The sequence below is a fragment of the Oncorhynchus masou genome, chromosome 28, assembly GCF_036934945.1.
Source record: "Oncorhynchus masou masou isolate Uvic2021 chromosome 28, UVic_Omas_1.1, whole genome shotgun sequence".
In the NCBI taxonomy this organism is placed as follows: Eukaryota; Metazoa; Chordata; class Actinopteri; order Salmoniformes; family Salmonidae; genus Oncorhynchus; species Oncorhynchus masou.
This window is the reverse complement of record NC_088239.1, coordinates 51,161,112-51,233,200: the sequence shown is the minus strand read 5'-3', so window position 1 is coordinate 51,233,200 and position 72,089 is coordinate 51,161,112. Positions and strand designations below refer to the sequence as shown.

The 72,089-nt window shown below is 41.5% G+C and overlaps 2 protein-coding genes and 1 long non-coding RNA gene across 6 annotated transcripts; 2 read left to right on the top strand and 1 right to left on the bottom strand.

The window, feature by feature from the left end:
• Positions 1–16,242: 16,242 nt before the first annotated feature.
• Positions 16,243–43,246, top strand: LOC135518617 (calcium-binding protein 7-like). The gene is made up of 5 exons (XM_064943774.1): positions 16,243–17,362; positions 37,521–37,664; positions 37,808–37,920; positions 38,629–38,776; positions 40,979–43,246. Exons 1-5 carry the CDS (start codon positions 17,248–17,250, stop codon positions 41,101–41,103), a joined length of 645 nt encoding a protein of 214 aa, XP_064799846.1. The 5' UTR covers positions 16,243–17,247; the 3' UTR covers positions 41,104–43,246.
• Positions 43,247–55,604: 12,358 nt separating this feature from the next.
• zmat5 (zinc finger, matrin-type 5) lies at positions 55,605–61,843 on the bottom strand. 4 transcript variants are annotated; one of them, XM_064942441.1, is made up of 6 exons: positions 61,666–61,843; positions 60,555–60,731; positions 58,546–58,608; positions 56,923–57,003; positions 56,500–56,608; positions 55,605–56,344 (listed from the first exon to the last, which is right to left on the bottom strand). In XM_064942441.1, the coding sequence occupies exons 2-6, from the start codon at positions 60,679–60,681 to the stop codon at positions 56,194–56,196; spliced, it is 531 nt and encodes a 176-aa protein (XP_064798513.1). In that variant the 5' UTR covers positions 60,682–60,731; positions 61,666–61,843; the 3' UTR covers positions 55,605–56,193. The 4 variants fall into 4 exon arrangements, with proteins under 4 accessions (XP_064798513.1, XP_064798514.1, XP_064798517.1 ...); XM_064942442.1 differs by lacking the exon at positions 61,666–61,843 and adding an exon at positions 61,276–61,651; XM_064942445.1 differs by lacking the exon at positions 61,666–61,843 and adding an exon at positions 61,281–61,651.
• A 3,150-nt stretch (positions 61,844–64,993) lies between these two features.
• LOC135517818 (uncharacterized) lies at positions 64,994–69,366 on the top strand. Its single transcript, XR_010452082.1, has 3 exons — positions 64,994–65,249; positions 67,669–68,203; positions 69,279–69,366. It is a non-coding gene; the product is annotated as an uncharacterized LOC135517818 (long non-coding RNA).
• The last annotated feature ends 2,723 nt before the right edge of the window (positions 69,367–72,089 follow it).

Genomic DNA, 72,089 nt, shown 5'->3' with positions numbered 1-72,089 from the left:
GGAGTGCCAACAGAAGAAGTTCGTCAAAGGTAAGGCATGATTTATATTTTTATTTCTGTGTTTTGTGTCGCGCCTGCAGGGTTGAAAGGTTCTCACTTTTGTTTACTATGGTGCTATGCTCAGATAATAGCATTGTTTGCTTTCGCCGAAAACCCTTTTTGAAATCTGACATGTTGGCTGGATTCATAACACGTGTAGCTTTAATTTGGTATCTTACATGTGTGATTTCATGAAAGTTTGATTTTTATAGGAATTTATTTGAATTTGGTGCTCTGCATTTTCTCTGGCTTTTGGCCAAGTGGGACGCTACCGTCCCACATATCCCAGAGAGGTTTTAATTGGATAAATAGCAGTCTTCAGATTGATGTTAAAGTCAAGTCACGACAGCATTGACTGACCTTCATGTCTTAAAGTAATGATGGACTGTCATTTCTCTTTGCTTATTTGAGCTGTTCTTGCAATAATCTAGTGCTATCTTCTGTATAGAACTCCTACCTTGTCTCAACACAACTGATTGGCTCAAACGCATTAAGAAGGAAAGCAATTCCACAAATTAACTTTTAACAAGGCACACCTGTTAATTTAAATACATTCCAGGTGACTACCTGATGGGGCTGGCTGAGAGAATGCCAAGTGTGTGCAAAGCTGTCATCAAGGCCAAGGGTGAAAATAGTAAAAATAAAGAAAAACCCTGGAATGAGTAGGTGTGTCTATACGTTTGACTGGTACTGTATATAGCATAATATAGTATAGTAATAGTATTAAATTATTATATAGTAATATATACTACCTGGTATTGTACGAGTCCAGTAAGCAGTGTGTGTGTGACAGAGAGAACCCTATTTCGCCATATTAAGGCAAAACTAATTTCCCTCATTGTCACGTTCGTTATAAGGACCAAGGCGCAGACATACAAAACCCTAGACATACAACACTAGAGTACCCACCCTAGTCACACCCTGACTTAACCAAAATATATAGAAACCCCCCCAAAGGTGCGGACTCCCGGCCACAAACCTGAACCTATAGGGGAGGGTCCGGGTTGGCATCTACATTCGGTGACGGCTCTGTTTCTGGACGCTGCCCCCTCCTTACGCTGATCCCTCCGCTTTTGTGGATGCAGACCGCGAATAATCAGCCACAACCCCTGACCGGGGACCGTCGCTGAAGGTTCCTGACCGGGGACCGTCGCTGGTAGGTTCCTGACCGGGGACCGTCGCTGAAGGTTCCGGACCGGGGACCGTCGCTGGAGGTTCCGGACCGGGGGACCGTCGCTGGAGGTTCCGGACCGGTGGACCGTTGCTGGAGGTTCCGGACCGGTGGACCGTCGCTGGAGGTTCCGGACCGGGGACCGTCGCTGGAGGTTCCGGAACGGGGGACAGTCGCTAGAGGTTCCGGACTGGGGGACCGTCGCTGGAGGTTCCGGACCGGTGGACCGTCGCTGGAGGTTCCAGACCGGGGGACCATCATCGGAGGTTCTGGACTGTGGACCGTCGCCAGAAGCTCTGGACTGGAAACTGTCTCCGGAAGCTCTGGACTGGGAACTGTTGCCGGAAGCTCTGGACTGGGAACAGTCGCATGAAGCTCTAAACTATGGAGGCGCACTGGAGGCCTGATGTGTGGCACCGGTACAGGTGGTACCGGGCTGATGACACACACCTCAGAGCGGGTGTGGGGAAGAGGCACATGACGTACTGGACTGTGGAGGTGCACTGGAGGTCTGATGTGTGGGACCGGTACAGGTGGAACTGGGCTGATGACACGCACCTCAGGGCGAGTGCGGGGAACTGACTCAGGTGGCATTGGACGGCTAACATGCTCTTCAGGGCGAATGCCATGCATACTACGCCAAACCAACAGCTCTCTCTCTCTTCACTCTCCTCCATTTTGTCCAACAGTTCCTCGAAGGTTTCTAACTCTCCCCTCCGTTCACTCTCCTCCACAACTTCCGACGCTGACAGAGATGGCCGCCTCGCTTCGCGTTCCTAGGAAACTATGCAGTTTTTTGTTTTTTTACGTGTTATTTCTTACATTAGTACCCCAGATCATCTTAGGTTTCATTACATACAGTCGAGAAGAACTACTGTATATAAGATCAGCGTCAACTCACAATCAGTACGACCAAGAATATGTTTTTCGCGACGCGGATCCTGTGTTCTGCCTTACAAACAGGACAACGGAATGGATCGCATGTAGCGACCCAAAAAAACGACTCCGAAAAAGAGGGAAACGTGGCGGTCTTCTGGTCAGACTACGGAGACGGGCACATCGTTCCCCACTTCCTAGCATTCTTCTTGCCAATGTCCAGTCTCTTGACAACATGGTTGATGAAATCTGAGCAAGGGTAGCATTCCAGAGGGACATCAGAGACTGTAACGTTCTGTGATTCACGTAAACATGGCTCACTGGAGAGACGCTCTCGGATGCGGTGCAGCCAGCGGGTTTCTCCACCCATCGCGCCGACAGAAACAAACACCTTTCTGGTAAGAAGAGGGGTGGGGGTGTATGCCTTATGGCTAACGAGGCATGGTGCGATGAAAGAAACATACAGGAACTCAAATCCTTCTGACAATCAAATGTAGACCGCATTATCTACCAAGAGAATTCTCTTCGATTATAATCACAGCCGTATATATCCCCCCCAAGCAGACACATCGATGGCTCTGAACGAACTTTATTTAACTCTTTCCTAACTGGAAACCATTTATCCGGAGGCAGCATTCATTGTTGTTGGGGATTTTAACAAGGCTAATCTGAAAACAAGACTCCCTAAATTTTATCAGCATATCGATTGCGCAACCAGGGGCGGAAAAACCTTGGATCACTGTTACTCTAACTTCCGCGACGCATATAAGGCCCTGCCCCGCCCCCCTTTCGGAAAAGCTGACCACAACTCCATTTTGCTGATACCTGCCTACAGACAAAAGCTAAAAAAAAGAAGCTCCCACGCTGAGGTCTGTCCAACGCTGGTCCGACCAAGCTGACTCCACACTCCAAGACTGCTTCCATCACGTGGACTGGGACATGTTTCGTATTGCGTCAGATAACAACATTGACGAATACGCTGATTCGGTGTGCGAGTTCATTAGAACGTGCGTTGAAGATGTCGTTCCCATAGCAACGATTAAAACATTCCCTAACCAGAAACCTTGGATTGATGCCAGCATTCGCGTGAAACTGAAAGCGCGAACCACTGCTTTCAATCAGGGCAAGGTGTCTGGTAACATGACTGAATACAAACAATGCAGCTATTCCCTCCGTAAGGCTATCAAACAAGCTAAGCGTCAGTACAGAGACAAAGTAGAATCCCAATTCAACGGCTCAGACACAAGAGGCATGTGGCAGGGTCTACAGTCAATCACGGACTACAGAAAGAAATCCAGCCCAGCCCACATGCTTCAAGAGAGCCACCATTGTTCCAGTTCCCAAGAAAGCTAAGGTAACTGAGCTAAACGACTACCGCCCCGAAGCACTCACTTCCGTCATCATGAAGTGCTTTGAGAGACTAGTCAAGGACCATATCACCTCCACCCTACCTGACACCCTAGACCCACTCCAATTTGCTTACCGCTCAAATAGGTCCACAGACGATGCAATCTCAACCACACTGCACACTGCCCTAACCCATCTGGACAAGAGGAATACCTATGTGAGAATGCTGTTCATCGACTACAGCTCGGCATTCAACACCATAGTACCCTCCAAGCTTGTCATCAAGCTCGAGACCCTGGGTCTCGACCCCGCCCTGTGCAACTGGGTACTGGACTTCCTGACGGGCCGCCCCCAGGTGGTGAGGGTAGGTAACAACATCTCCTCCCCGCTGATCCTCAACACTGGGGCCCCACAAGGGTGCGTTCTGAGCCCTCTCCTGTACTCCCTGTTCACCCACGACTGCGTGGCCACGCACGCCTCCAACTCAATCATCAAGTTTGCGGACGACACAACAATGGTAGGCTTGATTACCAACAACGACGAGACGGCCTACAGGGAGGAGGTGAGGGCCCTCGGAGTGTGGTGTCAGGAAAATAACCTCACACTCAACGTCAACAAAACTAAGGAGATGATTGTGGACTTCAGGAAACAGCAGAGGGAACACCCCCCTATCCACATCGATGGAACAGTAGTGGAGAGAGTAGCAAGCTTTAAGTTCCTCGGCATACACATCACAGACAAACTGAATTGGTCCACTCACACAGACAGCATCGTGAAGGAGGCGCAGCAGCGCCTCTTCAACCTCAGGAGGCTGAAAAAATTTGGCTTGTCACCAAAAGCACTCACAAACTTCTACAGATGCACAATCGAGAGCATCCTGGCGGGCTGTATCACCGCCTGGTACGGCAACTGCTCCGCCCTCAACCATAAGGCTCTCCAGAGGGCAGTGAGGTCTGCACAACGCATCACCGGGGGCAAACTACCTGCCCTCCAGGACACCTACACCACCCGATGTTACAGGAAGGCCATAAAGATCATCAAGGACATCAACCACCCGAGCCACTGCCTGTTCACCCCGCTATCATCCAGAAGGCGAGGTCAGTACAGGTGCATCAAAGCTGGGACCGAGAGACTGAAAAACAGCTTCTATCTCAAGGCCATCAGACTGTTAAACAACCACCACTAACATTGAGTGGCTGCTGCCAACACACTGACACTGACTCAACTCCAGCCACTTTAATAATGGGAATTGATGGGAAATGATGTAAATATATCACTAGCCACTTTAAACAATGCATACGTATATACTGTACTCTATATCATTGACTGCATCCTTATGTAATACATGTATCACTAGCCACTTTAACTATGCCACTTTGTTTACATACTCATCTCATATGTATATACTGTACTCGATACCATCTACTGTATCTTGCCTATGCTGCTCTGTACCATCACTCATTCATATATCCTTATGTACATATTCTTTATCCCCTTACACTGTGCATAAGACAGTAGTTTAGGAATTGTTAGTTAGATTACTTGTTGGTTATTACTGCATTGTCGGAACTAGAAGCACAAGCATTTCACTACACTCGCATTAACATCTGCTAACCATGTGTATGTGACAAATAAATTTGATTTGATTTGATTTGTCCAATAACTCATCGACAGTCTCTGACTCACCCCTCGGCTTCGCTGACCAACCCGTGTGCCCCCCCAAAGAATTTTCTTGGGGCTGCCTCTCGGGCTTCCGTCCACGTCATTGCTGTCCTCTCATGCTCCTAGGCGACTCCCGCCAAGGAAGGCGATCCTGTCCTGCCAGGATTTCCTCCCAAGTCCAGGATCCCTTCCCATCCAGGATCTCTTCCCAAGTCCAGGATACTTCCTCCTCCTGGGCACGCTGCTGGGTCCTTTGTTGGTGGGATCTTCGGTCACGTTCGTTATAAGGATCGGACCAAGGTGCAGCGTGCTGTGCGGAAATTCTTATTTATTTATAGAATGAAACACTGAACAAACTAACAAAATAACAAAGCTAAATGTGAAGCTATACAAACGAGTGCTGACAGGCAACTACACATAGACAAGATCTCACAGCAGAAAGTGGGAACCAGGGCTGCCTAAATATGATCCCCAATCAGAGACAAAGATAAACAGCTGTCTCTGATTGGGAACCATATCAGGCCAACATAGAAATACAAAACCCCTAGATTACAACAACCCTAGACATACAAAACCCTAGACATACAAAACCCTAGACATACAACACTAGAGTACCCACCCTAGTCACACCCTGACCTAACCAAAATATATAGAAAAGAGAGATATCTAAGGTCAGGGCGTGACACTCATCCAGCAATTGAGCAGCCAAATAGAGCTATAAGTCATAGCTGCCAAGTTAAAATTCTTAACTGTTATTTAAAGCTGCAAAATGTAACTCTTTGGGCGTCCCGACCAAATTAACACAGAAATCTTTATTATAGATCTGTCATTCTCATTGAAAGCAAGTCTAAGATCTGTTCTATTTGCACTATTTTTATGCTTCCCGTTCTTAAGTTTAGTTTTTTCGTCTTTCAATTTTGTGCACCAGCTTCAAAAAGCTGAATATACAATATTTATGCTAATGGAAAAATATATTTCACAGTAGTTTAGATGGTACAATGATTCTCTACACTTGCTCATTTTATCACATAAGCTGAAATTAGGCGAACTATTTCAAATTTTTGCAACCAGGAAATTGCAGAGCAAGTTCTGCATAGTGCATCTTTAATGCAAGTCTGTCTCTGGAGGCTGATGTAATGTCTCAATCTGAATGACCTTGGCTCTTCTGCACTACAGTGGTGTTCTCTCCCTTACTCTCTCTCTCCCTCTCTCCACATCTCTCTCTCTACCTGAGTTTATGCATAGCAGGAAAATATAAAGCTCTGTGATCAGACACAGTGACACAGTCCAGGAAGTGTATCGTCAAGGCACAGCTTATACTTAAACAGAATAAAAACACATGCAGTATTTTTAGGTAATCTCACTGTTGTACTGGAATTGAATGAACACCTATCCAATGCTATGTTGATCTACAGAAATGTAAGCCAATATTGAGAGATTAAACATGTAATGAGAGGTCCGTCTCATTTGTTATGAGAACAGAAAAGCAATATTTGGTTTTTAATACCTCTTACACTGATGGATTTAGGGAGTCGTTTCTATCGACATCTTGTAATTGAACAACAGTTGGCTCTGAGAGCAGACTTAAGGTTGAGACATGAATGTCATTTGGCCACTTTTTAGTTGTCCAACTCAATCTTGCTAATCACCTAGATAAAACTGCAACAGCAGTAAGCCTTCACTCTCTCTCTTTAAGAAAAGAAAATATAAACCATCAACGAATTATTCCAACAATCCAGTATCCAGTTGATCATAATTGACGCAGCATATGGCTGAATAGTGTAAATAATAATAACATTCTGGGTTAACTACAATGAGTATTTGTTTGTTTTCCTACACACTAATTACATTTACATCTCAGCATGGTTGTGGTGCTGAAATCCACATGTAAATGAGAGGAAATGAAAATGAAGACTATTCCCTGCAGTGAGAGCCGCCTCAACAGATGTGTTAATGTCATAGGCAATCTTTACTAAAGGGGTAGAAAAGGTTTATGTATTCCAGGCAAACATTGGGCCCAAGCTCTGATTGAGTTACAGTCACAGTTAATGCAGGGTAATCAGATCAGAGAGAAAGTTGTCCTGGCTGGAGTCCCGTATGGCCCTGGCAATAGCTGTGGAAGAAAATAAGGTCAGTCTCACACCTTCAGTAATATACAGTGCCCACTCACTCACTTGGTGACTCTTGAGAATGCCTCAGTTAGACCCTTATAACTTGTAATGTCCATGTACATCCTTTAACAACAGATAGCAAGCATAACTCAGATCTCCCACAGAGACTCAAGTAAACAGGGTTTGGAAAAGAACACTTTGACTGTTTATTTTCATCCTTTCTTGACATGATTCCCAGCAAACAATATTTGTTATTCAGTGGTATATGTGATCTGGAGTGCCTCTCTAAAGTGAAGGGAACAGATGCAGAGGATGGATCAACATATTGGCTTCTCTCCTTCCTTTACCCACCGACAAACTCTCCTCTGAATAGACTGGTTTTAATTGGGCCTTCAAGTGCATAATCTGAAGTCAACATGTACATGAATTCGTTTGATCCATCATCTTCATTTGATTAGAACCGTCCATCAATATGCCTACTGCACCTCATGCTGTCAAAGGGAGAGCAGGGAAGTTGACATACAGTGGGTAGTATAATTTAGAGAATATAGGCCTATAATGCTGTCAATATTCCACCATAGTCAAGCTAACAATGACAGGCTCATCTGGGGGCTGACTCCCAAGGCTCTGCTGCTGCAGCATTCATCACCTCAAACTGTGACACTGCTCTGTCATTATTGCTTATGACACCCATTGCGTTGTGCTTAGGGCTGCAGTTGTGCTGAAGTTGTGTTCAAGAGGAGAATCGTATGATGAAAGATGATTTTTTTTTCCACCAAGAGAAACTTCTTTGAGAAGTGGAAGATTGTCAAGAAAGGGAGTTGGTGTTAAAGCGTCTGTCTCTGATATTGATTCAGCTCCTACAAATCAGCTCTATAACTTGGGAGCCTGATGAGGCATGTCACATCTGCGCTGGAAAAGAAGCACTCTGCCAAACCACCGCAGGCTCATCCTTATACCATTTCTTCTGCTTGGATGTCGAATACTTTGCAGAAAAAGGGAATAGGAAAATAACTTTGGAAAGGAAGTATTTTTATTCAGAGGAGCATCTCTCAACTGGGAAGCAATCTAAAGAACTACAGGAAAACCTCAAGGCTCTTTCTTACATAATCTGTTTTTTTTTTAAACTTGTGTCATGTGGTCCATTTTTTTCCTGACTGTCTGACTGGTGCAGAACTTCACATGAAAAACGTCTCCAAAGAAGAGATAAGGAACTGATGTCACTTTCACTACATGAACATGTTAGTTTATTCTGAGTAATCTTGGTGTCAAAGCAGGGGAACTTTTGTGCAGTTGACTGATGGTCTCTGTGGGATGTACAGCTAATGCTTATGCAAAATATTTCTGAAGATTCTCTATACTCATGGCTCAGCATGAGAATTGATACAGTGGTTTGAACTGACTGCCTGTGTGATTTATTGACAGTTTAACAGTAATGACATAAACAACAACAACAACAACAATGAAAAACATTTCCTTGGTCACTAAAAGCAGAAAGTTGTCCCCATCTCAAAAGTTTTCCGAAGCTGACAGCACCCTCAAGATTTGTTATTTATGAGCACTGTGACAACCTACACAGCGACAACTGGTCCCTCTCCCCATACTCTCCCAAAACTAAAGCATAAACTGAATGTGCAAGAAAAATACATCTTTGGTTTTTCAGAATTGAGCTGAAAGCTCTGGATTTCATTTTCACTGCATATCTGAGTTGTCAAAGAGGCTCATTGATATGCTGTGTAAATATCATTTGTTATTTTTAGGAAGAAAGGTTTGGTAATAGTACACTTGGAGGTTGGACCAAATACAATGATTTCAAAGTATAAATAAATAAAATCCTAAATATATACAATTATATGCGAAAAATCATTGTGCCTCATTACTCTCAAGCACTCTAGGCAAGTCAAGAGCATACAGAGAATATTAAGTAAGATGTCAGCTTGATACAAACACAGAGTAAGTGACGTCAACAGGATGTTGTCCACAAACTACATTAAGCAGTATTGAGAGGTCTAATACTGTCAGGAAAGAATGCCAGGGGTGTTCAAAAAAGTCTTTGTACCTAAAACAAACAACTTGACAATGACTGCGGGTGAAACACCTTGTCACCCTAAAATGTTATTGTTTGGTGACGTTAGGCAGATATAATGCAGTGTGCCATGGCAGAAGCAACACAACACCCCTGGCATTCTTTCCTGACAGTATTAGAGCAAGACATCCTGTGGGTTAGGCGCTTAAAGTGGTTATTAAACTGGTGATGATCACAACATTCACACAGGCAACAACAGAGTTAGAGTTAGAATTCCCTGTGTAAAGCGGGACAATAGTGATGGAAATCATAGCTTTTCATTTACCGAATGTTAATTCTGCTGCTTAATGCTATCATCAATCTAAGGAAAATGAGTTCAAATCCTCATCAGGGGGAAATTAATTTGTGTCAACCCCACCGCAATATTATGATTATTGCCCAATAGATATGCGAAAGTGCATTACGATTACATTTTACGACCAGGAATTCATATTGGAAGCATCCATTCAGATGGTCTGCTCTCAGGTTACTAATACTTTATTCCAGACTGAGGGATAAATAAAAACCAAAGCAAATAAAATAACAAAATACCAAAGTCTCTTAATGGGGCAATCAGCAGTTACTACGTCAATTTTGGTATGTACCCATTGATCTTTGAAGAACATAACTTATAAATGCCTCATGAGCTTAATTTAAAACTTGTTAAATGTAACTAAATGCAGTCGAAAATGTCATCTACAGTACCAGTCAAAAGTTTGCACACACCTACTCATTCAGGGTTTTTTCTTTATTTTTACTATTTTCTACATAGTAGAATAATAGTGAAGACATCCAAACTATAAAATAACGCATATGGTATCATGTAGTAACCAAAACAGTGTTAAACAAATCAAAATATACTTTATATTTGAGATTATTCAAAGAAGCAACCCTTTGCCTTGATGGTATGCCGTCACTGTAAATAAGAATTTGACTTGCCTTGTTAAATAAAGGTAAAACAACAAAAATGATAGCTTTGCACACTTTGGCATTCTCTCAACCAGCTTCATGAGGTAGTAATCCGGAAAACATTTTAATTAACAGGTGTGCCTTGTTAAAAGTTCATGCGTTTGAGCCAGTTGCGTTGTGACAAGGTAGGGGTGGTATACAGAAGATAGCCCTATTTAGTAAAATACCAAGTCCATATTATCCTGTTGAAACTCTAGGGGCGCAATTTCATTTTTGGATGAAAAACGTTCCCGTTTTAAACAAGATATTTTGTCACAAAAAGATGCTCGACTATGCATATAATTGATAGCTTTCGAAAGAAAACACTCTGACGTGTCCAGAACTGCAAAGATATTTTCTGTGCGTGCCCTAGAACGTGAGCTTCAGGCAAAACCAAGATGAGACGGCATCCAGGAAATGAGCAGGATTTTTGAGGCTCTGTTTTCCATTGTCTCCTTATATGGCTGTGAATGCGAGAGGAGTAAGTCTGCCCTTTCTGTCGTTTCCCCAAGGTGTCTGCAGCATTGTGACGTATTTGTAGGCATATCATTGGAAGATTGACCATAAGAGACCACATTTACCAGGTGTCCGCCCGGTGTCCTGCGCCGAAATTGGTGCGCAAAAGTCAGCTGCAAGTATTTTTCCACAGAATTCAGAGGAGAATGAAGGCTTCCACGAACGATATATCAATGAAGAGATATGTGAAAAAACACCTTGAGGATTGATTCCAAACAACGTTTGCCATGTTTCGGTCGATATTATGGAGTTAATTCGGAAAAAGTTTGACGTTGTAGGTGACTGAATTTTCGGTTAGTTTCGGTAGCCAAATGTGATGTACAAAACGGAACGATTTCTCCTACACACAGACGTTTTCAGGAAAAACTGCGCATTTGGTATGTAACTGAGAGTCTCCTCATTGAAAACATCCGAAGCTCTTCAAAGTAAAATGATTTAATTTATTTGGTTATCTGGTTTTTGTGAAAATGTTGCATGCTAAATGCTACTCCAAATGCTAAGCTAGCTTAGTATACTCTTACACAAATTAGTCAATTGCTATGGTTCAAAAGCATATTTTGAAAATCTGAGATGACAGTGTTGTTAAGAAAAGGCTAAGCTTGAGAGCAGGCGCATTATTTTCATTTTATTTGGAATTTCAGAAATCGTTAACGTTGCGTTATGCTAATGAGCCTGAGGCTTTAGTCACGATCCCGGATCCGGGATGGGGAGTTTCAACAGGTTATGGCAAGAACAGCTCATATGAGCAAAGACAAACGACAGTCCATCATTACTTTAAGACATAACGGTCAGTCAATCCGGAAAATTTCAACTTTGAAAGTTTCTTCAAGTGCATTTGCAAAAACCATCAAGCGCTTTGATGAAACTGGCTCTCGACACAGGAAATGAAGACCCAAAGTTACCTCTGCTGCAGAGGATAGGTTAATGAGAGTTACCAGCCTCAGAAATTGATGATCGAATTGCTGCAAAGAAACCAATACCAAAGAACACCAATAAGAAAAAGAGACTTGATTAGGCCGAGAAACACGCGCAATGGAAATTAGATCGGTAGAAATCTGTCCTTTGGTCTGATGAGTCCAAATTTGATATTTTTGGTTCCAACCGCCGTGACTTTGTGAGACGCAGAGTAGGTGAACGGATGATCTCTGCATGTGTGGTTCCCACCGTGAAGCATGGAGGAGGAGGTGTGATGGTGTGGGGGTGCTTTGCTGGTGACACTGTCTGTGATTTATTTAAAATTCAAGGCACACTTAACCAACATGGCTACCACAGCATTTTGCAGCGATACGCCATCCCATCTGGTTTGCACTTAGTAGGACTATCATTTGTTTTTCAACAGGACAGTGACCCAACACACCTCCAGGCTGTGTAAGGGCTATTTTACCAAGACGGAGAGTGATGGAGTGTTGCATCAGATGACCTGGCCTTCACAATCACCCAACCTTAACCCAATTGAGATGGTTTGGTTTGAGTTGGACCTCAGAGTGAAGTAAAAGCAGCCAACAAGTGCTCAGCATATGTGGGAACTCCTTCAAGACTGTTGAAAAAGCATTCCAGGTGAAGCTGGATGAGAGCATGCCAAGAGTGTACAAAGCTGTCATCAAGACAAAGGATGGCTACTTTGAAGAATCTAAAATCTAAAATAAATTTTGATTTGTTTCACACTTTTTTGGTGTGTGGTGTATGATTCCATATCTGTTATTTCATAGTTTCGATGTCTTCACTATCATTCTACAATATAGAAAATAGTACAAATAAAGAAAAATAATTGAATGAGTAGGTGTGTCCAAACCTTTGACTGGTGGTGTATGTAATTACTTATCATGAGAGGGCCATAAAAAATAGTTAGTCTGAGGACACAAAATCAAGGACACAAATACGATAAAAATATGAACTTTTTATATGATGTATTTCCTATTCAATGTATGAATAAGGCTTGACATGACTTATAAGCTTTCTAGATATAGTATAATCATTATAAAATGACTAAGTATAAGATTTCACCTTCCTTATCACTGGAAAATACTGTACATATTTGTATATTTAGTGTTTGAGAAAATGAGCATATTTACTAATGGTCTCTCTTGATCATACGTATTCCCCCATCTCTGTTAACGTCTCACAGAGCTCTAGCTTGGCTTTTTGAACTCGTTAGGAACTCGCCTTTCATCTCATTTTAATCAGTACGTGTTTTGTGTTTAGAATCTGTTAATTACTTTAGATGAATGGCTAGAAATCGATCACTGAATGTCCTACAGTGATGAAACCATTGCTTTGTCAATGGCTATGACATAGGATTCAGCTAGGAGTTGATCTTCAAGTGATTTAGGATTTTACATCCTACGTCACACAGGCTCAGACAATACACTATTGTATCTGTGGGAACCAGGGCCATCGCTTAATGCCAGCCATTTCGATCTACTGTGTCCACAGATCGATTTATATGTGCAAATGTTGATCGGAAACGGTACCAGAATCACGCAAGTCCCCCAAAATAGGGGACTTTACATCCAAGAGTTTTAACTGTTTTATCCCATCAGAACCCCAAAATGTACACTTGTTTTACTCCAATGTCTCTAAACAATGTAAATGTGAACAAACACTGTATAACCTCAATATCACTTTGTTATTGTTTCAACTGCTGATTGGCCCATTAAATCTTCTCAATTAAAACCACCTGGAGATTAGGATTATGTTACAACATAAATGGGTAGTTTTGCCAGTCAACAAATCACATCAAACACAGCTGTTTTTGGTCATTTATGTTACTTCTATGACAGTGTTTTTAGAATACTGTGGTCATTTGTGTTACTTCTATGACAGCGTTGTGAGACTACTGGCAGACCAACTCATGTACTGCCTTAGATAAGCCTTGGAAGTTGAGAGTGTGTTACTTGGATAATGGGCAAGATTTCATTCTGATCACATGCATGCTGTCAGAGAAGTGTATACTCTGGAATTGAGGGTCCTCCAGTCAATTACAGAAGCAATCAAAATTGCCAATAGAATCGGCCATGGTAAGCTGTAGCAATGCAGGTCCCATTGATGAGATTTTGGGGGTCTTCTTTCTGCTCTGTTAGTTTTACAGATTGTATTTTTCATGGAAGGAAAATCTGTTCTAGTTTGTTTGTTTTACAGATCATAATTGTTTGATTTTCTGTTTTCAACAACATCTCATCAAAAAGGTATTTTACAGGAATTTCTTCAACCTCCACCGATGGGCTATTTACCAGAACAACAGAGGCTGATTTCCACATTTATTTATTTCTCAAATATATGTAGACAATTGTTATTCACACCAGAGCATTTGTTGGTAACAACTGACATAAATCTTGTCATCAACAATGTGTGTGTGCTGAACAGTAGAATAACTCACTTACAACCAATACATTCTACCTAAGAATTATTATAATTTTATTGTGTGTTGTGTATGATTTATGTAATAAATGAGACATCTTAACGCATGTTCAAACTTTTTTAGTCGAGAACGAGGAATCTTTTCCCCTGTGTTATCTAGCATTTCCAGGAGGAGCTACAGTGCATCTGTAACACTGAGTGCAGACATTTGAGAGGTTGATAGCTTTAGGCAAAAGACCAACAACATTTCAAGCCATCAAATCCGATCCCTCGTCTCGTGGATCGACTAAGAACCTTTCTACTTATTTTGCCCTGCCGAGGCATAAAGTCTGAAATCTCTTAATGTAGGTTCGCCCCCAGTGGAGAATGATTTATATAACATATGTTCTCTCATAAAACAAACAAATAAGTAGCAAAAAAGGTTTGTTTTAATGGGATTTTATCTCTTTTTAATGTGACTCCACCATTTCACTGTGACCTCCATCACACTATTGAAGAAGTTACGACAGTAATGAAATTGATACTGACAAGTTAGGGGATCTTACTTCATTGGTTTACTGTTACAAAGAGGGACAAATCGTTATTTTTTCACCTGTGCAGTACAAGCAAAGAAACAAAGGAAAGAAATGTGTTAATATCGACAGACCCTGTCACCCCTGGGTCTATAAAAATGGTCGGAGACCATTAAAGATTTGACAAGAACAAAAGAGGAACCCATGCTGGCTGTTGGCTGAAAGCAGTCTGGACGTCAAACGCTGTATAGTTGTCTGACCTTTTAATACCGCCTGTGGACAAAGAATGTGTGCACTGTTGAGGAGCACCTTTTGCCCTAAACCTGCTCTCTCACATGTGCACGTTTACACGCACAGAGACAAATACACAAACAAACTCATGCAGTGCAGTGCCCACACAGTGAAGAAACAACAGGTTATTTTATATGTTATACTAGCAGGGCTAACAGGACATTAAAAATCAATACATATTTAAAGGTGACATACTCATTCACCATATATGCAAGGATGCCTTTGTGAACAAGACACGTACTGTGCAGTGTGGGGGAAAATAGTCTCACTAACTGTGGAATGGTGATCTCAGCAAAGAAATGCTAGCTATCTGTTGTTCAGTATATGAACTGCGCACATGTTGATGTTAAGGTCAACAGGTGGGTTCCTATAGACATTTCTAGTAGCCTACTGTTTTGTTCTTCTTCTAAAAAGCTGTGCCTGTCTTTCTTGGTTTGAGAGGATGACTCAGGGTCTGAGCCATCATATATCCATTGTACTGTGAAGGGGTTTGGAATGAGAGGGGCCGGTTATTCAGCTTTCATAAAGCCTGCTGCTGTCAGAGCCCATGCAGTGCCCAGACAGAGGCTCAGGGAGGGGCGCAGGTGCAGCAGAGAGAGACAATCCCCCAGCATCCAGAGGGGAATAGACCCGTCAGCCAAACCAGCACTAAAACAGCCAAAGAAACCATAGAGAGGCCTCACCACAGGATTCTCATTCAACTATGTAAAGAATCCTATCACATAGCCAACAAACAAGCAGCGCATAAAGATACAGACTTGAGTGATGCATGATTTATTAAATGATGCTTCATTGAAAACATATTGAAGAACATCAAAAGGAAATGGTAGGGTCCTTTGGTTTCTTCGATTTCAGACTGACATGCAGCAGAGGCAGTGCGGTAAGTGTATGAACGTTAGAATGCGCTATCCTTGGTGCTGAAATTGAATTACGGTGCGCGGCTTTGACCTTCCTACCACAGCAGGTGTCCTCCAATAAAATCAAACTGAAGTTCACCTCTTGCAACTCGGGATCAGCCCTTGCACATTTGTGTTATCATATACAAATCTTTAGAAATAAAACTATATTCTTATATAAAACGACATCATGTCTTTATCTCCATGGGTAGGCTATTACACTGTCCATCTATTCATTCAACATACTTGCCGTAATATAAGATACAGTGACCATCATGTTCAAGCATCACTAGTAAAACGAGTCAGTCAGCAATGTCAACCTTGAGAAACACTTTTGTGTTCAATTAGATAATTTAGTCTACCTAGAAATGGGAGGTGGAGGAGGTGTCATCACTGGAGGGGAAAGAAAAGCTCGGGGAGCTCGGACTGAGAAAAACAAAATGAGACCGCAGTGTGCAGAGCAGACGGCTCGAGAAGGATCAACCTCAAAGATCCATCTGAAGACGCAGTGGGTCGCCCAGGAAATCCCTTGACAGTTAAATATTTTGACTACTCTTGTTCTTAGTTTTGATGTTATTTCGTTTTTTTTGTCTTGTTTTATTTTCAAAGAGAACGTTACAGACGGACATCTCTTCAATAGGCTTCCGGTAGAAGCTTTTGGGGGCTATTAGTTAGGCTACTTACAGTTTTATCGACTGGTCTCCAGAAGTGAAGATAAAGGAAACGGAAAAGGAAAGTGTGAGGAGACGGAAGGCAATACATACCTTGTACAAAACAACGACCTGTAGGATTTAAACAAAAAATATATATGTTCATGTTAATCCTATCAAACAGAAAATAGAAGTCTTCAGTCTAACAAATATGAAATGACATGCATTTCCAAGCCAGCGCAGACTTAAACTGCTCTTGAATTGGATTTGTAGTTGACACGTTTTTTTATATATATATATATATCTCGTTGTAGTTTATATTTTTGTATCATTATTTTATTCCCATATATGCGGAATAAAATATATTGCAATGTGTGGATTAAAATAGTTGGTTTTGATGTATTTGCTATGTTTATTTGAGACAATAAAATAGATAGAATTACGACCAAAAATAAAGTTTCAACAATATATCTAGTAGGCCTACTTGTGTCCTTCGGTAATTGTAATGAAAGTTGATGTGACATATAGGCTACACAAGCACTCTTGATGTATAGGCATTACATGCATTGAAGACAAAAGCAGAGACACCTGCCACTTTGTCCGGGACTTCGCGAGCTTCGATTCCGACACTGTTTTCTCCACAGGCTACACCAAAAAAACAATAACGGTCAAGTGACAGAACCTGAACAGAGATCTTTTTTTTCCGGTTGCAAAATGTTGTTCTCCAAAGTGGACTATAGCAAAGTTTCGGTCAGCAAACTACAGTGAGCTATATGAAGATCGAGACACAGATTTTCCCTCGCAGAAATGCCAGTGCGAATGCCAGTGCGAACCACAAGGTTCATGTACAAGGGAAATTGCACTATTCCAGATATCCTATCATACCGGACCCCCATTAACCTGCCCGAGGATGAGGTGGAAGGTGAGTCATGATTATTATATCTATTGTTTCATGTCTTGCCTAAATCCATTCTGCATGTGGAGGATCGATACAGCCAGGTCAAGAAAATGACCCTTGCCTTAACGGTGCAATGAGTCACTCGAGCTTAACCGTTCAGCACCCTGGAGAGCGCCCCGGAGAGCGCCCCACAGCTACGGGGCTAAATGTTAGCACATCACAATGGTCTCACACAAGAGCAGCAATTACAACTTTAAATGCACGCAGATTGCCCTAGTATGTTCTATCAAACTTGTCTTGACTCATTCACTTGTTCAGAAGACAACGTGCATGTTCCCAGCTGTTAAAATTGCGGTATAAACATATGCCATTTACCAAACGTTTTTATCCAAAGCGACTTACGTGGATACATTTTACTTATGGTTGGGAGACATCAGTTAGCGCAACATTTTTGTAATTGTTGTTAATAGTCTGTTTTGATGTAGTTCTACCATCTACAAAGAAATGTAAACCAAAGAGAATGTGTGCACAGCGGTCTAAGGCACTGCATCTCAGTGCTACAAACCCTGGTTTGTTTCCAGGCTTTATCACAATTGGCCTTGATTGTGAGTCCCATAGGGCGAGCACAGTTGGCCCAGCGTCGTCCGAGTTTTGCCGTGGTAGTCAGTCATTGTAAATAAGAATTTGTTCTTAACTGGCTTGTCTAGTCAAATAAAGGTTAAATCAAAAATTATAAAACAATTTATAAAACAAAAGGTTCTACCTAGAACCTAAAACGGTTCTTTGGCTGTCCCCATAGGTTGGAGAAACCGTTTGAAGGTTCCAGGTAGAACCATTTTGGAGATCCCTACATGGAACTCAAAAAAGTTCTACCTGGAAGAAAAAAGGGTTCTTCAATGGGGACACCCGAAGAACCCTTTAGAATACCCCTGTCTAAATATTTTTTTCCTGTAGGCATGCCAATCTGAATGAGTGCTATGATGAACTATTATTTATTCCAAGGCTTACAGGCTTGGAAAGTATGCCTTGAATATTGCTCGACAATATTTGTTTGAAATTTGCTTGAATGGTCCTTGTATATCTTTGTAATGAGTGAATTTTAAGGTGTTAACACCAATGACATACAACTTTTAATAGCCTTCTTTGTTTTTATTGCTCTATACAATATATTACATACTTTTGTTCACTTTCTAGCATTCAAAATAATAGATACCTCTAAACCCCCAAAACATGTCACAACTGGAAGAAGCCAATTAGCTTAGCCTAAGTACCTTAAACAATGCATAAACATAATGTTTTGCAATATAAAGAACTTGTATGATGTTTTATCATTGACACACCGTTCAATATGAAAAATAAAATAATGTATGATGTGTAGGGTTGCACATTTTGGGGAATATTCAGAGGTGGAAACTTTCCTTGGGAATTAACAGGAATATATGGGAATTAATGGAAATAAATGCAAATTAATATTAATACCATTTAAATGTAGATGTTTTTTGCATTGGATATATTTACCATATCATATGGAGACAGAAACATAAACCTTTTACCTTATCATAAGTAGACATAATTGCAAATGATTCAATTCCTCCGATAGAAATGTAAAAAATCCCAAAGTCCTTGCTTGGAAGTGTACTTCATCAGACTGCCAAGAACTTTGCCCTCATCCAGGCCAAGGCGGCGAGAAATGGTAGTGATGACACCATAGGCCTTGTTGATCTCTGCATCAGACAGGATGCTCTTGCCAGCATACTTTGTCCAACATGTCTGCTGCGGCGTGTATGGGTTCCAGACAGAAGTCTTCACGCTTTTTGATGTATTTCAGAACTGCAGTTTCCTCTGCTTGGAGCAACATTGAAGTGGGCAGAGCAGTAGGGATTTATTCTCTTACATCTGCAAGCAGAGTCTTAACATCAGACAGGATGGCATTGTCTCCCTCAAACAGTGCAATGGCTACTGCTATATGTTTCAGGAGTTTCAGGCTGCTTACCACTCTCTCTCAAAATACATCATCCAGGAGGATCCTCTTGGTGGGGCTGTCCATATCGGCAGACTGTGATATAGCCATTTCTTGGAGAGACTCCTTCCCCTCCAGGAGACTGTCAAACATGATGACAACACCACCCCAACGGGTGTTGCTGGGCAGCCTCAATGTGGTGCTCTTATTCTTCTCACTTTGCTTGGTGAGGTAGATTTCTGCTATAACTTGATGACCCTTCACATACCTAACCATTTCATTGGCTCTCTTGTAGAGTGTATCCATTGTTTTCAGTGCCATGATGTCCTTGAGGAGCAGATTCAATGCATGAGCAGCACAGCCAATGGGTGTGATGTGAGGGTACGACTCCTCCACTTTAGACCAAGCAGCCTTCATGTTCGCAGCATTGTCTGTCACCAGTGCAAATAGCTTCTATGGTCCAAGGTCATTGATGACTGCCTTCAGCTCATGTGCAATGTAGAGACCAGTGTGTCTGTTGTCCCTTGTGTCTGTGCTTTTGTAGAACACTAGTTGAGGGGTGGAGATGATGTAGTTAATTAGCGATGACAGCAATACAGTCTGCTTTCGCTATGATTTGCTTGACCTTCACTTGAACTCTGTTGAACTCTGCATCCAGCAAATTAGTAGATAAAGCATGTTTGGTTGGAGGGGTGTATGCTGAGTGAAGGACATTCAGAAATCTCTTCCAATACGCATTGCATGTGAGCATCAGCGGTGAACCAGTTGCATACACAGTTCGAGCAAGACATTCATCAGCATTTCTCTGACTACGTTACTCCATTGAGTCAAAAAACTTCTGATTCCAGGAGGACCATGAGCTGTTGCTATCGATAAGGTGTCTGATTCATCATTTTCACCTCGAATAGAAGTAGAGGGACTTTGTCAGAGGTTGCTTGTTGTGAGCGCTGAGTGAACTTTATGCACTTGGCCAGATGATGCTGCATCTTTGTTGCATTCTTCACATATGATTTGGCACAATATTTAAAATGTACACAGGTTTTCCTTCTACATTAGCTGCAGTGAAATGTTCTCAAATGTCTCTTACATGTACACCTGAGAATTAGCTGTACATTTGATGGAAGAGTGAACTGCACATGCAGAGAGTTGCAATTCCATTGAATTGGGGATAGTTTAACCAAAATATATCATAAGACCTAGACGTGTATCCCACAAAAAAGGTTCACTGTTATAAGCTAACTTTTTTGATGAATTTAAGCTAAATTCCCGGGTTTAACTTCACATGGAAAAATTCTCGAAAAATTCCAGAAATTTACCGGAAGGTTCACAAACCTGTACAACTCTAAATGTGTAACTATTTGTCAAATGAATGTGTTCTTCGTGGTTGCAAAGGCAAAGGACCCAAATGCCACCGCAATTCAAGAACACCCACATAATGATACTTATAGTGACTCCTGTTTCACAGAAAACTTGTTGGACCCACATCTTCCAAATCTTTGTTATGTCTAGCAGTAAATGGAATAGCTCTCACTCAATATTAATGATTTGATCAATCTTCTGTATCTTGCAAAACATTATTGATTCAGACTGCCTGTGAGTAAGCATGTGTATGTTACAGATATTATATATTTCAACAGCAATCACTCAATTAACTCCATTAATCAGATACATACATTATTTATTGAAGCCCCTGTCTATTTCCCACTCCAAGTTACAGTATTTCCTTTGGAGGCCACCCAGCATCCACAGAGTGTATCTATCTGCCTACTCTAATAACGTTTCTGAGGTAATTCAATTAAGGTTATGACTTATAATTAATGCATTGGTGCTGCAGGGAAGGGACATATAGAGTAAAAATCAGGAGACAGATGATATCATCAAGTGTAACTGTGTAGCAGGATAAAAAACAAACAATTCCACCGGCATTTCCTGAGAGAACATAAAGTAGCAAATACGAGCCGACACTCCAGAATATAACCTGTGTATGTATGTCTGTCTTTTCCAGATCTGAAACATAGAGAACAAAGTACTTACAATTCAAATGGAAGAAAAAAACCACTTGGCAATTATGAACTTTTTCACACTTTAAGAAAAGAACAGTCGTTAAAGTACAATCCAGCGTGACGTGACCCTGAAGTAGAGGACATTGTGCCTTTCAGTCCGTATGTGTTGCATGGTATGGCATTGGAACTCACAATCTGTGATGACTGCTAATGATGATGTGTGTGACTCACAGCAGCCAATAAGAAGTGAATATATTCATGACATTGGCTGCTTTTCTGAAGGTCATTGATGATTGACAGCAGAATGTGGCATGGGGCAGGGAGGAGTGAATGCTACCTGGAAGCACCAGATGATAATGAAAAAAGCTGCATGGTGAATTCTGAAAACAAGTGGCTCATGGTGGAGATTTGTGAACTAAATACATAGATATTAAAACAATCAACAGTATAATACAAATCTTTAGTTTGGGATTGATTGACATTGATGCATTATTGTTCTAGTTCACGTTAGTTTTGTTGACAGAGGTTGCAAACCATAGAGAACCTATGGGTTTGGGTAATATAGAACCTAGTCTTCCACAATAGATTTATTTGGTCCTGGGTTACGAGATTAATCATATATCACAATTCGAGACTATTATTCATTTACTACTCCAGGAAGAATGGGCTGTGTAGTTAAATTCATAGGGGATGTTTTCATTTTAAAAAGACAGATTCTAAAGTTCATATGGTAACAAAATCTCCCTGGCCTTTGATGTCCAGCTGCATCTCAGCAGAGGGATCATTTAATAGATCCTCTGTCTGGCATTGGGTAAAAAACAAAACTCTGCCTGAATATAGTTGCATTCTTCCTGTCTGAAAGGGCAGTTTGGTGGTTCTAGCAATGATGAGATACACATACAATACAACACAACACAACTTTATTATTCCCCAAGGGGCAATTCCTTCCGGGCTGACATGGTGCTTCAGACAGGACAAACACACACAAAATAAAAATTAAATAGAAACACTTAATGAGGCATCAGTTCAGGGTGCATAGTGCAATTTAAGAAACTTAAAGTTAATGGTATTCACAGTTCTTAATTAATTGTAGGGCTAAACTATCTCTAGAATAGTCCATCAGACTTCCTTAATGTTCCTATTAACCATGCCGATGGCCTCGGGCACAAACGAGGCCCTGCATGAAATAGAATGTGTTTTCATACATTTCATGAAAGTTGAGAGTGGAGATGTTGTTGTTGTAACACCCCAATCAAAATCTGTTTAAAGGCTAGTGTTTTTGGAGCAAAGTCAACAAGAAGTAAAATAGAGATGACAGTCAGATCAGATATGGCTGAGTCTTTCACAAAGAATAATGAAATTCCTATTTCTGCTGTGAGTTGGTCGCCCTGGCCCCAGATCTGGCCAAGCTGTCTCGCCCTAAAATTCCATCGTTGCTTTGAGCAACTTATTTGGCATGGAGAAAAAACTAGCTGTTGAGGGACTGAGACTCTAATCAAAAGACCAACCATGACGGGGCCCAACTCATAGAATTAGATCAAAACAAAAATGCCCAAGATGCCATATGTTGCAGGTGGAGTGCCAGCCAAAGGACAGTGCAGCAGGCAGAGCTCTGCAGCAAATCATTAACTTATTGAGGAAGCCATTTGACTGCTGTTTACTCATTGAGGATCATCCAAAGTAACAGGCACAGTGAGCTGTCCAAATTCAGACAGGGGGGTGGAAAAAGGACAGGCTGATTATGAGGGGAAAGGCTTGATAAAATTTGCACAGAAGCCAATTGTCTTTTTTTCCTGAAATAATTGGCTTGTGTTTTTGGCTGGGTGGCTGGCTGGCTGCTGTGACTGATTACACTGTAATACTGCACTGTGCAAGTTCCAATATGAAAACCTGCGTGCTCCTTGAAGATAACACAGCAATGTGTTAATATGATAATTGTGACATTTACATTTTCTCACCAAAATTACAATTATTATAGTTGTTATATGACAAAAAAAACATTTACCAAAATAATGCATTTAAAAAGGAAAATACATTTTTAAATATGTAGTGGGGAGGTGCACCTATATTCAACATCAGTGAAAACAAACAGGAATAGGGATTTAAGAGAATTGCACTTTTGTATTATTCTCCCCAATCCCTAGTCCCTACAAACAAGAGTCAACTCCTCAAAATAATCAGGCTGCACAGTTAATTCAAGTGTACCTCGACAACTATTGCATAGTCAGGAAAGTGTTTTTAACTGCCAGTTGAGGCACTTGAACATGTCTGCCGAGCTAGATAAGACTGGTGGTTCGCCCACACAGCACTGACTTCCTTAGAATGAGGACCCAGGTCTCGGTCTCCCTCCACCCCTCTTCCTGTTTGTCAACGCACAACTGACGGAGCCTGCAAACCTTATTTATAGATCACAGCATGTCAGAGAATCCCCCAGACACCAGGCATTGGAGTAGGGCTCAGATCACTTTCCACTTTGTATGCAAAAGCTATCTTCATGCATGGTTACAAATGGGAAGAGGTTGCAGTAAGCACCTCATATAAAGGAGAGGGAGGCTTCGGTCTCTACTATCTGTAAACCTGCAAATCGATTAATCTACTATTATATTTGATACAATGTTAACATTTGACAGAGACCCACAAACCTCTAGTCCCCCATCAGCTGATTCCCACATAGTACCAAACACACAGTTGAAACACACTGGACTCTAATCAGGATATAATAGAGTGCATACATACAGGTGTAGGATCTTAATTTGACCAGTATTGTCACAGAAAATAGTCCTGCAGCAACAGAATTTGAACGTTTAGTCCATAATGTTGCTTGATCGGTGGTTAAACTATTAGCTAGTCAAAATGAGGCTACATGAAAAGTGTGAAACTGTTAATATAACCATGTGTTAGTGAATTTATGTAAATAACGAAGCTCATCTGCAGGAAAATTCTCAGCAACAAAAGAGTGATCAAATTAAGATCTTCCATCTGTAATAGAAAGAATCATCAGCATTATATTGAGCAAGAATTACAAGCTTTTCTAAGTGCTATAGAACAAAATGGCATGGCATTGTTTGAACAAACTATAACACTGTAGTATATAGTGCTGTTCTCATCAAACACTGTTATCCTGATCACTTACTGTATGTAGCTGGGTAATTCCCAGAATGGGGAATCCTATGCCAAATGTTGACATATGGTAAGCAGTAGTGTCCCAATGGACTCACCAGCAGTTTAAATTAGTACCATTGAGGCTTTTCCTCTCATTTGCAGGGTCCCAGAATACTGCAAACTATGAGGTGGTTTCCTCACCTTACCTCACCACCACTGTGAAGAGCTCAGCTCTGCTATATCTCAGCAGACAGCTTGTACTGCAATTCCCATGGCACATCAGAAGAAGCTCAGTCTCTTGTAGTATCTGTAAACCTGAAGAGATAACCCGGGACTAGTCATAACAGAGATGGAATGGAGATTGTGATCATTTGTTGACGCGCTCTAGGCTTACAGTAAGCTATTTGAAGAGGAGGGCTCTTCTCTCTCTCTCTCTCTTAGATGCAGCCTCACTGAATGCAGAACCAATGTCACAGTGCGAGTTCAGCTGTATTATCATAAAAAGAAAAGCCTGTTGAATGATAGAGAAGTCTCATGAAATGGATGAGCAGCCCACTGGGCACACCATGTCATTTCAACATTGATAATTGGGTAATATTTGGTTGAGACGTTATTCAATGAGATTACAACCTATATTCACCCACTCAGAAAGACAGCCAAAAGTTAGTTGAATTACCAATGTGTTGTCACTATGTTTTCAACCATCTAAGAGCACAACCAAATTCCAATGGAAAAACAATGTCTGGTTTTTAGGTTAGTTGTAACCCAAATGTCAATCACTGCACTTTCAACAAATTAAAAGCACAGTAAAGCTCAAATGGGAAAACAATGTCAGCTATTTTGTTTAATTATACAGTTTGTTTAATTATACAGTTTAATGTGTTATCACTGTGCTTAATCTAATATCAGAATCAAATGACATGGATTGCAGTTGAGATTACATGTGATCAATGCCGTTCGAGATTCTGGGCAGATTATTACAGCAATTGTGAAAATCTCTTCAGCGCTGTGATGACCAATGCATGCTATCTTAAACATGCACACAGCTGTATTAAGCCCCTTACTCACACGCTTTATAAGATTACATAAAACATTTTAAGTAACCTCAAAATGTGGCCATGGATGTGTTACTCATTTTAAGGTGGAATGTTAAATTAGTTTGCAAGATAGCCTTAACTTTAGGCTATTTACTGTATTACAAAAGTAGGATTGAATTGTGTTTGATTGATAATGTCCCAGGACTACCTGACATGATGACTCCTTGCTGTCCCCAGTCCACCTGACCGTGCTGCTGCTCCAGTTTCAACTGTTCTGTCTTATTATTATTCGACCATGCTGGTCATTTATGAACATTTGAACATCTTGGCCATGTTCTGTTATAATCTCCACCTGGCACAGCCAGAAGAGGACTGGCCACCCCACATAGCCTGGTTCCTCTCTAGGTTTCTTCCTAGGTTTTGGCCTTTCTAGGTAGTTTTTCCTAGCCACCGTGCTTCTACACCTGCATTGCTTGCTGTTTGGGGTTTTAGGCTGGGTTTTGGTACAGCAATTTGCGATATCAGCTGATGTACGAAGGGCTATATAAATACATTTGATTTGATTTGATTTGATAACTCAACCAAATATCAACATTTAAAGGAGATGTATCTACTACTTGGGTAGTTCCATCTGAGTCACTGGCTTAATCCCATTCTTTAACTTTTATTTTAATCTGAAATCAACCAGAGCTTGAAACCCTAGGCCTATTTTATTGTCTATTTTTTTGTGAATTCTGGGTTGAATTTAGCTGAATAGCTGTGGATGACTGCAATTGCTATATAGGCCTAAACAGCATCATTTATGATATACTGTATGAGTGAGAAAGTATGGTCGGTCACATTTATTTATTATGTTAAACCTACCCTTTGGAATGACTTTGATAGCAACAGTGAATCTATTTAGTTGGAGTGGAGATCTCTCAACAATTATTCTCACAATAGTACATTGGTAATAGACAGTGACAAATAAGCAAGGCTGTTCTTGGATAAAACCCTGGATGGGAGACTAAATGGTAACTGTAGATATAGTGGCTTGTGAAAGTATTCACCCCCTGGGCATTTTTCCTATTTTGTTGCCTTACAACATGGAATTAAAAATTATTTTTGCAGGGGTTTGTATCATTTGATTTACACAACATGCCTACGACTTTGAAGAAGCATTTTTAATTTATTTATTGTGAAACAAACAAGAAATAAGACAAAAAAACAGAAAACTTGAGTGTGCATAACTATTCAGCCCACAGCAATTACAGCTGCAAGTCTCTTGGGGTGTGTCTCTATATGCTTGGCACATCTAGCCACAGGAATGTTTGCCCATTCTTCAAGGCAGAACTGCTCCAGCTCCTTCAAGTTGGATGGGTTCCGCTGATGTACAGCAAATTTTAAGTCACCCCACAGATTCTCAATTGGATTGTCTGGGCTTTGACTAGGCCATTCCAAGACATTTAAATGTTTCCCCTTAAAACACTAAAGTGTTGTTTTAGCAATATGCTTAGGGTCATTGTCCTGCTGGAAGGTGAACCTCTGTCCCAGTCTCAAATCTCTTGAAGACTGAAACAGTTTTCCCTCAAGGATTTCTCTGTATTTAGTGCCATCCATCATTCCTTCAATTCTGACCAGTTTCCCAGTCCCTGTCGATAAAAACACCCCCACAGCATGATGCTGCCACCACCATGCTTCACCTTGGGGATGGTGTTCTCGGGGAGATGAGAGGTGATGGGTTTGCGCTAGACATAGTGTTTTCCTTGATGGCCAAAAAAGCCATTTTAGTCTCATCTAACCAGAGTACCTTCTTCCATATGTTTGGGGAGACTCCCACATGCCTTTTGGTGAACACCAAACGTGTTTGCTTACTTTTTTCTTTAAGCAATGGCTTTTTTTCTGGCCACTCTTCAGTAAAGCCCAGCTCTGTGGAGTGCACGGCTTAAAGTGGTCCTATGGACAGATTCTCCAATCTCGGCTGTGGAGCTTTGCAGCTCCCTCAGTTTTATCTTTGGTCTCTTTGTTGCCTCTCTAATTAATGCCCTCCTTGCCTGGTCCGTGAGTTTTGGTGGGCGGCATTCTCTTGGCAGGTTTGTTGTGGTGACATATTTTTTCAAATTTTTAATAAATGGGGCTCCGTGGGATGGTCAAAGTTTCGGATATTTTTAATAACCCAACCCTGATCTGTACTTCTCCACAACTTTGTCCCTGACCTGTTTGGAGAGCTCCTTGGTCTTCATGGTGCTGCTTGCTTGGTGGTGTCCCCTTGCTTAGTGGTGTTGCAGGCTCTGGGGCCTTTCAGAACAGGTGTATACAGTGGGGCAAAAAAGTATTTAGTCAGCCACCAATTGTGCAAGTTCTCCCACTTAAAAAGATGAGAGAGGCCTGTAATTCTCATCATAGGGACACTTCAACTATGACAGACAAAATCCAGAAAATCACATTGTAGGATTGTTCATGAATTTATTTGCAAATTATGGTGGAAAATAAGTATTTGTTCACCTACAATCAAGCAAGATTTCTGGCTCTCACAAACCTGTAACTTCTTCTTTAAGAGGCTCCTCTGTCCTCCACTTGTTACCTGTATTAATGGCACCTGTTTGAACTTGTTATCAGTATAAAAGACACCTGTCCACAACCTCAAACAGTCACACTCCAAACTCAACTATGGCCAAGACCAAAGAGCTGTCAAAGGACACCAGAAACAAAATTGTAGACCTGCACAAGGCTGGGAAGACTGAATCTGTAATAGGTAAGGAGCTTGGTTTGAAGAAATCAAATGTGGGAGCAATTATTAGGAAATGGAAGACATATAAGACCATTGATAATCTCCCTCGATCTGGGGCTCCACGCAAGATCTCACCCCGTGGGGTCAAAATGATCACAAGAACAGTGAGCAAAAATCCCAGAACCACACGAGGGGACCTAGTGAATGACCTGCAGAGAGCTGGGACCAAAGTAACAAAGCCTACCATCAGTAACACACTACGCCGCCAGGGACTCAAATCCTGCAGTGCCAGACGTGTCCCCCTGCTTAAGCCAGTACATGTCCAGGCCCGTCTGAAGTTTGCTAGAGAGCATTTGGATGATCCAGAAGAAGATTTTGAGAATGTCATATGGTCAGATGAAACCAAAATAAAACGTTTTTGTCAAAACTCAACTCGCCGTGTTTGGAGGGCAAAGAATGCTGAGTTGCATCCAAAGAACACCATACCTACTGTGAAGCATGGGGGTGGAAACATCATGCTTTGGGGCTGTTTTTCTGCAAAGGGACCAGGACGACTGATCCGTGTGAAGGAAAGAATGAATGGGGACATGTATCGTGAGATTTTGAGTGAAAACCTCCTTCCATCAGCAAGGGCATTGAAGATGAAATGTGGCTGGGTCTTTCAGCATGACAATGATCCCAAACACACCGCCCGGGCAATGAAGGAGTGGCTTCGTAAGAAGCATTTCAAGGTCCTGGAGTGGCCTAGCCAGAGTTGAAAGTACGTGTTGCCCAGCAACAGCCCCAAACCATCACTGCTCTAGAGGAGATCTGCATGGAGGAATGGGCCGAAATACCAGCAACAGTGTGTGAAAACCTTGTGAAGACTTACAGAAAACGTTTGACCTCTGTCATTGCCAACAAAGGGTATATAACCAAGTATTGAGATAAACTTTTGTTATTGACCAAATACTTATTTGCCACCATAATTTGCAAATAAATTCATTAAAAATCCCACAATGTGATTTTCTGGATTTTTTTTTTTTGTCATTTTGTCTGTCATAGTTGAAGTGTACCTATGATGAAATGTACAGGCCTCTCTCATCTTTTTAAGTGGGAGAACTTGCACAATTGGTGGCTGACTAAATACTTTTTTGCCCCACTGTATGTACTGAGATCATGTGACAGATCATATCTTTATTTAACTAATTATATGACTTTTGAAGGTAATTGGCTGCACCAGATCTTATTTAGGTAGGTTTCATAGCAAATTTGGTGAATACATATGCACGCACCACTTTTCAATAAAAAAAATAAAAAATGAAACAAGTTTTTTTTCATGTCACTTCACCAACTTTGAATATTTTGTGTATGTCCATTACATGAAATCCAACTAAATCTACATTTAAATTACAGGTTGAAATGCAACAAAATAGGAAAAATGCCAAGTGGGGTTAATACTTTTGCAAGGCACTGTAGATCAATTCTCCAGTAGAAGGTGCTGCCCACCCAGCCTTTTAAAAAATAAATTTTTTCATAGTGGATTTAAAGTTGAAGATCTGATGTTATTTTAAAGGTACAAATAATTCAACATTATCACGTTTCATGTAAGACCCGAATGCAGACTGTGTTGAAGTAACAATGTTTATTACAGCAACGGGGGCAGGCAAATGACAGGTCAAGGCAGGCAGGGGTCGGTAATCCAGAGTAGTGGGGCAAGGGTACAGGACGTCAGGCAGGCTCAGGGTCAGGGCGGGCAGAAAAGGTCAAAACCGGGAAAACCAGGAACAATCAATAATTAGGAACAGAGGTAAAAAGCCTGTTAGTTTTGACGAAACAAAACAAACTGGCAACATACAAACAGAGAACACAGGTATAAGTACCCGGGGGATAATGGGGAAAATGGGCGACACCTGAGGGGGTGGAGACAAGCACAAGGACAAGTGAAATAAATCAGGGTGTGACAAACATATTCTATATAAAGTATGTCTGTGTTGAAATGTGGTTGCCATGATGAAATGTCACCCTCAAAAACAACAATTGATTACTTTTTACAAATCCTATGTATTTTTCACGTAGATTACACGTCACAATACTTGACAAACTATGTTGAAAAATGTTGATTCAACCAGCTTGTGCACAGTGGGAGGTCTCTATAAAAAAATATATCTGACACCAGCTTCAGCAAATACAGTGAGATGGCTGTGAATAAAGTAATTTAATCTTTGATAGATGTATGCACAACCAAAGAGGCTTTTAAATATTTGACGACCATATAAACACCATTATCAGTCAGTTGGCTACACAGTCTAGCTAATTATTTTCCATTTTGGTTTCATTGTCGTTAGTCATCGGTTGGGAAAGCATTAGGGACAGTGCAGAATACAGCTATATCGCCCATACAAGAGCTACAAGCCGAGTGAGACAGATGAGCAGAAAAAACTGTCCTCCTCAGAGAGAGAACCAATGGTCCTGAGGCACTGGGGAAGACTCGAGCTCAGGCTCAGAGGTTATCTTGTTTTTCAAGGGGAACGGCGCAGACAGACCCATGTCGAGATCCCCTTTCTGGGCTTGCTACCAGAAATTGTTTATTTCTGCTCTATTCAATAAAGAGCAGATTGATCGAGGAGATTTTAATACACATCTAGATTGGAATCTTTTTTAAAGTGACTTCCAGGTGGAAATGGAGGAATTGACTTAGAATGTAAATGAATTCTACAATAATGGAATGTGGTTTGGTGCGTATTCATAGTGCTGTCACTGCTCAGGAATGTCAGCAATTCCAAAGATCAGTCTTGTACTGTGAGCATGAATAATTGTAGACGACATGAGACTTCAACTCCAGTCAACGATCTGCAGCTGTGCAATGACTTTGAAAAAAATGGACAGGCGCAGGCAGCAAGCTAGACTTTGTCATTTTACGTTCTTGAAGCAACAGACCATGACTTTAACTCAATACCTCTACAGCATAAGCTAACTTTGGAACTAACTTTGCAAACAATTACGTTTGAAATTAAATCAGGATATGCCAAGGAATCTAAAAGGCGTTCAAGTGTAACTCTTCTTGGAACAGGACCAATGCGGTGGCCATACCCTTGACATTTAATGAAGAACTAAGACAAATCAAAATTACAAACTCATTTTCCAAGAAGATGGTCCTAGTCAAGAATCTATGACCCTCAACCTCTCTCACTCATTAATAACTCATTCCTAATCATATCTGACAAAGAGCCAAGGTCACTGGCTAGCAAAATCATACCTTTATATTCAGTATTTGTCAATGAACATATCAAGATATGTGTATATCAGTGGGGCTGTGCTGAAATAGTAAAGTAGTACAAACAAAAATAAGTGATTTATTGCTGCCCACATAACAGTCAGTCACTGGTGACTGTCTCTACAGCCACAACACTCCAAGGGGTGTTGCATTTGTCATTCTGTTGGCATCATAACTCAACAGTAAATGACAACAAGAGTTGGCACTATATGAGCTATGAGACAATTGTTCAATCACACCCATTGGTCAGGTGGAAGTAGGACATTGGTTGCTATTATTGTTGTGAGGCATTGAGCAGGGCTGAATGATGTCTGATGGCCAGGGCGATGTGACCCCATCTCTCTGTTAGAGCTCATGGGATGTCAGTCTGACTGATGCAAAGACTTGAAATCCCAAATAGGGTTATGTGAGACTTGTGAGGGAGGAGGAGGAGGGGGGGGATCTCTCTTTCAGTGAGATGATGAAGGAAAGACAAAGGTGATAACCTGACAGCAGATCAAACAGAGCCAACAAACAGAGCCACACAGGAGGGAGATGAAAAATAAACAAACATCAGCCTAGCTGTCTGCTTCCAAGAGAACACACTAAACAATGATTGTATTGGCAAAGGACTGTCAACGCAAGCTATTGAGCCACTCCTTTTATTGTTTTAAGCGCCTATCTCTATCATTGTATGTGGTGAAAACCTCATTATTATTACAAACTGTTTATTACAATGAGGCCCTGCTATTTGTATCAACCTTCCTTATACAGCCAAGAGTAGAGAAATCCATAAAACTACTTGGTACATTCGGCTATCCCCATAGAATAACCCTTTTTGGTTCCAGGTGGAACTGTTTTTAGTTCCAGGTAGAACTTTTTGGGGTTTCATGTAGAATTCTCTGTGGAAAGGTTTTTACATCGAACCCAAAGGAGTTCTACCTGGAACCAAAAAGGGTTCAGGCTCAGGTTGAACTGATTTGGTTCCAGGTAGAACCCTTTTTGTTTCTCTTTAGGGTTTCATGAAGAATTCTCTGTGAAGGGGAGAACCCTGATGGACCCAAAAGACTACCCAGACCCAAAAGGGCTCTACCTGTGTAACAGTTTGCTTCCATCTCTCTCCTCACCACTACCTTGATTCGAACCAGCAACCCTCTGCATACCTCAACAACTGACACCCTCAAAGCATTGTTACCTATCGCTCCACAAAATCCACGGCCCTTGGAGAGCAAGGGAACAACTACTTAAAGGCGTAACCAATTGAAGCGCTATTAGCGCGCACCCCACTAACTAGCTAGCCATTTCACACTGGTTACACCTGGAACCAAAAAGTGTTTTTCAAAGGGTTCTCCTATGGGGACAGTCAAAGAACCGTTTTAGGTTGTAGATAGTACCTTTCTTTCTAAGAGTGTACGGAAAAAGATAACCTTGGCAATGGCATATTAATCTCCATCGTACATAGGATGTGAAAACTGAACAATAGCTATCAAAACAACTTACTCATTGATTTGACTATTATAAAAATCATTAATCATAGTTTTCCTTTGATGTGCTTTCTGGGAAGCATAACAGTTTGCTATAAAAGCACTCACTGTAATTGTAACGTGTGATTTGTCTTGATCCTGCTGTTGTGTCCCAGAGCAGTAAGGTCAGTCTGACCCTGTCCGCAGAATAGTTGGCGCTCTGCCTATGGTTAGGGACACACAGACACATTTCTTTTCAGTCCTCAGTACACAAAATAGGTTCCGATATGCCTTTTATCAATTGCAAACATTTAACAGAAGGTTAACACATGAATGCATGTGCTCAAAGTATTCATCACAACTAAAGTAATGGGAGTCTCGACTAATTTGTTTGCATGCTATTACTATTACTATTACTATTACCATTCTCCTGTCAAATGGAACTGAGTTTGTGGTGGCTAATTACTTCACTGTATTGTAAATCAGACCCCATGCATGTTTTTTAGTGGATGCTGTGGAGGTATTTGATTATTGATCCCACAAGCCAAATCCTTCGGACTTTGTCTCAGCTCACTAAATATAAATGGCCTATGGCCACTCAGTTGCTCATTGTTTCACAGTAAACATACAATTGGGCTACTGTCCAAATAACCTGGATTATGCATTCAGCAGGGGAATATAAAATCCAGTTCCTCGAAACACATGCTCCACTTTGCAGTTTGTCGTTTTCAAACCCGTTGAGTCTTGTTAAATTAAGTAACTGCAATATTTAAAACCTATTTTGGACTAGAAGGCTTATTTGCCAACAAATGTGGATTTAAATTGGCACAAGTTGAAGGAAAACAGCCTATGCACAATTTGCATGGATTGTGTACAGATTTAGTATAGCGTTTTGATTTAATTTGTATACCTCATTTGAGCACAGTATTGTTGAAGTTTGGTGTGCTGAAATCTGATATGAATGTATGCTTCTACACCTTCTACACCGTACTTATATACCTGCATTGCTTGCTGTTTGGGGGTTTTAGGCTGGGTTTCTGTACAGTACTTTGAGATATCAGCTGATGTAAGAAGGGCTTTATAAATACATTTGATTTGATTTGATGTCTGCATAATTGCCTCGCCTGTTTCACTAACTACTTCTCAGATAGAGTTCAGTGTGTCAAATCGGAGGGCCTGTTTTCCGGACCTCTGGCAGCCTCTATGGGGGTTCAATTCTCAGGACGATTCTTTTCTCTGTATATATCAATGATGTCGCTCTTGCTGCTGGAGATTCTCTGATCCACCTCTACGCAGACGACACCATTCTGTATACTTCTGGCCCTTCTTTGTACACTGTGTTAACAAACCTCCAAACGAGTTTCAATGCCATACAACACTCCTTCCGTGTCCTCCAACTGCTCTTAAACGCTAGTAAAACTACATGCATTGCTCTTCAACCGAATGCTGCCCGCACCCACCCACCCGACTAGCATCACTACTCTGGACGGTTCTGACCTAGAATACAGTATGTGGACAACTACAAATACCTAGGTGTCTGGTTAGACTGTAAACTTTTCTTCCAGAGTCCCATCAAGCATCTCCAATCCAAAATTAAATCTAGAATCTGCTTCCTATTTCACAACAAAGCCTCCTTCATTCATAATGCCAAACATACCCTCATAAAACTGACTCTCCTACCCATACTTGACTTCGGCGATGTCATTTACAAAATAACCTCCAACACTCTACTAGGCAAACTGGATGTACAGTCGTGGCCAAATGTTTTGAGAATGACACAAATTTTAATTTTCACAAAGTCTGCTGCCTCAGTTTGTGTGATGGCATATACTCCAGAAAGTTATGAAGAGTGATCAGATGAATTGCAATTCATTACAAAGTCCTTCTTTGCCCTGCAAATGAACAACAACAACAACAAAAATTCCACTGCATTTCAGCCCTGCCACAAAAGGACCAGTTGACATAATATCAGTGATTCTCTCGTTAACACAGGTGTAAGTGTTAACGAGGATAAGGCTGGAGATCACTCTGTCATGCTGATTGAGTTTGAATAACAGACTGGAAGCTTCAAATGAGGGTGGTGCTTGGAATCATTGTTCTTCCTCTGTCAATCATGGTTACGTGCAAGGAAACACGCACCAGAAGCATTGCTTTGCACAAAAAGGCAAGGCAAGGATATGGCTGCCAGTAAGATTGCACCTAAAACCAACCATTTATTGGATCATCAAGAATCTCAAGGAGAGTTGTGAAGAAGGCTTCAGGGCGCCCAAGAAAGTCCAGCAAGCGCCAGGACTGTCTCCTAAAGTTGATTCAGCTGTGGGATCGGGGCACCACCAGTACAGAGTTTGCTCAGGAATGGCAGCAGGCAGGTGTGAATGCATCTGCATGCACAGTGAGGTGAAGACTTTTGGAGGATGGCCTGGTGTCAAGAAGGGCAGCAAAGAAGCCACTTCTCTCAAGGAAAAACATCAGGGACAGACTGATATTCTGCAAAAGGTACAGGGATTGGACTGCTGAGGACTGGGGTAAAGTCATTTCTCTGATAAATCCCCTTTCCGATTGTTTGGGGCATCCGGAAAAAAGCTTGTCTGGAGAAGACAAGGTGAGCGCTACCATCAGTCCTGTGTCATACCAACAGTAAAGCATCCTGAGACCATTCATGTTTGGGGTTGCTTCTCAGCCAAGGGAGTGGGCTCACTCACAATGTTGCCTAAGAACACAGCCATGAATAAAGAATGGTACCAACACATCCTCCGAGAGCAACTTCTCCCAACCATCCAGGAACAGTTTGGTGATGAACAATGCCTTTTCCTGCATGATGGAGAACCTTGCCATAAGGCAAAAGTGATAACTAAGTGGCTCGGGGAACAAAACATTGATATTTTGGGTCCATGGCCAGGAAACTCCCCAGACCTTAATCCCATTGAGAACTTGTGGTCAATCCTCAAGGGGCGGGTGGACAAACAAAAACCCACAAATTCTGACAAACTCCAAGCATTGACTTTGCAAGAATGGGCTGCAATCAGTCAGGATGTGGTCCAGAATTTAATTGACAGCATGCCAGGGCGGATTGCAGAGGTCTTGCAAAAGAAGGGTCAACACTGCAAATATTGACTCTTTGCATCAACTTCATGTAATTGTCAATAAAAGCCTTTGACACTTATGAAAAATATCTAAAGACACTGAAGCAGCAAACCTTGTGGAAATTAATATTTGTGTCATTCTCAAAACTTTTCTAACTTTAAGCATCAGCTGTCAGAGCAGCTTAGCGATCACTGTACCTGTACACAGCCAATCTGTAAATAGCACACCCAACTACCTCATCCACATATTATTACTTACCCTCTTGCTCCTTTGCACCCCAGTATCTCTACTTGCACATCATCATCTGCACATCTATCACTCCAGTGTTAATGCTAATGTCACAACATCTGCCAAAGTTGGTTCCTCTCCTTGTTCGGGCGGTGTTCGGCGGTCAACGTCACCGGTCTTCTAGCCATCGCCAATCCATTTTTCATTTTCCATTTGTTTTGTCTTGTTTTCCCAAACACCTGGTTTTCATTCCCTCATTACGAGTTGTGTATTAAACCCTCCGTTCCCCCCATGTCTTTGTGTGGTATTGTTTGTTGTAAGTGCTTGTGCACATGTTGACTGGTGCACATCGGGTTTTGTACCCATGTTGTTATTTTCTTGATGCCGTTGGTTTTGGAATTAAACTGCTCCGGCTATTACCTAGTTCTGCACTCCTGTGTCTGACTTCCCTGCCACCAGTTACGCACCCCTTACAGCTAAATTGTAATTATTTTGCCTCCGTGGTCTATTTATTGCCTACCTCCCTACTCTTCTACATTTGCACACACTGTACATAGATTTTTCTATTGTGTTATTGACCGTACGTTTGTTTATGTGTAACTCTGTGTTGTTGTTTTTGTCGTACTGCTTTGCTTTATCTTGGCCAGGTTGCAGTTGTAAATGAGAACTTGTTCTCAACTGGCCTACCTGGTTAAATAAAGGTGAAATAAAATTAAATGTAAAATAATTTGCTCACTTTGTACTAGCTGATTCTGGAAGGCCCTCACCTTATTATCTGTTGTGTTTCCCTGTCCTGCTCAGGCTCAACCTTTATTTGTGGATCTTCTTATACACACCTTTCTCAATAGTGATGTACTGTATCTAGGTAAACTCCAGGTCAGGGATATTTCACACCTGATCTAAACAAACTTATCAAGCCCTTTACCATTTTGAAGAGGATTTTGTTTATTTCCTCTAAGATCTGGTGTGGAAACTATTCCAAACCCCCTAGCTACTGCTAATAGGCTTGTAGCCTCTCATCATGTGCTAAAGTATTCTGTTTGAAGTGAAAAAGGTACAGTTGGCATCAAATATGCAAAACTTCCTGTCTCTGCTGTTTGATGCAAATACACACTCAGAGATTTAAAGCTCTACAAATTCAGCTGAGCAATAAAAATATCAGCCTACTAGCTGCAATAAGATATGAACCTAAAGCCACCTTACTCTAAGTCTGTGCCTTATGAACAGTTATCTGTGGGTAGTTTGAAAGGTCAGGACAGTTATGTTGTGGGGAAATCTGAACTTCCCATTATCAGTGCATTCGTACATCAGACTAGTCTCAATCCTCCTATCTGAGTTCTGTTCTTTCATTTCTCCACAGAGATCCGTGAGGCCTTCAAGGTGTTTGACCGAGATGGAAACGGATACATCTCAAAGCAGGAGTTGGGGGTGGCTATGCGGTCTCTGGGATACATGCCCAATGAGGTGGAGCTGGAGATCATTATCCAAAGGCTGGACATGGATGGTGAATCACAAACACACACAATTTTAAATGCTGTTCACTGAGATCATTCAAGATAAGGCCTTTGCTCCATTGCTCCATTACATGTGTAAAAGTGTCTGGCTGACCGACATATTGACTAAATATCCACACTCCTATCCCTGCAGGTGATGGCCAGGTTGACTTCGAGGAATTTGTTGCACTGCTTGGACCTAAACTTATTGCTGCTGGGATGCCTGATAAGTTCCATGGGGCGGACTTTGACTCAGTATTTTGGAAGGTATCTGCTATCACCCCACTCATCTACCTCCTTCTCCTCTTTCTTTATCAGAGCTAATTATGGCTTAATATTTCCTCATTGGAGTGAGATGATTTTCCTGAGGGCTTTCAAAGCTTTTGTGATTATAAACCACAGTCAGTCTAATTAAAATTACCATAAAAAACATGATAGGAGCTAAATAATCATTAAAGAGAGGGCAATTCCACTGTGGTTATGACATCACGTATTATATTCCTAATTGCCGTTGCAAGCGTTCCCCAGAGATTCAAATTTCTATTCAATTTATTCATGAGAGAGTCTATTCCAGAGCCATGTTCAAACAATTAAAACAAACACTTTATTAGTTGCTTTATCGTTTAAATTCTTCATCACTGTGATGAATGGATCATTACATTGGATGTCATAATAGTCAGGAGGCTGTTCATGATTTTAAACGTTATAGCAGTACAAAGAATTCACATCTAAAAAAGCTCCAGGCTAATCAATATGTATGTTTTTCTAAATTAAATGTGTGAAATTTGATATAACATAATCCATTATTGGAAATGTATTCACCACAACTGTGTCGGTGATGGGATGGGATAGAAACCTTTGCACCACCTCTAATTGTCTTACATAGAAATGCTCCTCTGTGTAACCTTGCTCAAACATTGATATGCAGACAGATACCTGTGCTCAAGTGTTTATGTCTGGTACTGTGTCCCCCAGTGTGACATGTCGAAGCTGACAGTGGATGAGCTGAAGAGGCTACTGTATGACACCTTCTGTGACCACCTCACCATGAAAGACATTGAGAACATCATCATGACCGAAGAGAGCCACCTGGACAGTCAAGCGTGCCAAGTGGACATTGACAGTAAGAGGTTTCAACCACTATCAATAAGTGTGACCGGTGTAGGTTGTCCCTTCATTGTGTTTTGATCGGCTTACATTTGACCAAACGATCAGGGTTAGTGTTGATCTTTTAGTCTCTGATAATGACAGGACAAACTTCCATAAACAAATGCTGTGCTGCTCTTACAGTTGAAGTTAGAAGTTTACACACACCTTAGCCAAATACATTTAAACTCAGTTTTTCCACAATTCCTGACATTTAATCCTAGTAGAAATTCTCTGTCTTAGGTCAGTTAGGTTTACCACTTTATTTTAAGAATGTGAAATGTCAGAATAATAGCAAGGAGAATGATTTATTTCAGCTTTTATTTCTTTCATCACATTCCCAGTGGGTCAGAAGTTTCTACATACACTCAATTAGTATTTGGTAGCATTGCCTTTACATTGTTTAACTTGGGTCAAACATTTCAGGTAGCCTTCCACAATAAGTTGGGTGAATTTTGGCCCATTCCTCCTGACAGAGCTGGTGTAACTGAGTCAGGTTTGTAGACCACCTTGCTCGCACATGCTTTTTCAGTTCTGCCCACACATTTTCAATAGGATTGAGGTCAGGGCTGTGTGATGGCAACTCCAATAACTTGACTTTGTTGTCCTTAAGCCATTTTGCCACAACTTTGGAAGTATGCTTGGAGTCATTGTCCATTTGGAAGATCCATTTGCGACCAAGCTTTAACTTCCTGACTGATGTCTTGAGATGTTGCTTCAATATATCCACATAATTTCCTACCTCATCATGATGCCATCTATTTTGTGAAGGGCACCAGACCCTCTTGCATCCAAGCACCCCCACAACATGATGCTGCCACGCCCGTGCTTCACGGTTGGGATGGTGATCTTCGGCTTGCAAGCCTCCCTTTGTGCAGTTGGCAAACCGTAGTCTGGCTTTTTTATGGTGGTTTTGGAGCAGTGGCTTCTTCGATATAGGACTCTTTTTCCTGTGGATATAGATACTTTGGTACCTATTTCCTCCAGCATCTTCATAAGGTCCTTTGCTATTGTTCTGGGATTGATTTGCACTTTTCACACCAAAGTACGTTCATCTCTAAGAGACAGAATGAGTCTCCTTCCTGAGCAGTATGACAGCTGCTTGGTCCCATGGTGTTTATACATGCGTACTATTGTTTGTACAGATGAAAGTGGTACCTTCAGGCGTTTGGAAATTGCTCCCAAGGATGAACCAGACTTGTGGAGGTCGACAATTGTTTTTTTTTTAGGTCTTGGCTAAAGACCAGCCAGGATCTCCTCCCATGTGTAGCAACCCTTGCCGTCCAGAATGTCCTCCCATGTCCATTCCTCCTTATAGCGCTACTTCTGCTGCTGCTGCCTGTTACCACGCTGCTTGGTCCTTTGGTGGTGGGTGTTTCTGTAACGGCTGTCGTCGTGAAAGAAGGTGAGGACCAAGGTGCAGAGTGGTAAGTGTTCAGGATTTTTAATAATAATCCAAACTGAATAACAAAACAACAAAGAAACAACCGAAACAGTTTAGTCTGGTGCAGACACACAAAGACTGAAAACAAACACCCACGAAACCCAGATGGAAAAAGGCTACCTAAGTATGATTCTCAATCAGAGACAACTAACGACACCTGCCTCTGATTGAGCACCATACCAGGCCAAACTCAAAAACCAACATAGAAAAACAAACAGACTGCCCACCCCAACTCACGCCCTGACCATACTAAAACAAAGACAAAACAAAGGAACTAAGGTCAGAACGTGACACTCTGTCAGGAGGAATGGGCCAAAATTCACCCAAATTATTGTGGGAAGCTTGTAGAAGGCTACCCGAATCGTTTGACCCAAGTTAAACAATGTAAAGGCAATGCTACCAAATACTAATTGAGTGTATGTAAACTTCTGACCCACTGATAATGTGATGAAAGAAATAAAAGCTGAAATGAATCATTCTCTCTACTATTATTCTGAGATTTCACATTCTTAAAATAAAGTGGTGATCCTAACTGACCTAAGACAGGGCATTTTTACTAGGATTAAATGTCAGCATTTGTATAAAAAAACGGTGTTTAAATGTATTTGGCTAAGGTGTATGCAAACATCTGACTTCAGCTGTACATATCGGTCTCTGGCGTTTTCTCGCTCTGACGTTCTCTCTACCTACATATACAGTATATAACTCTCTCTGACCTTCTCTCTATCTTCACAGCCAGCCCAACACAACAGAAGCACACATGTGTGCGGAAGAGCCTGATTTGTGCCTTCGCCTTTGCATTTATCATCAGCGTAATGCTTATTGCAGCTAACCAGATGCTTCGTAGAGGTATGAAGTAGAAAGCCCTGTCCTCCACTACCAGAAGGGTTGTTTCCTATGTTATCCTTTCACACTCAACCCAGTGACTAAGCATGTAGACAAATTGAACTGATCGATAGGAACCAAAATAACATGTAATTTTTTTCAGAGACATATATTTAATGACCATTCTGTCCTGAGATCCATTTAGAGCCAAAACACAGACTGAACACCCTGATACCAAAACTGTCAACTGGACTAATGGATATAGGCCAGGAACCTGAGGAACAAAATGTCTTGTTTACCCTTCACCATTAGTTTCAGATGTTCTGAAGGTTACCACCAAACACATTGTATCATAACACAAAAAGAAAGAACAAATACTAAGCAATTATACAATCTCTTTGATTAAACTCACCATAATGTTGCCCTATACCATTCACAAGGTAATCTATTAGCCTTCTATTTCCTATGAGATAAATGAGTAAAGCTCTAGTGTCTGTGCTCTATTGCTAACCATGTTGTCTGAAACATATCGACATTACTAGTGTATATCATGTGGCATTACAGCCTGCCCTTGTAAAGCACGTAGCCAACTGCATTTTTTGTCCTACATACATTTGTATTCAACAGCACATAAAGAACATGCACAGTACATACACAGCATAACTCTGCAGTACCAACGGCAGTTTCTAAAGAAAGTAGAGAAGGAATTTAGAGATGTGGAGATATCATTTGGGGAATTTCGTAGACACAGATAATAATAGTTATCATCAGCAAACCTGAGATGCATCTGCCAATCTCTATCTCTTGAGTCACTGTTCCGATTGCTGGCTCACCCCAATTCTCCTTCTAAACACACAGCACATATAGATGTAAATAATACCACGTAGTATGATCTGTGTACTTCCTCTGTGGTGTTTACTTTCAAAGTCAGATGTATTTATTGAAATGATTATGCAAATGATAGTTATTATTGCAAAAAAGTACACCGTAGATTAACGTTTTGTGTAAATATTTCTATTCTGTGAATGTGGAGACAGTTTCAAAGGACATTTAAACATATTTTTTGTTTGGCTTTTGACATGGTCCACCAAAATCAACATTAAGATATTGTTTAGATTTTGACATGGTTCTATTTTCTTAATGGAAGAAGAGATCATTTATATCAAAGATCAAGATATCAAGAATGCAAACATATACTTATTTTTTTTTAAATTAGGGTTCTTATGTATGATTCCCAGGTTTACTGAAACATCATTCTAACACATTTAGTAACCTGCTAATTGCCATGTACTTACATTTGACATTTTGCTCTTTTGTCATATTTCTTTTTTAGAAATCTATGTTTTCTCCTTATCATATATGAAGAATTTAACTATCATTTTAATGAAATGCTATATATTCTCTTGCTCTTTTTTATCACAAGCTGAATCAAGTCTGTATCATACCAGAAAATAGTATATCAAATAATGAAAAAGAACAGGGCTTGCAATAGTCTACCTTGATGAGGGTGACAAAATGTTGCTCGGTTATCTGTTCATATATGAGAAATAACTATTTGACATTATATGCATTTGCGCAAATGTGAAATAGCCAGTGTAATAGACAATACATACAAAAATAGTAAAGCAATGATATTGTATATGACCGATGTTACATTGCATTAACGAGGAGAATATGTTAATGTACAGTTTGTTGAGAGTGATCTGATGTTTTTTCATATCCCTCAATGTGTTGTCATATGAAGCAGTTTTGTTCTCTATATGTGACTGTGATTTTCATCAAGTCAAACATAGTGCAGCTCTGATGCTTTGTGCCAAACGCGGGGAGAAATGCACATATCAATAATTTCAGAATAACATGTTTTAGGGAACGAATATTCTTGATAGAAACATAACTTGCAAACAAATGTATTTCTTATCAGAAACAAATGTCTTGCAAATAAAAACTAACGCAATATACTGTATACTGTATGGACATGTGGATAGAAATGACCTCTCATGTGAACCTTCAAGTGTCCTCGCACTGTCTGTTGTTGCCTTTGGTTGAACTTTCTAAGGCATTCTTTCAGCATCAGTAATCTCATCCTATGCACTGTAATTGTACATATGTACCCGTCACCACATCAAATATACATTTATAAACATGATGTCTGGATGCATGTTGTCCAATAAACAAACACAAACGTAATAGCCTTGTCAAATGTTGTTTTCATACCTACCGTACGGATATTGTAACTTTTAAGGGAACAGACATGAGTATTGTAACGTTTTAAGCTCTAGTGTGTACAAGTCTCCCACGCCGCGCAAGCGTTCACACGCCACATCTATTTCTATGAGCACAAGCACTGTTTATGACACAAACTGTTCACACCCCTCTTGTTGGTGGAGAGAATTTTGCAGGTTCAAAGCTTATTTCCTGAAATTCTACACATTTTGTCATGGGGTGCAAAGAAATCTTTGCCGTTTTTTTAAAAGCAGATTTGCTTGCAATTCTATACATTTTGCCATGTCTAATATGTTTTCATGTGTTATTTGAGTGACAAAAAAATGACAACAATATATATGGGCTAAAAAACTAAATAAAAAACGTTAGCTGACATGAGCTAGTTGACCTGGACATTTCTGACAAGTTATAAATAGCTCTCTAAGGTATGCCATTGTGTAACGGCGTTCTTCATTTGTTGAAAGAGAGTCGGACCAATATGCAACGTGGTGGTTACTCATGTCTTTAATGAAGAAAAAACGGAACGATACATGAAATAACTAATAAATACAAAAACAACAAACGGAACGTGAAACCTATTACAGCCTATCTGGTGAACACTACACAGAGACAGGAACAATCACCCACGAAATACAAAGTGAAACCCAGGCTACCTAAATACGGTTCCCCATCAGAGACAACAAGAATCACCTGACTCTGATTGAGAACCGCCTCAGGCAGCCAAGCCTAAACTAGACACACCCCTAATCAACCACAATCCCAATGCCTACAAAAACCCCAATACGACAACACAATAAACCCATGTCACACCCTGGCCTGAACAAATATATAACGAAAACACAAAATACAATGACCAAGGCGTGACAGAACCCCCCCCCCCCCTAAGGTGCGGACTCCCGGACGCACCTCAAAACCATAGGGAGGGTCCGGGTGGGTGTTTGTCCATGGTGGCGGTTCCGGGTCGGGACGTGGACCCCACTCCATTAATGTCATAGTTCCTCCCCTACGCGTCCTGGGATAATCCACCCTCGCCGCCGACCATGGCCTAGTAGTCCTCACCCAGAACCCCACTGGACTGAGGGGCATCTCGGGACAGAGGGGCAGTTTGGGACAGAAGGGCAGCTCGGGACAGAGGGGCAGCTCGGGACAGAGGGGCAGCTCTGGACAGAGGGGCAGCTCGGGACAGAGGAAGCCCAGCACTGAGAGGAAGCCCAGCCAGGCAGTTGAATCCGGCAGATCCTGGCTGGCTGGCAGTTCTGGCAGATCCTGGCTGACTGGCAGATCTGGAAGAGTCTGGTTGACTCGCGGATCTGGAAGAGTCTGGTTGACTGGCAGATCTGGAAGAGTCTGGTTGACTGGCAGATCTGGAAGAGTCTGGTTGACTGGCAGATCTGGAAGAGTCTGGTTGACTGGCAGATCTGGAAGAGTCTGGTTGACTAGCAGATCTGGAAGAGTCTGGTTGACTAGCAGATCTGGAAGGGTCTGGTTGACTGGCAGATCTGGAAGAGTTTGGCTGACTGGCAGATCTGGAAGAGTCTGGTTGACTAGCAGATCTGGAAGGGTCTGGTTGACTGGCAGATCTGGAAGAGTCTGGCTGACTGGCAGATCTGGAAGAGTCTGGCTGACTGGCAGATCTGGAAGAGTCTGGCTGACTGGCAGATCTGGAAGAGTCTGGTTGACTAGCAGATCTGGAAGGGTCTGGTTGACTGGCAGATCTGGAAGAGTCTGGCTGACTGGCAGATCTGGAAGAGTCTGGCTGACTGGCAGATCTGGAAGAGTCTGGCTGACTGGCAGATCTGGAAGAGTCTGGCTGACTGGCAGATCTGGAAGAGTCTGGCTGACTGGCAGATCTGGAAGAGTCTGGCTGACTGGCGGATCCTGGCAGACTGACGGCTCTGGCTGCTTCATGCTGACTGACGGCTCTGGCTGCTCCATGCAGATTGACAGCTCTGGCGGCTTCTTGCAGACTGACAGCTCTGACTGTTCCATGCAGACTAACAGCTTTGGCAGCTCCTTGCCGACTGGCAGCTCCTTGCAGACTGGCAGCTCCTTGCAGACTGGCAGCTCCATGCAGACTGGCAGCTCCATGCAGACTGGCAGCTCCTTGCAGACTGGCAGCTCCTTGCAGACTGGCAGCTCCTTGCAGACTGGCAACTCCATGCAGACTGGCAGCTTCTTGCAGACTGGCAGCTCCATGCAGACTGGCAGCTCCTTGCAGACTGGCAGCTCCTTGCAGACTGGCAGCTCCATGCAGACTGGCAGCCCCATGCAGACTGGCAGCTCCATGCAGACTGGCAGCTCTGGCTGTTCCAAGCAGACTGACAGCTCTGGCCGCTCCATGCAGACTGGCAGCTCTGGCCGCTCCATGCAGACTGGCAGCTCTGGCCGCTCCATGCAGACTGGCAGCTCTGGCCGCTCCATGCAGACTGGCAGCTCTGGCTGCTCCATGCAGACTGACAGCTCTGGCTGCTCCATGCAGACTGACCGCTCTGACTGCTCCATGCAGACTGACAGCTCTGACTGCTCCATACAGGCTGACAGCTCTGACTGCTCCATGCAGGCTGACGCTCCTTGCAGACTGGAAGCTCCTTGCAGACTGGCAGCTCTGGCTGCTTCATGCAGACTGGCAGCTCAGGCTGCTCCGAACAGGCAGGAGGCTCCGGCAGCGCTGTAGAGGAGGAAGGCTCTAGAAGCGCTGAACAGGCGGGAGACTCCGGTAGCGTAGGAGAGGAGAAAGGCTCTGATAGCGCTGAACAGACAGGAGACTCCAGCAGCGCTGTAGAGGAGGAAGGCTCTAGAAGCGCTGAACAGGCGGGAGACTCCGGTAGCGCAGGAGAGGGAGAAAGCGCTGGCTGCGCTGAACAGGCGAGGCGCACTGAAGGCCTGGTGCGTGGTACTGGAACTGGTGGTACTGGATCGAGGACACGCACAGGAAGCCTGGTCCGGGGAGCTGCCACCGGAGGACTGGTGTGTGAAGGTGGCACAGGATGGACTGGACCGTGAAGGTGTACTGGAGAGCCTGAGAGCAGGACTGGCACAGGACGTGCAAGGCTAGGTAGGTACACAGGAGGCCTAGTGCGTGAGGCTGGCACATTTTTCACCAGCCGACTAACACGCACCTCAGGACTAGTATGGAGCGCTGACCCAGGTGCCATTAAATCCCCGACACACTCCGTCGGATGAATCTTGTACCTAAAGCACGAAGCTAGCAACTCCCTCATTACTCTTCACTCCACTTTCCCCATTAACTCCTTCACAGTCTCTGCTTCGCTCACCTCTAACACCGGCTCTGGTTCTGGTCTCCTCTTTGGCTCCTCACGATTAACAAGGAGAGTTGGCTCAGGTCTGTCTCCTGACTCAGCCACTCTCCCTCTGAGCCCCCCCCAATACATTTTTGGGGCTGACTCATGGGCTTTCCTCTGTGCCGTCGTGATTGCCTCTCCAACTCCATTCTCCTATAGCCCTCTTCGCACTGCTCCAGCGAATCCCAGGCGGGCTCCGGCACCCTCTCTGGGTCGACCGCCCACCTGTCTATTTCATCCCACGTCGTATACTCCATGCTTCTGCTGTCTATAACAACCTCCCTTCGCTGCTCCTGCTGTCGCTGCCTGTTAACACGCTGCTCGGTCCGTGTGTGGTGGGTGATTCTGTAACGGCGTTCTTCGTTTGTTGAAAGAGAGTCGGACCGAAATGCAGCGTGGTGGTTACTCATGTCTTTAATGAAGAAAAAACGGAACGATACATGAAATAACTAATAAATACAAAAACAACAAACGGAACGTGAAACCTATTATAGCCTATCTGGTGAACACTACACAGAGACAGGAACAATCACCCACGAAATACAAAGTGAAACCCAGGCTACCTAAATACGGTTCCCCATCAGAGACACCTGACTCTGATTGAGAACCGCCTCAGGCAACCAAGCCTAAACTAGACACACCCCTAATCAACCACAATCCCAATGCCTACAAAAACCCCAATACGACAACACAATAAACCCATGTCACAACCTGGCCTGAACAAATATATAACGAAAACACAAAATACAATGACCAAGGCGTGACACATTGACTAGCATGACAAGAGGAACTGATGATGCATTACCCAATTTTGAAATTGCACCTTGTGCATTCTACTATTACAACTTTCAAGAGTACGTTTAAAGACGGACTGAGTTCCTGAACAAACAAAAAAACAATATATATATATATATATAGATATTATTGTAATTTTTGTGTGGGGGGGACCCCGCGCCACCCCTGCCGACCCCTTGCGCCACCCCTTGCGGGCGCGCCCCACAGTTTGGAAATCATGTGTTATGTTGTGAGCCAATTATACATTCATATAAGATGGTCTCAAAATCTACTCAGGGAAGTTACTAGAATATGACAGAAATGAGGAAATTATACCAAATTGTGTAGCTGCTTTCTAATGAAGTTTGAATATGAATCTTCCAGCTGCTTTCTATGACAACACCATTAGTGTTGTGGCTGTATCACTCGGGTTTAATCCCAACAGGACAGATGGTGGCCCTCCCTTCAGACAGACGTAAGGAGCTCTGGTTCCCTGGGACTCAAATCCCAGCATGTGAAGACAGGACAACTTCTTATACCGAACAGTGGCAGACATCATTAAGAGATAGCGCTGGGTGATATGGACAAAATCCGTATCGCAATGAACTGAATTGATGCAATAACGATAAATAGTACAATACGTTCATAACAATGTGCACCACCGTAAAAAAATAAAAATCCTTTACACAACTACCACTGGTTTGATGGTTGTATGGGTCCCGTTAACAACCACCCATAGTAGCAAACATATTTCATTTCAAACTTCACGTTTCTCTAGTATAGGCTACTTGTTGTAATAAACTACATCAGTAAAATGCCTGCGATAAGTAATCGGTATGGTCGAGGTCGATAGTTTTCAGTTTATCATCCCACTTCTGTTACGAAACATCCCAATGTTCAGTAAACCATACAGTGATGGAAAAGGAGACAGACTGGGTAGGAGACAGACTTGGTAGGAGACAGACTGGGTAGGAGACAGACTGGGTAGGAGACAGACTGGGTAGGAGACAGACTTGGTAGGAGACAGACTGGGTAGGAGACAGACTTGGTAGGAGACAGACTGGGTAGGAGACAGACTTGGTAGGAGACAGACTGGGTAGGAGACAGACTTGGTAGGAGACAGACTGGGTAGGAGACAGACTTGGTAGGAGACAGACTGGGTAGGAGACAGACTGGCTAGGAGACAGACTTGGTAGGAGACAGACTGGCTAGGAGACAGACTTGGTAGGAGACAGACTTGGCAGGAGACAGACTTGGTAGGAGACAGACTGGGTAGGAGACAGACTGGGTAGGAGACAGACTTGGTAGGATACAGACTGGGTAGGAGACAGACTTGGTAGGATACAGACTGGGTAGGAGACAGACTGGGTAGGAGACAGACTTGGTAGGAGACAGACTTGGTAGGAGACAGACTGGGTAGGAGACAGACTGGAAATTGGAATGTCAATGTTCTTGGTCCATTTCACTTTCTTTTCAGCCAACCATATTAAATCACATGAGAAGTCATACCAGAGAGGAGAGTGAATTGAAAGTTCTGTTTTAGGTGACTATAATTATGAATCAATTATTCATATGGCAAAATACCAGGAAACCTGTATGAAATTCCCACCCACAGCCTCTAGGGTCTGAACTACAGAATGGAACTTCTTTCTGCCCTGTTTCCTAACATGATGCAAATTATAAAGACAGTGAATACTCAAGTGTGATTGATAAAGTGACATTATCTGAAGATAGATCAGCAGTAAAACATATGGCTATGCTGTTGTATGAAAATACATTTTCAAGGGATGGATGGGTGGTATATTAACCTGACAGCCAACCTAGCATTAATATTATATCACCATGAATGTAAAATCAATATTAATAGTGTAAAATCAATACACCACAGTAAAGGCAAGGTTCTGTTGGAAACAGATGAAACATAGTTGACAATAATAAATTACTGTCCCATTGCAAATAAAATCTGTCATTGATCACGCAGCTCAATTTTCTATGAAACCAAGCAACTAAGCTAAAAATATTCAAATTCCTACACAGTATTCTTCACAGATACTTTGTTTATTGTTGTTTCACCAGTTACTGCCCAAAGGGTTCCCAAATCTCTGGTTGTTTACGTGTCAGAATCCTACTTGACGATATTGTGTCTTGACAAGCTGATGACCCGAGAGGCTCTAACATGGAGGCTCTCACTGAATTCTGAGTTTAGTTCCAAACAAGGCATGCCTTCTCTTTACCCCTCTGACAGTGACAGGGCTATGACTCACACACAGGGAAAGCACCCCCTTTCTCCCTCGAGGTCCTCCATCTCACAACGCGAGTCTGGCAGACTGTCTATAACATTCCCCTAAGGGGACTTTGGCAGACACTAGTTGCTGGCTTTAACTGGCCAAAGATCTCTCAAAGGACACTAATGGCGCTAAGGGAGGGCTCCAGAAGTGATGAGACAGAAGGGGATGGATGTGACTGGCAGGACAATTCAGACTTTCAGATAGACTTTGGATCATATTGACGACTGTATGTTTGGTCTCCTGGGAGAAGAACAGAAATTAATTGTTTACTTGATCATAGGAACTTATTTTTTTGAATGCTGGTAAATAGTCAAAGTATACAATAAAGTGAAATGATGTCATGGATCTAAAGAAGGAAATGGTGTCCATACACCACAGTGCTGTTTATAATGGCTTTCTTTCAGCAGTGCAGATATGCAGAAACTAATTCAAATTGAATGATGGTAATCTATGCCTTTATTCCTTTTCCATCTTTTTTATTTTGCATATCTGGTTTCCTGACTCCTTATCACCCTTCCTAGACTGTAACACATACCATCTTAGCAAAGAGAAGAGTCGAAATAAATTATATTCTAGGGGACTACAAAATCTAATAATATCGACATCCCTTTGAAAACATCTAGACAACTTCCCAGACAATGAAAAAAAGAAATCCCCGAGACACATTTTAAGTTTAGCATATTTTTTGTGGATAGAGTAAGACTCAACACTTCTGTTTTAAAGATTCATACAACATGTTATTCTCATGAGATTTGCCAAGCCGTTGGAAGTATTTATACTTGTTCGAAGAGAAACAGAGGTCGGTGCCGTTTCAGATGGGGGAGGATGATTCGTTTTTAAGCACGGGCTTATTTATATTACAGCATATTGGATGACTGCCATTCATATTCCATTCACCCAGCTCAATGTAACATCAATAGGTTTAGGCTACTATAAAACACAAAAAAATGTCCTGTACCGATCATGAGTTTGCTACAACCTAGCCAATTATTTAAAGTTTACAATGTAGGTGCACAGGTAAAGAGAAATTAGAGCAATCAAGGTGACAGTGACACATTCAATACCGCCTTGCACACTCTTGCCTGCATCTATCTGATCTAGGGTGTAACTATTAGTCCAACAGTTGCAAATTTGAGTTTCTATTGGACAAGAATGTTTATCTCTGTTTCATTCCGTTTAAGAAATGTTTTCAACAGAATCGACGGAATGAATACACCCCTAATCACACACAAACAGCTCACTTTCATAGCTGCCACATAAAAACAGCATGATCACTTTGTTCATCGTATATATAATTCCTTTCTGCAACTATATATGTGCTCTCCTCCTCTCTCCTTTTGCCTTCGCTTGTGGACTTCAGTGCACAACGTGTTAGCGGTCTGTGACCAGGCGGAAAAACCTTTCCAGGCCAAACCTTCATATTATGGCCTCTAACCACTACACACAGCCTACATCATTGTCACTTCATAGTCAACTAGAACTATTAGAACTTAGTAAACCCGCCACAATCAGTGTAGAGTCAGAAAACAGTTAAGCAGCTACACCAACGGCCCCAGTTACAATATATTAATAAAACCAAAAGCTTACATTGACTTGGAAGAGTTCCAGTGTTGGATAGCTATAGCTAGCTAGCTAACATAGCATCCCTCTCTGTTTGAGGCGGGTGTTTGAGTGGGCTAAACTATTTAGCTGTATTTGCTAGCTAAGTAAATGTGAAAGTAAAACAACAACCAAATCTCCCTCTCTCTCTGTTGTGTTTCCTTAATTTTGGAAATTAATGTTCAAAACTGTTCAACTATTGTCTTTCTCTCTCTTCGAGTCAACTACTCACCACATGTTATGCACTGCAGTGCTAGCTAGCTGTAACTAATGCTTTCAGTACTAGATTCATTCTCTAATCCTTTGATTGGGTGGAGAACATACTCAGGAAGCTGTCATAACTACTGTGTAAGGCTATGGGGGTGAGAACCATGAGCCTCCTAGGTTTTGTATTGAAGTCAATGTACCCAGAGGAGGACAGAAGCTTCTTGTCCTCTGGCTAAACATGGTGCTACCCTACAGAGTGCTGCTGAGGCAGAACATTGTGTTTTAATCAATTATTTGGTTAAGTGAATCTGTATTTAGTATAGTTTTATCTAAACGTTTTTGTTTTTTTTGTTTCACTATTTCGATTTTTATGAAATTCATTGAGGAGGATGGTCCTCCCGTTCCTTCTCTAAGGAGCATCCACTGAAGAGTAAGATAAAATGGTTGGACGGTTTTAAAACAGGATCTACGTTTGGAATAGTGCCTGCAGGTACTGAATTACTGAGAGGCAAGAGAACAACTGGGGGTAAGCCTTGGACTTGTTCCCCAAAAGGAGATGCAGAAGGTTGCTCGTCTCTTAATTAAATGTTTAGACTTTTGGTGCTCGTCTCGGGAAGGGGAGAATGTGCCCAATCTCAATAATGATTCATTCATGCATCTCGGACTACCTACCAATGATGGGTCCAACCAAGCAGCCGCCTACACCATGAATATATGATCAATTATCCCACTTTGTCTTTACCAACTATTATTGCGGCATAATTTTTTAATCAACCTTTATTTTCCATTCATTTTCAATCAACCTTTGAAGTCCAAACAAGGCAGTGGAATGTTTATTAGATACTTATCAGCCAAATATTAATTTCCAATTATTTTATGTTGTCGTTTTCTTGAACTGCATAATGATCGACATTCTTACCATGATAATTCCATGTGTTGACCCTAATTCCAAGCTATCTACTAGTGGGATATATAAGATGAAAAGATTACATTAATGATTAATGACCAATCTGTGAAATGAGGTTTGACCTGGCTGGCATGTGCTGCTCCTCAAACAACTGAAGCAACATCAACATCTGTTCCTGGTGCATATGCTTTCAGCAGACAAGCTGAAGGGAACCATTTCTCTTACAACTGTGTGTGTTACAAATCCAAAGTAAAAAACGGTAGTGTTGATTTGGTATTTACTCTACATTTAACCTTAATCCCATACAGTTCAGATTTGATGCTTGAATGACTGGATTGTGAAAAACAAACCGACTCACAGTCACAGCGAATGGACCTCTGCTACTGCCTGGTGCCTAGAGCACAAGTCAATAACGAAACATCTGTAGGGACTTCTGAAGAATAACAAAAACAACACAAGCTGCTTTTAGTAACACCTATGTCAAACGCAATCACCCTCGCCAGAACGTTCAACGTCAACCTGTTGTAAAATAACCTACTGCGATATTTCCAAAACACAGGCAACTTGTTTAATCATGGATTCAAGGAAGACCGCCTCTATGTGCAACAGAGCTCCATTGGGACTCGTCTTTGTAAGTCTCTCTTGCTGAGTTGAGAGAGAGCTTGTTGATGTGTCACATTTCAGCAGGGAATTGACTCAGTATTCAGTACTGCAACGTCTCATTTGTGGAGGTTAAGGTCTTAAAGAGCAGTTATTGTGGTACTGGAGAGCAGTGCAGCTAAAGGGTACAGAGTGTACTGACAATTAAGCAATCAATGCAAGCTGCATATTAATGACATTGAAGTTACTAGTGATAACTAAACACTGTTGCACTTGGAATTGTGTTTGGGTACAATGACTGTACATGTTGGTGAATAGTTTAAGTACATGCAAAACTACCAGGTCATCCACAGTAAAATGTAATAACTTTTTGGTAATTACCAACTTGATTGTGTGAAGTTATTGTATGCCTGGGAATCTCAGGGCCAGTGACACATATCAAAGCTCTCAGGGGCAGTTGCGCAGACACAAAGGCTTTGGGACAAGTCATTAACTGTAGTCCTGCTCCAATATTGGCCTTGCAAGTTTTTTATCACAGAGCCCAGAGATGCGAGACAGCCAGCACGGTCATAATAATCATCAGAATATTATTCACACTGCCGGCCAACCAACCAGGGAAGGATCCAGCTGTCCTGTCATCTCCCTCAGGGAGCCTATCTGAAACAAATTGAAAATGTTCTTTTAGGGTGTAGCAGTTTCGGTTTCAATCTGTGTCACTGTCACAGGAAAGGCAGACGCTGCCAGCAAAGGGTCCCTGTCACAGGGTGATGGGACATCCTACCAAGATCTGGGCTGGACCGTAGCTGCCTGGCACATATGGACAGGCCTCCATTAACACACTGAAGTAATGTCCTGAATACCACTTGTTCTGTTATCCCCTAGTTGTTCTTGCAAGTGAAACAGGGGAAATAACAATATGTCCAGTTAAAACACTATTTTATTACCATAGGAAATTTAAAACTATTTTGTTACAAAAGTGGCCAGCCATCCTTGGCGAGGTAATCACTCGTGGACAGACTACGTAAACATAAATGGTATCGTAGATTTGTCATGACATGGGAAAGTTTGATAACGAGCAGCATTAGTTCCCATGCTTTGGACAAATCACAATTTTCTCTTCTTTTGAAAAACATAAGTGGAGGGAACATTGGGCCAATAGACTTGCCTGTAACTCAGAGAGAGGGTGGAGCTCTTTGTTCCGGTTCCGATCCTTGTTCTCTTAATACGGAACCAGAACTTAATCTGAGGTAAAACAGTATGCCATCCATTATAAATAAATCATCCCAACATGGACAAACCACTTTCCATTCACATAGAATATGTGGAGGGAGGCAAATTACAAAAGTATTTTTTTTAAATAAACTCAGCAAAAAAGGAAACATCCCTTCTTCAGAACCCCGTCTTTCAAAGAGAATTTGTAAAAATCCAAATAACTTCACAGATCTTCATTGTAAAGGGTTTAAACACTGTTAACCATGCTTATTCAATGAACCATAAATGAACATGCACTAGTGGAATGGTCTTTAAGACAGTTATGAAAACTTAGGACACTAAAGAGGCCTTTCTACTGACTCTGAAAAACACCAAAAGACAGATGTCCAGGGTCTCTGCTCATCTGCGTGAACATGTCTTAGGCATGCTGCGAGTCATGAGGACTGCAGATGTGGCCAGGGCAATAAATTGCAATGCCCGTACTGTGAGACACCTAAGACAGAGCTACAGAGAGACAGGACGTACAGCTGATCGTCCTCGCAGCGGCAGACCACGTGTAACAACACCTGCACAGGATCGGTACATCTGAACATCATACCTGCAGGACAGGTATAGGATTGCAACAACTGCTTGAGTTATACCAAGAACGCACAATCCCTCCACCAGTGCTCAGACTGTCCGCAATAGGCTGAGAGGATGGACTGAGGGCTTGTAGGCTTGTTGTAAGGCCGGTACTTACCAGACATCACCAGCAACAACGTCACCTATGGGCACAAACCCACCGTCGCTGTACCAGACAGGACTGGCAAAAAGTGCTCTTCACTTACGAGTCGCGGTTTTGTCTCACCAGGGGTGATGGTCGGATTCGCGTTTATCGTCAAAGGAATGAGCGTTACACCGAGGCATGTACACTGTAGCGGGATCGATTTGGAGGTGGAGGGTCCGTCATGGTCTGTTTCACAGCATCACCGGACTGAGCTTGTTGTCATTGCAGGCAATCTCAACATCCCACAGCAAGAACTGGCAAATCTGGTGCAGTCAATGAGGAGATGCAGTGCAGTACTTAATGCAGCTGGTGGCCACACCTGACACTGACTGTTACTTTTGATTTTGACCCCCCTTTGTTCAGGGACACATTATTCCATTTCTGTTAGTCACATGTCTGTGGAACTTGTTCTGTTTATGTCTGTTGTTGAATCTTGTTATGTTCATACAAATATTTACACGTCAAGTTTGCTGAAAATAAAAGCAGTTGACAGTGAGATGACGTTTCTTTTTTTTGCCGAGTCTATATCACGGTAGCCACTCCTGTTCTGCTGCTTTCCTGAGGCCATCATTTAAAAAGCATTAGAACCTCACATTCTGTACATTTCCAACTCAAGAATACATTTTCTTGAATACGAGGACCTACTCAACAAAATCTCTGCATGCACGCAACTGAATTTTAATGTAGTCGGTGATGGAGAAAATCAATTAAAATGTGTTACAAATTCACTCACTTCTATCAAGTAAAAGTTTGAGCCCTAATAGCAATTAATGATCCGTTCTTGCATCACCACATCAAACTTTGAGCAAAAAATGATGAACCAGCTTTAAAGCTCCCATGCAGTCTTAATCATTTTTAAATCACTGTATGTCTAATAAATGACTGTGTGTGTTTATTTCCCTGAGGCTCCTTTTGCCATTGAAATGCTCAGTCTGTGTGGGCGTGTTGATACAAATGCAAATATATTAACATACACAACCCTGATTGGCGGATAGGATCGTCTTGACTCTGAGCCTACCCTGCTTACCCCTTGAAAGCAGGATGCATATACAAATAAAAGATGACTGGTCATAGGTCAGAATAATCAGATCAGTTACCCAAAAAATCCACCCCACCTGAACAGGTTGAAATTCCAGTTCTTTTTTTACAAACAGCTCTTACATGAAAAAGGCATTATCATAATTTTAACAAATTTCAGGTTGTTATTTTGACCTCAGTGTGGAACTACCATTAACTGCACTGCCCCTTCAACCCCATTCAGTTCTGACTTTGACTTTCCATCCTCCAGGGGGAGGGGGCAGAAGGGAGGGAGGAAGGTCAGGAATGGTGAGGAAATGTGGCGGTATGTCATTCTCTGGTTGATTATCTTCATCCTCCTCATCTTCCTCTTTCAGAACACTGTAGAGAGTAAATAGAGTAAAATAGTTTAATAAAAGGGGAAAAGTATATTTTCCCACTAACTGTATTAAATCTGACTCCATGCAAGCGTAAATAACATTAACATGCACTGTATGCAAGCACTGACAGCCTTTGACCATTGATTCATACTGTACCTTCCACTGCTTAGGGCGGCTCTCTTCTTCTCTCTCCTGGTGAGCCACTCCTCTATGCTCCGCTCAGGGGACGCTCTGTGCTCCGGGTCCTCTCTGCTCCGTCTTTCATCTAGACATTAGACTACACCTCTTAATATGGATTTCATTAACACAATCACCTTTGGAGCTTTGAATTCTGAGTGAAATTAGTGAAGATGATTACTATTAGAGATTTCATTGAACCACCGAAATTAACAGAGTGGCATTGTGTGTTCATAATTGAAGTACCAGAGTATTTGCCACCATAATGACGGAAAATTACACTTCTTAAAAATGTTATCATCGTGCAAGGTGTGACAACAACAACAGCATTGCCCATAAATTAACACTCAATATGAGGACCATGTCCATGGCAGACAGTGCCATCTTGTGGAAACAACTCACCTTCAATTTGCATTCTTAGGTTCTCCATGTCCCTCTCTGACATGTGAGAAAACCTACAGTTGTTGCCAAACACACACTGGCCTGATGCAAAGGACGAAAAAAAATAAAGCATTACACACCGATAGTTGTAAGGGTCTTTCATTAAAATGTTCATTATATACAGTGCCTTGCGAAAGTATTCGGCCCCCTTGAACTTTGCGACCTTTTGCCACATTTCAAGCTTCAAACATAAAGATATAAAACTGTATTTTTTTGTGAAGAATCAACAACAAGTGGGACACAATCATGAAGTGGAACAACATTTATTGGATATTTCTTGGATAACTTCTTTAACAAATCAAAAACTGAAAAATTGGGCGTGCAAAATGATTCAGCCCCTTTACTTTCAGTGCAGCAAACTCTCTCCAGAAGTTCAGTGAGGATCTCTGAATGATCCAATGTTGACCTAAATGACTAATGATGATAAATACAATCCACCTGTGTGTAATCAAGTCTCAGTATAAATGCACCTGCACTGTGATAGTCTCAGAGGTCCGTTAAAAGCGCAGAGAGCATCATGAAGAACAAGGAACACACCAGGCAGGTCCGAGATACTGTTGTGAAGAAGTTTAAAGCCGGATTTGGATACAAAAAGATTTCCCAAGCTATAAACATCCCAAGGAACACTGTGCAAGCGATAATATTGAAATGGAAGGAGTATCAGACCACTGCAAATCTACCAAGACCTGGCCGTCCCTCTAAACTTTCAGCTCATACAAGGAGAAGACTGATCAGAGATGCAGCCAAGAGGCCCATGATCACTCTGGATGAACTGCAGAGATCTACAGCTGAGGTGGGAGACTCTGTCCATAGGACAACAATCAGTTGTATATTGCACAAATCTGGCCTTTATGGAAGAGTGGCAAGAAGAAAGCCATTTCTTAAAGATATCCATAAAAAGTGTCGTTTAACGTTTGCCACAAGCCACCTGGGAGACACACCAAACATGTGGAAGAAGGTGCTCTGGTCAGATGAAACCAAAATTGAACTTTTTGGCAACAATGCAAAACGTTATGTTTGGCGTAAAAGCAACACAGCTCATCACCCTGACCACACCATCCCCACTGTCAAACATGGTGGTGGCAGCATCATGGTTTGGGCCTGCTTTTCTTCAGCAGGGACAGGGAAGATGGTTAAAATTGATGGGAAGATGGATGGAGCCAAATATAGGACCATTCTGGAAGAAACCCTGATGGAGTCTGCAAAAGACCTGAGACTGGGATGGAGATTTGTCTTCCAACAAGACAATGATCCAAAACATAAAGCAAAATCTACAATGGAATGGTTCAAAAATAAACATATCCAGGTGTTAGAATGGCCAAGTCAATGTCCAGACCTGAATCCAATCGAGAATCTGTGGAAAGAACTGAAAACTGCTGTTCACAAATGCTCTCCATCCAACCTCACTGAGCTCGAGCTGTTTTGCAAGGAGGAATGGGAAAACATTTCAGTCTCTCGATGTGCAAAACTGATAGAGACATACCCCAAGCGACTTACAGCTCTAATCGCAGCAAAATGTGGCGCTACAAAGTATTAACTTAAGGGGGCTGAATAATTTTGGCACTGTATATTTGTTGTCTTTACCCGTCTGAAGAAATTTCCTGCAGGGTTTCTTAGTTTGTTCATCATACAGGATGGCTGCTGCATCTGATGAAAGAAGAGGCGGCATATTGTCCTCAGCCTGTTACGACAAGTACCTGTCGGATGTCGCCAGAAGATACCAACCCTAACGGAAAACGTACAGTAGCCATAGCAGCCACTTTGGAATGGCAGTGTCAGCCAATTATCTCCTTTGTTGTTCAACGTGATGTGCCATTCAATAATGGCTGCCGTGGCTACTGCTAGCTAGCGTAAAGACGATAAGGGCAGTTTTCCAGGAAAACTGGCTGTAAGTATTTCAATCTTCTCGATGGAGCAGTGTGGATAAAGGTAAACATTTGGAGTACAGTGGCATATCCCCATCCCTGCATTGAGGTATGTATTCTGACCACAGTGCAGCTCAGTGTAAAGAAGCGTATGGGTAGGATTGGTATCTTCTGGGAACTGTCATAACAACAATGGACTGCAATTTCATTTAGAAAAGGACTCGAACTGAAATGTATTTGATCACATTCTGAATTGAACCCCAGCCATCTCTTTATGCTGTTATTTTTGTTTAATCACGTTACATGTCTCCTAATTGGTTACTGTGTCAAACATTTAAGCCCTGATCTGATGATCTGAAATCAAAACATGTCGGCCCTGCTATTTTTTAAATATGTCTACTGAAATGCCAAGTAAATAAAGCCTTTTTTAAATCAAGAAGTGCCTGCATTCATTCTTTAAGAGTGCAAGATAATTATCTTTTCTACATTTAACGTTTACGAAGTGGTGGCCACCATTCTCTTTATTTTTTTTCTGCCAGTCTATAGAGTGCCCTTTTTCAAAGAGCACCTTATACCAACACTCCGTTATTATCATTTTTTAAAAAGCTAAATCAATTTTTAGAGTTACAAATTAATGATATGTACCCACTGGTTCTTAAAAAAAATAGAGCTTAAATGCCTCATGAGCTTAGTTTAACTGTCATCAGAATACTAAATATATGCTTGTTTTACACCAATGTTTGTAAACAAAGTAAATGTAAACAAACACTGTATAGTTTAAAAAAAACATGGTTAAAACAATAATTCTGATATTATCGATGGTCAGGCCCTGTCCTTGCATCCAAAGCTCTGTCTAGGCATTTGGGAGTGATTACATTTCTCCAGCCCCATTCCTCAGCTTTCTACGGAAACAGTGGCTTTGTTATTGTTTTAACTACTGTTTGGCCCTTTAAGAACACCATGCAGTTTTTTCTGACCCCCCCCCCCCCCCCCCCCAAAACCATGTTGGACAAATGGTGCATTCAAGACAACTGGGAACTCTCACCCCCAAAAAAATCTGACTGGGAAAACACTTTTTTTTTTTACAGTGATCCAACTCAGAAACCAAAATATATGATATTTAACCAGGTAGGCCAGTTGACAACAAGTTCTCATTTACAACTGCGACCTGGCCAAGATAAAGCAAAGCAGTGCGACAAAAACAGAGTTACACAAACAAACGTACAGTCAATAACACAATAGAAAAATCTATGTTCAGTGTGTGCAAATGTAGAAGAGTAGGGAGGTAGGTAATAAATAGGCCACAGAGGCAAAATAATTACAATTTAGCATTAAAAGTGGAGTGATAGATGTGCAGATAATGATGTGCAAGTAGAGATACTGGGGTTCAAAAGAGAAAGAGGGTAAGTAACAATGTGGATGAGCTAGTTGGGTGTGCCATTTACAGATTGGTTGTGTACAGGTACAGTGAAGGGTAAGCTGCTCAGACAGTTGATGGTTAAAGTTAGATTGGGAGATAAAAGACTCATGCTTCAGAGATTTTTGCAATTCGTTCCAGTCATTGGCAGCAGAGTACTGGAAGGAAAGGCAGCCATCATCCTAGATTTCTGACTTCCCTGACCTGAAAATCACTAACGTAAAGATTTCTCCTAGTCTGAGCTGTTCATTTTTTTTGTTCTCAGTTGTCTTAAACACACCATGAAACTCTTGGGAAATGAAATGACTTACCCCTGAAATTGTCAAACCAGGCCTTTTTAGATCTGTGGTGTTGAACACCATACAGGTGTTTTTTCCTGTTGTGCATGTTGTCCTGAAAGGACCGGTCACAGTAGTCACAGTAATACCGCTTCCCCATGGTTGAGATGCTGGCCTTCACTTCAGTCAGCTGTAGGTACCCTCACATCTCTGAAACAAAACACACAATGATTTGTAACAATGACCACCACTATATAGGCCGAATCAAAGTGCTAAGACCTTGAGGTGCTTACCATAAATTCCACTTCAACTTACTGAGCCGGTGGGTAGGACAGTTGGTCCTTTAAACCGAGGGAATTTGAGCCAAAATATCCAAAGCTACTTATTATTAAACAACTTTCCAAACGTGGGTCTGTTTAGAACCAAGTCCTCTGCTCACCTCATGTCAAAATACAAGTACCCCACAAGTTATTCCTTTTGTCAACATATGGCGCACCTGCTGGACTTCTATTTTGATATGAGGTGTGGAGAAGTGGGTATATAGCAGAACCACGTTTGGAAACTCTTTCATAAATGTTATTTCTTTAGACATTTTGACTCAAATTCCCCCGTGTTAATGACCAACGGTCATGACCACCAGCACAGTACGTTTGTGTAAGTAACGCTATATTTAACTTCTGAGGCGTATTCATTACGCCGAATCTGTTGCAAAACGTTTCCGAAAGCAAACGGAACAAAACGGGGAGGGACTAACCTTACTTTTTTTCCAATACAAACGCTCGTGTTGCTGTTTGGTTCTTAAACGATAAACGGCTTCCGAAATTAAAACGCCCCAGGCTTCCTATGCTACGGACTGTTTTTGTGCAACTCAATGCCAATACAAAAGGTACCGACGCTGTACTGTAAACACACCAGCGTTGCTAATAGCAGCTACGACTGGGTATGCAGACTTTTGCTCCAACCTTACTCTACACAACTGATTATATAGGCTACTAATCCCGCAACCCCCTGCTCATCAGGGATTTGATTAGTTGAAGCAGGGCTGGTTGGTGAGAGCTGACTGCAGACCCTCACTCCAGCCAGAGGGGGAACGGAAGCTAACGCAACCTTTGTCTTTCAGTGTAAAGAAATAAGCAATACGAACCCTTTTATGTGAGAATTTAAAGACAATCCAAGAGACACTCAGTAAAGGTTTTCAGCCAACGTTACATTTTAGGAAATTGTTTAGCTGTAAAATGTTAAGTTGTTATGATTTCGACAAAAGATTATTCGGAGCGAATTAATTTGTCAGCATTTTATCAGCAACACTTAAAATAAGTACATCCGGGTCACGGAATGGCGGACTATTTCAAAAATAAAAGTCCCCCGCGTAATAGTCGAAAAGTGTCATTAACCTGTAGTTATTCATGATGTATGTTTAAACATTAATAAGGATTAATATTTGTTCATATATAAGTGACATTTGCATTGCATTTGTGTTTTAGAACATGCTCCAAGGTATAATAAATGCCCCCAATGCAAATGCATGACATATTCGTTTATAGAGAAAAAAAATATGATTTGTGCTGACATAAAAGTGAGGTGGGGAGTAGTCAGTAGGCAGGGTCTACAGAACCTAGATATGGTGTCATTTCATGGGGCTCTGAATAATACAGAGTGTTGCTGGACTTTTACTGTGGTCAAACAGCTGAAAATGTGTTGACTGGACCCTATATGGCACAAATACAGCACTGTACAGGAAAAAATATTATTTGTGCTGGTGTAAAAGTGGGGTGGGGAGTACTCAGTAGTGTCTGTAGAATATTTATAGGGTGTCATTTCATGGGACTTTGAATAATATGGAGTGTTCCTGGCAGTGGCATAGCCAGAAATCCATTGATTGCAGTGCCAGCAAAAATGTAGGTGGGCCAAAATTTGGACACTCATTAAATAATCATAAAAGCATAGCCTACCATATACCCAACTGTAATCGATTGCACACAACAAACCATCTAACATGTGATTTTGCATTACAGAACAAATAGTCTTGCAAGCCTATGGAAATCCATGACTCTTGCATTTAACATGTGACTGACATAGAGCTACACATAATAAACCATAAGCCTATAATTAATAGACAATGAGACTAGAACATAATGCCTTGGTATAACAATAATAATCCTAACGTAACAGAGTTCACCAACTGTCCGAGTACAGCCCAGCTGGTGATTTTATTTGGCCTCCCAAGTTTTGTGGTTTTACATAAAATCATGTAAAAACATCAGCCAGTCAACTCCAAGTAATTTACGTTTTGGAAATCTGTTCCAAAGTATTCCCACCCATAACAGATACAGTATATGTGATCGTATACAAATGTAAGCAAGATTTGAAATTATTATGTTTTAGTAAAATATTATATATGTTTGGGCTTCTTGTGGTCAATTTTCAGTCTACAGATGATTTGTAATTATGTTCCAGCCCCTTGACCATCTGCTCGGCTGAATATAGTTGATTATCCCTGCTACATAGACTAGAACAGTGGTCACAAACCTCTTTTTAGTCGAGATCCCTTCATGAGTCAAAATGCAAGCTGAGTGCCTTTCCTAAAAATGACAGGCTATTAACATTGATTGGAAAAACATGTGTTTAATTCATTTGCCTATTTTCATATAAGAAAGCCTATGCCATATTATAAATAATGTAGTGTCCCTTATATTTCAAAAGATAAGTCTTAAGCTAGGCTATATGATAACACTGGTCAGAGGTCAGTTGTAGCCTATTACTTACGAGGCATAAATTGAAATAACTTTTTTATTTCACCGGACTGATGGTCATGTCTCAGAGGTGGAAGAGAGAATGTGCAAGTCGCAAGTGGATAAGTGTTTCATGCTTTTTAAAAGTGCTGAATAAAAACAGCGCTGTAGTTCTGGTCATTGTCTCTGAATGTACTGAAACTGTCTTTAAGGACCAGGATTAAATCATTGCAATCAGTGATTGGTACAGAAGGAGACTGGAGGCCCTTCATGACGAAATCACTGATAACAAATTACTTGGCAAATTCTACAGACACAATTTCTTGAAAAAATAGAACGTTGAGCTTTGTTTGGCCATTTTACTTGTTTTTGCTAAACAAGTTGGCTAGTTAGTCTTAGCTAGCTAGCTAATATGAATAGCCTACACATTGTAGCCTAGCTATTGTTTAATGCACATGGATTCAGTGCAAAATTCACTGGTCATGATGGCAACACCCACCCGTAGCACGCGCTCCAGCAGGTGTATCTCACTGATCATCCCTAAAGCCAACACCTCATTTGGCCGCCTTTCGTTCCAGTTCTCTGCTGCCTGTGACTGGAACGAATTGCAAAAATTGCTGAAGTTGGAGACTTTTATCTCCCTCACCAACTTCAAACATCTATCTAGCTATCTGAGCAGCTAACCGATCGCTGCAGCTGTACATAGTCTATCGGTAAATAGCCCACCCAAGTTACCTACCTCATCCTCATACTGTTTATATTTATTTACTTTTCTGCTCTTTTGCACACCAGTATCTCTACCTGTACATGAACATCTGATCATTTATCACTCCAGTGTTAATCTGCAAAATTGTAATTATTCGCCTACCTCCTCATGCCTTTTGCACACAATGTATATAGATTCTCTTTTTTTTCTACTGTGTTATTGACTTGTTCATTGTTTACTCCATGTGTAACTCTGTGTTGTCTGTTCACACTGCTATGCGTTTATCTTGGCCAGGTCGCAGTTGTAAATGAGAACTTGTTCTCAACTAGCCTACCTGGTAAAATAAGATTGAAATAAAAAAATAAAATACTAAATAAAAAAGTGGAAAGTGCAAGATCCCGCACATTATTTTTATTTTTCTCACAAATGACAATAGAGCGATATAGGCGATATGATCCATAGATTATGACATTTCCTAGTGAGCACATATTTTATGAGGAAAATGAAATGTTCACACAATTGCCAAAACCAGAACACAGGTTCCTCTGACTTTCAGTCCAAAACCCAAGTCAAAGAAGTGAACATTTTGATTGATTGCTATTGTGTAGACCACCAAGGACGGTTTAAGAAAAACGTTGTAAGGCTAAGTATAATTGGGGTGATATAAACCTATAGAAATATGATTTTATTATACTGCCTAAAAAATATTTTATTTGTCAGGCCAAGCGATTGACCTGATGCATTTGTTAGCACGTGGCCGGCCATGGGCTGATTTAATGAATGTGTAAAGGCTCAAATACACCTATTTCATGCAGTGTATTTGGAATGCATTCAGATCACTTCCCTTTTCCACATTTTATTACGTTACAGTCTGACTCTAAAATTGATTTTTTTTTAAAGTTAAAACTCATCAATCTACACACAATACCCCGCAATGACAAAGCGAAAACAGATCCTTGATGAAAACCTGCTCCAGAGCGCTCAGGAACTTAGACTGGGGTGAAGGTTCACCTTCCAACACGACAACGAACCTAAGCACACAGACAAGACAATGCAGGAGTGGCTTCAGGACAAGTCTCTGAATGTCCTTGAGTGGCCCAGCCAGAGCCCGAATTGCTGGGTAGCATTTCCTGCAGAAACCTCATATAACCTAAACCAGAGAAACATGACAATGGATATTTACACACACCTTGGTTGGACTTACCTTGGTGGACTCAGTTTGGGGAATCAACTGTCTTCCAACTTGATCTCTTCAGCGACCATTGGAGAGAGGCCTCGTTGCTTTATCAGGTATGCAACAGGGTCTCAATACAGTGATTTAGTTGTTTATTGGTCAATTGGTGTTGTTACTATTACTGTTTGTGTATGTATGCTTATGTGTTGTTAATTGAATAGAACTACATGAGTTAGGTAGGGTCAATTTGAATTGAAGACAGTCAATTCAACGAGTGATTTGATTTACAAAATGGAGAGAAAATCATTGACATATAGCTTTTCCTTATCAGCTTATTTAGAAGTAAATGAAAATACAGTTGAAGTCAGAAGTACATACACTTAGGTTGGAGTCATTAAAACTCCTTTTTCAACCACTCCACAAATGTCTTGTTAACAAACTATAGCCTTGGCAAGTCTTTTAGGACATCTACTGTGTGCCTGACACAAGTCATTTTCCCAACAATTGTTTACAGACAGATTATTTCACTTATAATTCACTGTATCACAATTCCAGTGGGTCAGAAGTTTACATGCACTAAGTTGACTGTGCCTTTAAACAGCTTGGAAAATTCCAGAAAATGATATCATGGCTTTAGAAGCTTCTGATAGGCTAATTTACATCATTTGAGTCAATTGGAGGTGTTCCTGTGGATGTATTACAAGGCCTACCTTCAAACTCAATGCCTCTTTGCTTGACATCATGGCAAAATCAAAAGAAATCAACCAAGACCTCAGAAAAACAATTGTAGACCTCCACAAGTCTGGTTCATCCTTGGGAGCAATTTCCAAATGCCTGAAGGTATCACGTTCATCTGTGCAAACAATAGTACGCAAGTATAAACACCATGGGACCACGCAGCCGTCATACCACTCAGGAAGGAGACGCATTCTGTCTCCTAGAGATGAATGTACATTGATGCGAAAAGTACAACTCATTCCCAGAACAACAGCAAAGGACCTTATGAAGATGCTGGAGGAAACGGGTACAAAATGATCTATATCCATATTAAAACAAGTCCTATTTAGACATAACCTGAAAGGCCACTCAGCAAGGAAGAAGCCACTGCTCCAAAACTGGCATAAAAAAAGACAGATTACGGTTTGCAACTGCACATGGGGACAAAGATTATATTTTTTGGAGAAATGTCCTCTGGTCTGATGAAACAAAAATAGAACTGTTTGGCCATAATGACCATTGTTATGTTTGGAGGAAAATGGGGGAGGCTTGCAAGCTGAAGAACACCATCCCAACCGTGAAGCAAGGGGGTGGCAGCATCATGTTGTGGGGGTGCTTTGCTGCAGGAGGAACTGGTGTACTTCACAAAATGAATGGCATCACGAGGAGGGGAAAAGATGTGGATATATTGAAGCAACATCTCAAGACATCAGTCAGGAAGTTAAAGCTTTATTGCAAATGGGTCTTCTAAATGGACAATGACCCCAAGCATACTTCCAAAAAGGTGGAAATTCAGGAGGGGGGGGGGGGGGGGGACTGTCTTCTATTTGCCTACTAACGAATTGACAAACTCCTCGACCACTTATTAATTTCCGGGTCTCTTTCCATTTCCACTATATGGCCTTTTCCCAAACAGGAAAACCTACCTATAGAGAGTGATGGAGGCCTCTAGTGGCCAAAAGGCAATATTAGCGTAGGCAGCGCCATTGAGGGCTTCCACCATTTTAAAATAGTGGGTATTCCTATGGGTTGTAGCCTCAATGGCACTGCCCAATGCTGTCAACCATTCATTTTATAATGGATTTTAGAAACACTTAAGGGCTGTGTTTTGTGTAGGCTTACCCTGTTGTGACATTTTGATAACCGTGTAAAACTCTCGAAGGTTACTTATCAATATATTCACTTGTATTTACACGCAAAAAAATGAAATGCTAATTAGCTGCTAATGTGGCTATCATAAAGAACTACAAATACCATGGTGATCGGGACAGACTGACCGAATCGAGTCAAAGGTAAGAATCTCTGGATTAACTATCTCATGTTAGCAACTAATAAATTGGCAACATTTCTTTAAATGTACAATTCTGTGAACTGTCTTGTGCAAGTTTTAAATTGACACAATACCTGTTCGCAAAGGTGTCGGCTAGAGAAAGATTTACATGGTTATCAAAACGTCACGCCAGGCAGTTGTGGGGAAAGTACCCAAATCACTCAAGTAAAAGTCACCTCGTAAAATGCTATTTGAGTAAAAGTATTTGGGTTTTAGATATACTTAAGTATCAAAAGTAATTGCTAAAATATACTTAAATATCAAAAGTAAAAGTGTAAATCATTTCACATTCCTTATATTAAGCAAACCATAAAGCACATTTTTCTTGTTTTTTTTGTGTCTATAATTCCCTATTGGGGAAAAAATGAATGGTGGAAAACCGTTTGGAACTATGTCCCTGTTTGACTGCTAGGTTTTATGGGTATCATGACACCTCCACCATGGCACAGATATAAAGATGAGTCCTCTTTCTTTCTCTCTTGACCTAGACTACATGTGGAGACGCAGAGACGCCCAACTCAGTGGAAAATTTACTTCCTTCCAGCAGGCAGCGTTTTTTTTGCCCACCAAGCAAGTTTTTGTATGGAGGTCAATGAGTGTCGAATTTGGCCAACAACAAAAAATGCATCACTTATTTGCTTGCATGAGGTTTATTTGATCTAATAGAAGTTCAGTAATGGTTAAGTTGTTACGAGTGTACTTATATAAGTAGCACACGTAACATCCTGGCAACTTGAGAAAAAACACTTCATATCGTAGATGGCTCTGCATATTCATAGTATGAGGCTAGTAGCACAGCAGCTCTCTCGATTGACGTCATCTCTTGAATATTTAAAATTAGATTACAATAATGAGCTGTATCCACCAATCCAAAGAAAGGATAAGCAACCCGCCCGTGCTGCTATGTGGACAACGACTCCCATTGTTAGGCCGGAGATATATTGTATCTTGTCACTATATCCATAATCTTTGCTACAGGTTGGAGTCCTCTCTGTAGCACGTTTGATATCTTTCCATCTTGAGGTACACCGCATTTTGTTGTACTTATAATTGTTAGACAAGTACGTTTTTTTAAAGACCATGTATTTATCGTCAGTATTTTGTTTTTGAATTTCCTTTGGCGCACAAGGATATGACCTAGATGTTTACAATTTAATTTCCCATCGTACTTCGGTTTCCGTATTCTGACGTTATTTCCCCGTTTCTCTAATCACGGTCAGCCAACATGTCGCTTGCGAAAGGAGTCTACAATTTGCTCTTCAGGAGAACATCTACTTTTGCCATTACCATCATGTTCGCAGCAGTGTTTTTTGAAAGAATATTTGACCAAGGAGGAGATGCCATATTCGAGCAATTGAATCGGAGGTTAAGTCTATTGACAGATCTTCTCGTAACCTAATTTAGCCCGACATTGCTTAGGACAACTGCCAATGGTTGGCGTAAAGCCCAAATCAAACGAAAAGTGTTTCACGCGCTGGAATGATGCCGCGTTCAAAACAACTGGGAACACAGAACTCGAAAATCACCGACTTTAAAAAACAACAACTGGGAACTCGGAAAAAACTATTTGAATGGTCTTCCAAGTCGGAGTTTTATAACGCGGCCCGAGTTCCCGAGCTGGAATTCCAGTCAGCGCACCCTTTTTTCAGAGTACCCAGATGTTTTGGACTCAGAATTCGGAGGTTCCCAGTTCCGAGTAGTTTTGAGCAGGCACTCGAATGCTCTTGTAGTGAAAGAGCGCAGACGGGCCGTGGCGTCAAATTAGAAAGTACGTTTCTCGTGTCTGAGCGGATACATTGGGCGAAAATATGTTTTGTACATTTGTTAGTTGTGAAATTGTGACATGTATATTTAGTGTTGATAGTACTGTAATACTGTCAGCGCCAATACTATTGTTATAGATTCTCATGACTATAAAGTTGGCATATGCGCAGCAGTGTGTGTGAATTGAAGCACTCTAGTATTTTGCGCAAATTTTGATTGCGTTTTGCTTATGTCCTTTTAACTTGTTTGCTCAGCAAAATTCTCTCCGTAGTTGGGATACAGCATGAGTCGTTATACGTGTGGTCCAACTTTCAATGTTGTGTTTGGTTCGTAGAAACTCTGGAAACACATCAAATACCAAAACGAGGAGGAATAAAGAAGTGGCCTTATGTTGCGGCAGAAATGAAGCAAACGCTACACTTCAATTTCCATCCCTGAGTCGGTCTTCGTGAACCATCACCTGCATTGACCTGTCACTGCGAAGCTGATTGTTCACTATCAGAAACTCCATGGCATGGGAGTTTAAAAAAGACTGATAAAAACATGGAAGTGTTTCAACTTGAACTTGTATACTGTGATCTCCTCTCCCTCACCATTTGTAAATGTGCTGATACTTTAAAACTGTTAATAAATTCAAAGTAAACATGTTTTGATTTGTAGAATCGGTTAAGTAGCTAGCTCGCCATCAACTGTACTTGACATTTGTCTCTTGTTAGATATTGCACACTGTTACCCCACCACATCTACTATTTTAGCATTGCATTGTAGAAGGTAACAAGACTTCTAGTTAATCACTTTAGTACAGTGCTGTAGAGTTCTGTCGTGGAGATTGTTTTGCATTGCACATCAATAACTTGGGACTGTGGGGGCAGTAATATTTGGCCCATCTTTTATTTATTTATTAGGATCCCATAACTGGTGAGACCTGATTGTGTTGCCATTAGGTATGACTATGAACTTATTGAATAGTGTTATTAATGGATGCTATGAGAAGCACGCAAACATCATAAATAGCACCTATCCACAAGTCAAAGAAAGTGACCTGTATTGGATTTGCAAAGGTCAAAAGCACTGGGTTTATCCTTCAGTCATTCGAAGAGAAACAGGCCTGTTTACTAATTAGATTTGCTCAACTTCTGTGTCCTCTAGCCTCCTTTTGAACAGGTCAAGGTGAGCCTGTGAGAAGACAAAGTGGACACATCCGCTTGTATGAAATTACTCCAATTGCGCATCAGGCAAATGACTTCGGGTGGAATCCTAAAATAAATCTAGTTGTGCAATACATTTAATAAAGGGTTAAGTAGCATATTGTTCTTAAATGTCTGCATGCTCTTCTCCTTCGGGAAAATAATAGCTGATTCAAAGGGGGTAGGATACACTTGTGTATTCAGGTAGAATATACCTGTGCTTCCTTGCCAGAAGAAGGCTATTGATTAAGGGAGGACCATGGGAGATTCTCGTATGGGGAAAAAGACCATCCTCTTGCCTCAGTCCTCCTCTATGACCTGGAAATCGATGTGGTCGAGGAATGTGTCAATTCGTTAGGACACTGTTTGCCTACTAACTTTTATTTGTTTGGATCACTTTACACACTTTATTTGGGCTTCACCCATGTAAACATAAGTTGCCTTTATGTGGAGGTTCTCCTGTAAATGTAATTTGCCTAATTTCTTCTCCCTCACCATTTGTAAATACTGATACTTTAAAACTGTTAATAAATTCAACATAAACATGTTTTGATTTGTAGAGTCAGATAAGTAGCTAGATAACCATCAACTGTACTTGAGTCTCATTTGGAGGAGCCATTTCATACAAGCAGATGTGTCCACTTTCCGCCGTCTCGCCTAGATTATCCTTTACCTGTTCAGAGGCAAGAGAGGACACCGGAGTTAGGCAATTCTGTGGAGAAGGACAGTCTCATTTCAAGCAAGTGCATTTCCATCCGCTATCACTCTCAATTTAACGTTGACCTTTTCAAAAGGAGTTGAGAGGAGGCAGGAGGTGAGCTAATTTAATAAAAGGCCCATCTTCTGAATTGAAACACTAAGACACTTCTTGGTGAGAGAGGACAGAGGATAGACTTTTGCCAAAATGAGAGAACCCCAAAGGTTATTTACCAGAATATCAGAAGTTGTTTGTCGGTAACCGTTCGCTCACAAGGCACTGCTGTCTTTGGTTTCCCTCACTGGGAGAATTGATCTATGGTCACAGGTGTGACAGCCAGGTCCTGCTCTGTTGGGTAACACAGCCTCAGTCCCCAACACCTGGTTGTTCAGTTTTTCAGGGGAAATGGAAAGAGCCTGTGAAGCAACTTTTTGGATGTTAATAAGGTGACACTCAAATCTTCTCCACATTTATGGGATTGGTAGAACAGTGAAGAAGAGATCCCCAAACAGTTTTCTTTTCTTCTCGTCAAGACCAGTATGTAATGGGATCTATACTGAAGAAAAATACAAACTAAACTGTTTCAATTATTTTAATAAGTTACAGTTCATATAAGGAAATCAGTCAATGTAAATAAATTCATTTGGGCCTAATCTATGGATTTCACATGATTGGGCAGGGGTGCAGCCATGAAAAAGCCTGGGAAGGCATCGGCCCACCCACTTGGGAGCCAGGTCCAGCCAATCAGAATGAGTTTTCACCCACAAAAGGGCTTTATTATAGACAGGAATACTCCTCAGTTTCATCAGCTGTCTGGGTGGCTGGTCTCAGACGATTCCGCAGGTGAAGAAGCCGGATGTGGAGGTCCTTGGCTGGCGTGGTACATGTGGTCTGCGGTTGTGAGGCCGGTTGGACGTACTGCCAAATTCTCTAAAATGACGGAGACGGCTTATGATAGAGAAATGAACATTCAATTCTCTGGTAACAGCTCTGGTGAACATTCCTGCCGTCAGCATGCCAATTGCAGCTACCACAAAACGTGGCACATCTGTGGCATTGTGTTGTGTGTCACAACTGCATATTTTAGTGACCTTTTAAAGTCCCCGGCACAAGGTGCACCTGTGTAATGACCATGCTGTTTATTCAGCTTCTTGATATGCCACACCTGTCATGTGGATGGATTATTGGAGCAGCAGGTAGCCTAGTGGTTAGAGCGTTGGGCCTGTAACCAAAGGTTTGCTGGATCAAATCCCTGAGCTGA

Coding starts and splice junctions, on each gene's coding strand:
- LOC135518617 (XM_064943774.1), top strand. CDS start 17,248: ATGCCAGTGCGAATGCCAGTGCGAACCACAAGGTTCATGTACAAGGGA. Junction 37,921..38,628: donor TTGACTCAGTATTTTGGAAG/GTATCTGCTATC, acceptor TGTGTCCCCCAG/TGTGACATGTCGAAGCTGAC. Junction 38,777..40,978: donor GTGCCAAGTGGACATTGACA/GTAAGAGGTTTC, acceptor CTATCTTCACAG/CCAGCCCAACACAACAGAAG.
- zmat5 (XM_064942441.1), bottom strand. CDS start 60,681: ATGGGGAAGCGGTATTACTGTGACTACTGTGACCGGTCCTTTCAGGAC. Junction 57,004..58,545: donor CAGGAAATTTCTTCAGACGG/GTAAAGACAACA, acceptor CCTTTGCATCAG/GCCAGTGTGTGTTTGGCAAC. Junction 56,345..56,499: donor GCCGCCCTAAGCAGTGGAAG/GTACAGTATGAA, acceptor TACTCTCTACAG/TGTTCTGAAAGAGGAAGATG.